At 38.3% G+C, this 72,089-nt stretch overlaps 2 protein-coding genes across 2 annotated transcripts; both read right to left on the bottom strand.

Annotated features, from left to right (window-relative positions):
- Positions 1-53,394: 53,394 nt before the first annotated feature.
- LOC141595013 (replication protein A 70 kDa DNA-binding subunit D-like) lies at positions 53,395-56,367 on the bottom strand. The gene is made up of 10 exons (XM_074414987.1): positions 56,218-56,367; positions 55,586-55,853; positions 55,341-55,440; positions 55,127-55,254; positions 54,961-55,039; positions 54,769-54,880; positions 54,374-54,552; positions 54,130-54,250; positions 53,852-53,971; positions 53,395-53,463 (listed from the first exon to the last, which is right to left on the bottom strand). The coding sequence occupies exons 1-10, from the start codon at positions 56,365-56,367 to the stop codon at positions 53,395-53,397; spliced, it is 1,326 nt and encodes a 441-aa protein (XP_074271088.1).
- Positions 56,368-63,152: 6,785 nt separating this feature from the next.
- Positions 63,153-66,479, bottom strand: LOC141595011 (uncharacterized). The gene has a single exon (XM_074414986.1). The coding sequence runs from the start codon at positions 66,477-66,479 to the stop codon at positions 63,153-63,155; it is 3,327 nt and encodes a 1,108-aa protein (XP_074271087.1).
- Positions 66,480-72,089: the final 5,610 nt, after the last annotated feature.

The following is a 72,089-nucleotide window of genomic DNA, read 5'->3' as shown; positions in this document are numbered from 1 at the left end:
CAAAAATAAACCTAAATATACTAACGGAAGCTAGTGATAAGTAGGGTCGATTCTCCACAGGGAGGCAAGATATCTGTCTAAAAGTCCATCTATTTAAGTCACAATATGGGGGTTTTAAATTTGATTTCTAAATTATTCAAAGATTAAAGGAAAGATAAATTAAGCGAGATCAATAAAAGTGAGAAAATACGGTGTAAGTGATCAGATAAAGAGAGTATGCCAGGATTTCGATTCACCATGGTAATCTATCGACTCGGCTGCAAATAGCCTAGACAATCTATTGTGAGAAGGATAAGAGAAAGGTCCTTCCGGTCCACTTTCTATCCTAAATTTCCACTAACTTAACTTCCGTCCTCATTAAGGTAGTCTACTGTTTATAGCAGGTTTGTTTATTCCAATCTTTCGATCCAGGAGTAAAGTTAACCATATTAATGTAATTTAGAAGCGTGCACCCAACTAAATTGATGTTACAGTTAAATTGCTATGGGGACAGATTCTCACATGTATATCATCTAGTCTATTCGCTACATCGTCACAATCCTACCATGGATTCCCTAGTCCTATCATAGAAAGAATTAGCTACTCATGTTATTAATGGTATCAAAAATAATAATATTAAGCATGCTAATAAAAGACATAGTAAAATAATAACAATAAAGCATAGACAAGATTAGGGCAAAGGTAATAAAGGGAGAACGAGAATTAAAGCAAACAAAATATTTGGATTAAGGAGGGAAGGATGATTACAATCAATAAGAATCCGGCATAAAGATCAATCCCCAAAGGCAAAGTACGAGATTAAGAGTAAAGAGTATTCAGAGATTAAGCAGTAAGTTCAGAAGTAAAGTATGAAAAGTATATGAAAGATTCATCCGAATGACCTAATTACAACTTCCTTATATAGGGAAACGTAATACTAAACAAAATAAACCATCATATGCTAAATTAAACCCGCGTATTAAAGCAGACCTCTCGATCGAGTGAATTCAGACCACTCAATCGAGACCTTTTCCAGCAATTCCTCTCGATCGAGCAATTAAAGCTCTCGATCGAGGAACTCCAATAATCACCATTTCGATCGAGCCAACAGAATCACTCGATCGACCGCTTGTGTCAGCCAAACCACTCGATCGACCCTCATTTCTTCTCGATCGAGTGCTTTTCCATCAAATCAGCCTCTAACTCGTCTTGACAGCTCACTTGACCTTCCTTCACGCACTCCAATGCACGTCTCTTGCTCCAATATTCCCGTCTCCTCATAATGCATGCTAAATAGGACGAATAGGGCGCGGTTTCACTACTTCCAGGCTCATTTCTGCAAATTAGACAAAACAAACCAAAGTAGCCAATTCGAGGTATTTTGCAATACATAACGATACAAAAGGCATAGAAATGCGTGCAATAAAAGGCTAAATAGTCTATATAAATTGCATGTATCAGTAGGTGACAAGGTCCTCTTGAAAGTGTCACCTATGCGAGGAGTGATGAGGTTTGGCAAGAGAGGAAAGTTGAGTTAGAATTTCATCGGTCCTTATGAGATTTTAGACCGGATAGGTGAAGTAGCCTATCGGCTAGCTTTACCACCATCACTTCATCGGGTCCATAATGTGTTTCATGTATCACAACTCCAGAAGTATGTGAGTGATCCGTCACATGTACTCGAGGTTAAGAATGTCGAGCTAGATGAGTCTCTAACTTATGTGGAGGTTCCTAAGGAGATATTGGATCGTAAGGTACGCAAGACAAAGAATGGTGAAACTGTCTTACTTAAGGTACTATGGTCTAATCACAATGTAGAAGAAACCACTTGGGAACCAGAGGAGTTTATGAGAGAGCGCTTTCCTCACCTTTTTGATCAGGTTTATTTGGTTACGGGGACGTAACATTTGTCTTTTTAGGGGGGTAGGAGATGGTCGCATGCATGTTTTGAGTTATTTTGAGGTCGAGATGGTTGTGTTGTTAGTACCGTTGAGCTTTAGCTGGGTTGTGTAGCTGGTTATAGTTGATACTGTTAGCATCTTTGAGTAGTTGGTATAACTTTTGTTTTAATTCTGGTATGCTTTTATTTTGAGTTTGGTATGAACTTCGATGACGAAGTTCGTTTTAAGGAGGGAAGACTGTAAAATCACGGTTTTCTGATCCTAGTCTACTCGGCCGAATAGGGGGAACTCGTTCGAGTAGGGTGCCGTGTGTTTTCTGGTCCAATTTACTGTCCAGGAGCACTCGGGCGAGTAGTTAGATACTCGGCCGAGGTACTCGACCGGGTACCCGGTCTGACGGGTTTAATTTCCACGGTTTTGATTAAGGTGATTAGAGATTATAAATTACGATTTAACAGTTTACAAATCACTTTTTAAAAACCTAACGACGCTCATCACCTCTCTAATCACCCAAATAACTTCCAAAGCTATTTGATCGATCGTGAGTCTACATTTCCGTCTTTTGTTCCGATTTCGTTGGTAAGTCTCTAGTGTTTCGTTAATCTGTTAGTATGTTGTGTTTTAGGGTTTTGCCCTAATTGTTAGTTTTGAAAAAAAAGGGTTATTTGGTATGTTTGTGAAATAGAGTATGGTTTTGATTATTACTAGGTGAAGGATTCGTAGAGGAACAGTTCTAGTCTTCCGCTGTTGCTTGTGATTGCAGATTCGTAATAAGGTGGGGATTTCCTACTCAGTTGCCTGATTAATTGAATATAAGATGATGATGTTGATTTAGTTGGAATGATTAATATGATTATAGTGATTTTGATATATTGGATGAGTTACCTTGGTTGTTGTTTGATTGTCTGTGGTTCTCGAGGTGCGCCCTCGGCTTAGTGGAGTCACCATCGGGAATGACTTCATGCCCTTGATTCACCGGTTGCGATGAGCGGGTCTTAGGAAGGTAAGGCTGCGGTCCCCTTGTGACACCCTAATATATAGCGTTAATTAAACACGTAAATTCTACAGAAAAACTGACAGGATATGTTTGTAATTGGTTCAACTAGACAAAACCTGTAATTTTTAAAACTTTTCTCAACCATTCACAAACATTTTCAAGAGGAGGATGCCAAAACCTGCAAATGCTAACAAACTAATTTACATAACCATGCTAAAGGCAAGAAAATATAGAGATACAAACCAAAATAGAAGAGGGAGACATATGTCCCTTCAAAATATATACACAACTAAAAGTTTAAAGGTTTCTACAAAATATAACCAAACTAAGTCCAAGGTTCTTTTGCTCACTAGCTCGTCTGTATACCCCATTTAATCATCTTCAACCTGTCAATCGCATTTTATACAAACACGAAAGCCACAATTCAGTGGGGAGTAACTTCGAGTCCTCCCAGCCACGAAATGTCATATTTAATGTAACATGTAGTGTAACATGTAAACAACATGATAAATCAATTAACTATCGAGTATTCTAACATATGATCACTAAACTGAGCAAATTAAACTATCATGTGAAACATATAACAAATAGTAATCCAAACTTTATCAATTGTAACCGGCTTACATCTCACCTATTACAATTCATAAAATCACCATACAAGAAAGGGCAATATATCAAAGACAGGCATAAGTTCTTAGTACGGTCAATAGTCACTCTGTAACTCGAGTCTATACCACGAGGTAGGGAAGGTAATCGAACCGGTATCTTGGCTCAGAGGTTCTATCAAAACATGGCCAAGACACAACACAACCCTAGCCTAAAATCTGCGCAGACCTAGACATGCGGATACACACCACCGCACCCAAGACCCACAATTTTTCTAAAACAAAGTGAGTACCCTAAGGAGTCCACCAAAGGGTTGGCTAGTACTTAAGTTGACCACTTACTATCAAAATAAGTAACGAGGTCATGCCCCAACTTGGATATAATCCCACCAAGTCAGGAACACAAAGGCTATTAAGCAGTGAACATATACTCGTCAAAGACTATAAAGACCTAACTATGACAAACACAACAACCTGCAAAATGTATTTAATACCAATACCATTTCTAGCAATATTAACAATATTAAAGGTTTCAGGGAATCTAGGGCCGTTTCTACAATATAAGAAACTATTAAATTCAACCAACAACACATGTGAACTAAAACTTAATAAATGGCCTAAAACAAGAAAAAGGCCGATTATCCAATTCATATAAAATTTCATCCAACCGAATTTTTACCGCAACCCGATCTGCGGCAGTGCGGGTTAAATTGGTGACCAATCACACAATTGATCGACATCGATTCATCAAAGGGACCAAGGCTCGATTTTCGGCATAATCATCCAAACATTACAATTATCGCTATAAAATTCATTTTGAGCTTATTCATTACAATTTCATTTTATAACCTATTCTAACATGTGTCAACTACCAAAATAAACATAATTTTTACCATCAACATAATTTTTACTACTAATATGATTCATTTCAAGAGATTACCCATTTGTTACTTATACTAATTATAACATTCATAAACCCGAAATGACAAATAATGCATGAAAAACCGCGAAACAAGCTACGGGCCGACCGCCAACCTGTGGCCTGCTGCCTGCCTCTGCCGCCGCCACCCCCAATCCTCCATTTCTCCATTTTTGTTCAGTTTAACATCGTCTGAAGCATCAATTAATCATTCCTATACTAATATGTTAACTTAAACTAACAAAAGACATGAATTAGACATGCATTTAACCCATATTATCACTACTCAAATAAAAATCACCAAAATCATACAAAAAGCAAAGAATGTGACGATTATTCGTCGAGTAACTCGAAATATGTTACCTTTAGCAACAAAATGAGCAATTAGCACCTTGAACCCAAACCCTAATCTGCCAACTAACCACTATCCTCAACAATATACGAGTCCCCAAACTCGTCTTCCAAATCTTCACCTAAATAAACAATAAAAACACAATAATAAGTATAAAAACCGAAATATGCCCAAATTCGTCTTAAATCAACATCAAGAAAACTGAAATTAAAACATACTAGGATGTAGATCTTGAAGAGAGGATTCCGAAAATATAAATTTTGTGAAAATCGGACTAGAAACGAGTGAGTTATGGTGAAATTAGCTTGAATTTTTGTTTAAAGATGGTGTTTTTGTGATAGAACACTTTAGAACATTAAGGAAGATGAAGTTGGAAAAAAAAGAAAAATGAAAAGGAAAGGGGGAAGGGAGGTGCCGCGGGAAAGGAAGAGGAAAGACGGGATTGAGACGGAAATTTTATGAGTCGGTTTTGGTTCGTCTCGATGATAATTAGAACCGCTTGTCAATTGCAAATTCCGACAAGACCAAAGTTCTTAAACACGAGATTACAAGAAAATTGAGTATTCATATGACCCATTTCCATAATCATTTGCCCAATTTTCAATAGAGTTGTCATTTTTTCCCGATATGCCCTTATTTCGAAATAAAAAGTTTTTACACGGTTTAAACTATTTTTAAACATTTCAAAACTATTAAAATAAATACTTTTCTTCAAAATATAATAAAATTATATTTCTTTGAATTATTATTACTTCAAATACATTAATATCAAATTTTACTTGATTAATAAATTACTTCCGCAATATATTAACGGTCCGAAATTACGGGGTGTTACACCCCTACTGGCGATGTGGGTTTCCCGTTGCGATGGGAACCTGGAAGGGATACACACTTTGTTGTGTAGTCGGTTACTGGTTATTTTGGAGTTTGGAGGAATGTGTTTTGATGGCTTGGATGTTAGATGCGTGTATTTTATATAGACTTTTTGTACTAGTTTTGCACGCATTTCTATGCATTTTGTGTAGTGTTTAGCTACAAATGTCCCCCGAATAGTCTACTTTGGTGTGTCTTATATTATTTGCAGGTATGAACCAGAGAGGAGGATATTCAAGCTTAAAACCTGTCCCTATGCATATATTTTAGAGATGAGTTGAGTCGGAGCTTGGAAACTACTAATTTGTGATGCGCGTAGAACTAAGGTAGCTAGGCGAGCAAAGAAAGAGCTTCATATAACCATTACCTACTTTGAAGGACCATATCTCAAGTTATATAAATGATAATCAGGTGATTCCAATTTTAGATGAAAGCTTATCCTCTTAGCTTTCCAACACCACAAAAATCGCTTGATTCGGACAAATAATGAAGAAACAGTGGCCGTTTGAAGTTCAGTGCGCGAAGCAGGAACTACGCGCTGAAACTAGTTGATCGAGTACTTTAGTGTTCGATCGAGTATTTTATGTGTTCGATCGAGTACTTTAAATCTCTCGATCGACTAACTTGATTCTTACTATATTCGACCGACTGCTTTAGTGTTCGATCGAGAGCTTTTGGGGAAGATATCTCTCGATCGACTAACTTTATGTTGGTCGATCGAGTAATACCAAGTCTGACGCGGCGCTTAAGTCGAGATCTTATTTATCTTATCTTAGTTTTATCTTATAATTAAAATCCCTCCTATACAAGAGAGGATTTTAGGTCAGATTAGGGACACAACCACAAAGGACGACGTATCAGATTGTATTTTAGTTTTAGTTTGACTCTTCTTCAAGTTCAACTTTGACGGTTGTTCTTGCTCTATTTTCAAGATTTATGTTTCTGTAATATCTACTCTTTTTTCTATTCTAGTTTAATTATTTCTTTGCACCTATACTTCATGTTGTTATTAATTACCGTTATTGTTATTGTTAATTTCATTATAATTATTATGAGTAGCTAATTCCCTTGCTAGGATTTAGGGTAATCAATGAATTGATGATAGTTGCTAAATAGGTTTGCAAATCTATTGTTGTTATCATGTCTTTGTTGTTATAAGTAGCATTTAATGATGATTAGATGGTTAATGCGCATAATTGTTCTAATTGTTTTTGGCAAACTCTGACCTAGATCGGAAGATTGGAAGGAGTGAGACCAGCTACAATTCTTTAGGATACTCTAATGAGGGCGGAAGCTAAGTTAGTAGTATTTTAGGGTGAATAGCGGACCGAAAGGACCTTTTCACTGCCCCTTAGACTGATCCATGTGATTGATCTGTGACCTTAGCTGCAATTATCTGACATTCATTGATGAACAGACATCCTAATCCCTTTCTCTTATCTGTTAGACTCTTTTAGTTTCCGCTGTTTAGTTTAGCTATGATATCTAAACCCCCATTTGTGACACCGACAGACTTAGATTAGCATGTAAACAATAACATAGCCTCCCTATGGATTCAACCCCGACTTCCCTAGCTGCATTAGTTAGAGGCCCCTCGGGTTTATCTTTGATAGGGTTGCGATAGCCCTTGTCAATGTTATTTTGGTTGTCTTGCTTATCTTGATTATTCAGTGAACTGACCCCGTTTATGTTTTACAAAACTGTGGTGATCCATTCGGGAATGACGAGCAGTTGATTAGCAGGTACTTCTATGGATAACTCGTGGGATCTAGCTGAGAGCCTGAGATGGAGTCATCACTAGTTGGAGTCTTTAGTCTTCCGCTGACAGTTGTTTTAGTTTGGACTTTTGGTTTGCCAGTTGTAGTAATTTTGGGTTCTTTCTTTCAGTTATAAACATTTAAAACCGGCGAATTTTAAATTATGTTTCTTGATGGTCACTTTTTGATATATTGTACCTCGGGTAACCAAAATGGTAGCACCTTTATATGTTGGGTGGTCCTTGGTAAGGCATCTTGGTATATGAGGGTGTTGCAGTATGATATTAGAGTTGAAGTGGAATAAAGGCTCATAAAATAACTTTGTCTTAGGACTACCATTAGTGAAAAAAACTAAGAAATAAGAGGAGCTGTAACACTCCGTTGTTTTTGGAATTATTTATAAGGGATTATTTTTTTATTTTAATTAATTATTAAAGGGAAGTTTGGTTGGAGATTTTTTTTAAGTTACATATCATTAAAAGGAAATAAAACGTATGCGAGCTTCTCGAAATATATCGGTTTTGGATTATTCAAGAGTGACTAACTATTTAAAACCCGCCTTTGTTTTAAGTCATACATTGGCCCAACCTAGTATACAAAAGAAAGAAAAAAAATATATCCTCTTAATAAACCTAAACCAAACCCTTTTCATCTAATTTTTCCCTAAACAATTAGTCTCCCTTGTGACATGCACCATCCGTCACAAAGGAAAGACGAGTCGGTTTCATACCAAATTATAGTAATATGGATCAAGCTAGCCCATTTGTGAATTTGACAATACACACTAATTGAATAAAATAAAGGGAAGTTCCCAATGAAAAAGAGGCACCAGCCTAATTTGCTTTGCACATTTCCATAGCTATGTGAGACCATCATCATTCATCACACCTTTTTCATATTATTTTGAAAGCACAAAATTTACGTTTTCATCTCCCTAAAAAAATCCAAAAATATATCATTATTTAAATATTTTTTCAAATCAAATCAAATATATTGTAAAATGGTTACATATTCTGATTAACATGATAACTTAGCAATGGTTACATACATTGGCTAATATAAATACATATTGTAAAACATTTTGTATAATGGTTAAATATTTTGATTAATATGGTAACATTTTATACACAAACTCTCATGTCACCATTTATATTCATATATGTCATTATTTCAAGATCATTTTAAGGCCCTGTTTGGTAAACAGCGGATTAATTTCAGCATAAGCAGATTGCAAAAGCAGATTATAAATGACAGATTTTATCAGAAGGTTTGACTAACATATTATAATTAGCAGAATTAATTTGAGTATTTGGTAATTGGCAGATTACGATTAGTAGTTTTTTACTTTTCTTTGTAAAATGGAGAAAAATTTCCTATTTTACAATATGCTAACCAATATGCTGGGGTATGCAGCATATTGTAAAACAACATATTGACCCCAAATATGCTGTTTCAATATGCTGTTTACCAAACACTAAAATTAGCATATTGATTGGTCAAACATGCTAAAACCCTTGAATATGCTAAAAATTGGCTAATATGTTGTTTACCAAACAGCGCCTAAATCGAATCAAATCTATTGTAAAATATTTACATATTCTGACCAACATGATAACATTTTATACACATACTCTTATGTCACTCCATTTATATTCTTACATGTTACCAGATTAAGATGATCTCAATTTTAAATAAACATATAGTACAATAGTTACATATAGTGACTAATATGGTAACATTCTGAATAGTATTGTTCCATTTCTTTTTACTAAGATGGTAGCAACATGTGCTAGTTTTCAAATGTGACCACCTTACTTAAAAATGTACCTATTCTTAATTCTATTGCCTAAATACCTTATGAAATCTTAACATGCTACCATAAATTGCTTAATATGGTGACATATGTGTTGGTGAGAAAATGTGAACTTTAGTTGAAAATTGTACCTATGTTTGTTGGTGTTGTTGATGATTCAATTTTAAATGAAGATTTTACGAAAAATATAAAGATTTAGATGGTAAAGATTTGAATTTTGGAGCATTGGTTTAGGGAAGGAAATGATGGCTCACGTCAAAAAGAATGAAAGGTTGTGATATGGTGGAGTTTCTTGTGTAAGGGCTACTTGTTCCCTATATAATATAATATTACTCTATTGTACTCCTTATAATCACATAAACAATAAACAATACACACTTGCTCAAAGTGTATCCGACCCATATTGTTAGAAAAAGCTATTACCCGCTCTGACTCTAGCTTGTGAAGGATAGCGTCCGTCACAAATGAGAATTTGTGTTCCCTAAATACAATCCTTGGCCATCTGAGCATCTGACGACACTTTCTCCTTCCTTCATCCCTTCCAATTCATCTGACGGCACACCTAGGTTAGCGGATTACCACGATTCCTACACCATTCTTGATCATTCTTCTTATTTCCTCTTTGGGGAATTATAAGTTTTCATCTTTTGTCCTTTTGCTCAGTTTGGTAGATCGTTTTGTTAGAGTACTCTATGAATTGTTTAATTAATGTCGAGATTATTATGGACTTTGTGTTGTTAATGTTTGGGATGAGTTTATATCGGATTTGGGTAAATTTTATGAGAATTAAGATGATATTATAATTAATTCCATATAAGACATAAGGGGTACTTGTGAAGATTAGAGCTGATTTGTTAGGGTTTATTATCGGAATATATCATTGTGTGTTGGGCAACTATGTCACTGATCGTAGTTAGCATATTGTTGAGATTGTTTGATAGCGGTGTGTACTGTTGCTGAGTCGTTGGGGGTATTTGTTTAAGCTACTGTTAAATTGATCCAATCATTATTTATTGTTACATATACAACTTGTGGGGTGTAGTATATATTGTCTTATATGGGGTAATGAAGATTGTTTGTGGCGAGGTCTGTTACTTTCGAAAATTTGAGGGAGTATGAGAATGTGGTTCATATACAGGGAGGAGTGGTAAAGGCATGAACTTTAAGGTTGACTTCTAGCATTTGATTCCATTTGTTGTTGAGTTGAATTTGAATCAAACATTATTGGCCACACTGACTTTATTATGCGGAGCTACTGATGCAGATGCCTTACTCCTTTAGTCAACTATATTAACATGCTTCTATGTATGGTTTGGTATTTGGAGTTGCCTGAGTTTATGCCTTGAATAATGAGTAAGGGTTTTGCTCGGTGTTTGAGCATTTCAATAAGAACAGTTTGAGTGTTGTTACATGGTGGGCTATAAGTCCGTGAGTCGAATTTACATACTAATGAGTCTATGTACCGAGTTGGGATAATTTTCGTATTGAATAGAGTAATAGTCGGATAACTTATATGCTTGCGGGTTTGAAGAGAAAGAATTTTTGTATTAAGCTTATCCGTTGTTGGTCGCATTTGAGGTAAGGACTTTTACCCTTTTAAGTTAAGTAAGAGCATGTTCGGTTAAACCTTTAAACTGGTTTTTTTTAATAATATTTTGGCACCGATGAATTTTTACATGTATTTCTAAATTTTGAATATGACATATTAGAATGGTTTCGGCTCAGGCTGCTTTGCAAAATTTGGTTTTCTTATGGTCTAGAAGGTTTAAGGTCGTCTTTGACGCTCCTTGAATTCGTCCTGAAAATTTAACTCTTGGCCCGAGTTCATTTGGGTGAGGATTGTCCGGCCCCACTTGCTAGGTAGTTAGACTTTCTCCTTTGGCGGTTTCATCCTATTGATTGTTCAAATGCGAAAGGTGTGCACCATTAAGAGTCTGACAAAGCACAGATGGTGCCTCTATACCGTGTCAAGGGTATGACCTTGGCACACAGGTGGTAAAGGTTTTGGTTTTGATAATTGTTATTGGAAATGTTGGTTTTGGAATATTATTTTATTCTTATTCTAGTTTTAAGTTTGATTAATTTATCTTTGTAAACTTATTATTGTTTCTTATTTCCTTAAAACAAAGCTGACGTCCTTATGTTTGGGTCGTTCCCCCACTGGAACCAGTACCTGTTTATGTTTTGGGTACAATTGATAGGTACAGTTGAGATGTTGCATGGGTGCATACTATATCCAGGGAGTAGTACGAGCGTGGAAGGATTTTGAATAAAGACTTCATCTTAAACTATTTATAATTTTATAATATCGTTGGATTTGAATTTTATTTATTGTTTTAGATTTTGTAAGACTTAAGTCTTCCGCTGCAACGTTTTAATTATTTAATAAAATTTTGAGACATGTACTTTGTTTTTCAAGGTTGACTCTGTATTTACCTTGCATTTGGCATTTTCAGCTAAGTATGGAGTGACAACCATGAATTTTCCATCTCAAGTCTATCGTTTTGGTCGTGAAAATTTAGGGATGTTACAGGAGCAAAGCACATTCACTACTTTAAATAGACAAAATCAAAACGTTAACCTTCAGGTTGGTGATGGTTTTTGAAATGTTAGATAGTCTAAACATTAAACTAAAGTTAATTATTAAATTGAATAAATAAGTTTAAATAAAAAATAGATTAGATATACTTGAAAAAGATATAATAAAACTCACACATCCCCACATCAATAACCAAGTCCTAATTACATTCTCTTCCCTATACAAGTTATGTTACCTTCGTTTAGTAAAGATATATAATGTAAATAAGATTAAAGTATTAGATTGATCATGTCATGAAAATTGCGGTACATATTAAAATACCATATAAATTCTTTGTGGATATATATATATATATATATATATATATATATATATATATATATATATATATATAGGCGGGATCCGGTGAGTTTGTCACTTTTCATGAGTTTTCCCTACGTATATATACAATTGACTAACAAAACCAATTGATCATATAATTTGGGTCAAACACACAAACCTGCTTTCTCTCTCTATCTCTCCCCCTATCTCTCTAACTTTTTTATCAAAACAATGTCGTACTGTGTTACGATAAAAAAAATCGCACAAACTCTTCAAATTGATCAACAAATTCATCGATTCATCACAATTTTTTTCTAAAATTCATAATTTTACACGAAATTCATTCACAATTTTGTTTAATTCAATTGAAACTACCGTTTTTTCTTCAATTATTAATCATATTTCCGAAAACCCTAACTCTTTAAATCGGAACGAAGGTATGTATATTTCTTACAATTTCATAATTAATACTCGAATAACTGCAGCATTTGAATCAAATAACATATTCTTATGATTTATGTGTAATTTTTTCGTAATTTTCAGTATTATCAATGATGAATTCAGACGATCAGACTCTTAATCACCTTGATAATATTACTGATATTCAAACATTGATGAATTCAGGTATAAATCTGTGTAATTCTGCTGATTGTTTGCGAGTTATTTCAATTGCTACTCCGTTAGTATGCTTGTTTATCATATCTTTGACATTTGATTGATGATTTATTATCATAATCCTGAAAATTTATTGGTAATCTAGATTAGCACACCAACTGTTTGTTAAAATGTCTAGTTAAATTTAGAAACTCAGTTATTGTAATGAAGAAACGTGGTTATTTAATTGTTATTCAAATGCAGAAACTCAGTTATTGTAATGTAGAAACTCGGTTATTGTAATGCACAAACTCGGTTATTGTAATGGAGAATCTCTGGTATTTATAATTATTGTAATGTAGAAACTCAGTTATTGTAATGAATAAATTGTGTTATTGTATTGAGATGAAACTCAAATATGTTCAAATTTCATGTTCACTCGTTAGTTGTCGTAACATTACATCTCGATTATTGTATCACTATAACCCAGTTATTGTATTATCAAAACTCATGTATTGTATTTTATAGTTGCTTCTTGGGTGTTCTGATAAGTTATAGTCTGTTTTTTTTTTGGTGATTTTCAGGTGGAATCACGATAGATGCGGATAATTGACGTTCAATAGAAAAATTGACGTATATACTTGGTCATTTTAATAAAGAAAGTAGTTATTTTATAGTTAACTTAGTCATTTACTGAGAATAATGTTTCATGGTATTTATAGTTATTGTAATGTAGAAACTCAGTTTATTGTAATGTATAAACTCTGTTATTTGTATTTATTGTAATGTAGAAACTCAGTTATTGTAATGTAGAAACTCTTGTATTTGTAGTTATTGTAATGTAGAAACTCGGTTATTGTAATGAATAAAGTCAGTTATTCTATATGTGTTTCAGTTATTGACTCGTCAGTTATAGTTATTTTACAATCTAGTTACTTCTTTGGCGTTCTGTTAAGTTATATTCTGCTTTTTGGAGATTTGCAGGTTGAATCACGATAGACGCGGATAATTGACGTTCAATGGAAAATTTGATGTATATACTTGGTCATTGTTTTGTTAGTTTTCATCTTGTTTAATTGAATAACTCGGTTATTACAATGTAGAAAAACTCAGTTATTGTAATGTAGAAGCTCTGGTATTTGTAGTTATTCCAATGTAGAAACTCATTTATTGTAATGTAGAAACTCATTCCAATGTAGAAACTCATTTATTGTAATGTAGAAACTCAATTATTGTAATGTAAAACTTTGGTATTTCTAGTTATTGTAATGTAGAAACTCAATTATTGTAATGAGTAAATCATGTTATTGTATTGAGATGAAACTCAAATACATTCAAATTTCTATCTTGTGTTTGTTCATCTTGTTTAGTTGCATAACTAATCATTTTCATTTAATCAACAATTGAGATTGGTTAATGCAATAGCAAAATCTAAAAAATGAAATAATAATATATATAACAAGGTTAAAAAAAACCACTTACTTTCATTATATAACTATTTTGTTTCCAACACATTACACTTAAACATCTCCAACAAATTATATCTAAGCATCATCATAATTACATCTATGCATTTCAAATAATACATCTAACATTAGTAACATCTCAAAATATTACATATATTTATCTCCAATACAACGTCTAAAATATTTCTTTCAAGGAGGCGTGTCTTGCTGTTGTTTCCATGTTTCTTCCACCAGTATTTCTTCCCAACGAGAACCATATCTTGCCGATTGATGAGGGTTGGACCAGCAGACAACAAAAACTCACTGAAAGAAATAAAAACAACAAGGGGGTAAGTTATAAATAACTATGCAACTGACTATAAGCATATTATATAAGACCACAATAATAACTCCAAATTGAAATAAATAAGTTAAAATAATACATTAATTGAGATGTAATATTAATATAACCAACTTAAACAGGTTATATAAGAAGACACATCTTACAACAACTCTAATTTGAAATAACTAAGTTAAAACAATACAATAACTAGGTTTGAATAATACAATAACTCAATTAAACCAATACAATAACTATAATTAAGAAACTATATTCTAACATAACAAACAAGAAGAAACTACAAAATACAATAACTGAATTTGAATAATACAATAACTCGGTTAAAGTAATACAATAATTGTTATTAACAGATTAAACACTGCAAACAAGAAATAACTACAAAAATACAATAACTGAGTTTGAATAATACAATAACTCGGTTAAAGCAATACAATAATCGATATATAACGTTACAACAACTGAATTAGTAAGAACATCATATATATATAACAACTTACGTACACAACACCCAATAAGTCACAAATCACCAGAAAAGAACAACATCAAAATTCAAAAATTAGGTAGAAAAATGCAAAAATAAAATTACGAAACCCTAGAATTATGTGAAAACAATAGGAAATGTAATTTAACAACAAAAACACAATAAATTGAACTACATAATGAAAAAGACTGGATAAATTAAAGAATACACACACAAAAACAAGAAATTCAAGCAAAAAACAAGAAGAAGAAAATACGAAATTGAACAAAATCAACTGAAAAAATAGTACAGAAGAAAAAATTAATTACCTGATGAGACGAAATTGAATATGAAATAGAGTTAGTGAGCACGAAATTGAAGAACGACGAACAAGGATGAAGAATAAAAGCACGAAGAATTGAAATCGCAGTAGAGGATGTAAGATTTGAGAGGAAACAGTGAAGAGAGAGAGGGAGAGAGAAAAAAACTAAAAAGAAAGAAAAAAGAATGAGAAACCACCATTTGACATGTGTTATATACAAATTGTACGATTAAATCTCAGCCATTCATTTTAGTTTAGATGAGTGGTTCAGATCTAGAGGGATAACTCACACAATATGACCCAACTCATATGATCCTATTTCTATATATATATATATATATATATATATATATAGGATTGGGGTCAGCTGCGAACTAAAGTACGGTGCGAACCGTACGAACTAGCTTGATGATCTGAGATACATTTGGTATTTATACTACATACACACGATATTACTACTAGATACACAAATCGATCTGTGTACCTAGCAGTAACACAATGTGTATCCAGCCTGGCAGTATGTGTATCTACCTCTCTACTTCCACCAAGCCCACCACCATTGCCGACGTCACCATCACCACTGCCACTCTGCCAGCCTACCACCCCCACCGCCATCTTACCACCACCATGACCACCGCCACCTTACCATCACGACCACCATTGCCGCCACGATCACCACAACCACCACCACTACAACCGCCGCCACCACCATACGCAACCTAGGAACCACTAGAAATCTCCATCACTACACTGCTCCCACCACCATCACCACCACCACTGCCCCACCACCGCTGCCGCCATTACCAACGCTGACCCCCACTCCGACACGATATCGCGAGAGCTCCAGCGACAACCCCATATGGCCACCCCAACTCCGACACACTGTCCCCTACCACCAAACAACGCCGACGACATCCCCTAACACCAGGACCACCACCAGCCGTCGCCGTCAGCCACCCTAACCAACATCAGTGACATCACCATTCACCCCAGAAACAGCCGATAACATCACCGACCATGCCAGACGGTGCCGACCAATCACGAGTCTCCGACATCCCCAAATCCAGTGTCGACCTATCGTCATGCGCACCACCATCAATGGCACAAACTAGATCTCACAAGCATCACCGTAATCCCTTCGTCGATCTCCCTGCCTACGCACCATGAACCACATCTCTCTCACTTCCTTTCACCGGCACAACTCTCCCACGCTAATAGAGTAAACGGAGAAGGTCGATTGATGGTTGGTCGTGCTCATGTGGTGGCCTGAAGGTGGCACGATTAGACGACGTGAAGAAGCGATGAAGAGGGAGGTCGGGAGATGACGTGTGCATCGTAGGTCAGTGACGCCGGCATCAAGGACGTCGGAGGCAGCACCTGTGCCTGGTTCGTCGGAGGACAAGCCGACATCATTGTTGGTGATGGGAAATGAGAAATGAGAGAGAGAGAGACAATTGAGTTGTTTAGGGTTTGGGATGGGTTTGGGCTTGTGTTTATTTATTGGGCTGGAAGAGATTTGTGTTTTTAAGTTAGTTCGTAAGTTCGCACCGAACTTTTAGTTCACACGAGATCCTATATATATATATATATATATATATATATATATATATATATATATATATATATATATATATATATATATATATATATATATATATATATATATATATATATATATATATATATATATATATATATAGTGAGCATCCGGTGAGTCCAACATTTTAGTTGATTCTGTCCCGTGAATAAAGACCATTTTATTAACAATATCCAACAGTCCTCATTCAGCCATGTCCCAGATTAAAAGATGACAAGCGCTGTAGAGAAAAAGAAAAAGAAAACAATGCCCTTGGTTCTTGTTCAACGCTCATTATTAGTAAATTCCCTCCTCATCAATCTCTCTTTCTCTCTCCTCCCCTCTTTATGAAACATATTAATAACTAAGATGTTATCGATAAATCAAAGGCAAATTTGCTAGATTAAGCACATAACTAAGGTATATGATTTAGAAAAATCAAAATTCGCCAAAATATTTCGACAAAATTGATTCCAAGATTTGAATATTGAAGATACACTAAGTCCCTTAAGAAAAATCTAGATCGAAAATACAATCTACAAAATCGCATGGAATTAGGTATTTTATTTGATTATTTCGGTTTTTTATATCAAAATTTGTTAAGTAACTTATCGCTCCATCTCAGTGTCAAATCTTTGAAAATTTATCGGACTTTGTGAATTCAGCAAAAAAAAATTATTGAGGGCTTTGCATCTGTAATTTGATCGTGACGTGAAATGATGAAGCGAAACCTCGTCTGCACTTCGATTTTACGGTATTTGATTATTATTGCTTTTGTTGTGATATGAGTCTTATTATCATTTGCTAATTTGCTAAGAATAAATATTATTCTGGATATATATCAATTTAATTAATTATAAATAATACTTTGGTGGAATTTGTGAATTTGTAATCGAGTTGGATCGGGTTCTCAAAGCTTTGAAGTCGCGAAGCTCAGGTTATTCTCGTCAATAGCTTTATGATGGCTATGCTTGCCTTTGTAAAAAATTTCGTAACTATTTTTTTTATTGTAATACAAATAAGTTGTTATTGTAATTAGGAGTTGTTAATGTAACACTTGGTTTGTTATTGTAACACTTGATTTGTTATTGTGACACACTTGAGTATAAGTGTAACACATATGAGTTGTTATCGTAACACTTGGTTTGTTACTATAACAAATATGACTATATGAGTTGTTATTGTAATAATCGATTTGTTATTGTAACACATATAACGTGTTATTGTAACAAATAATTTGTTATTGTAAGACCTATTTTAGTCCATGTAGGAGTCTTTTATGCTTTTTATAGATTCATAGTTTGGTTTTGTACACTCTCTTTACTTTACGGCTATTAGCTCAATGGTAGAGCAATGTACGATCTTGTACAAAGATGCGAGTTCAAGTCTCGTATAACCTAATTCTATGTTGCAGGTATTGTTAGAATAAGTAATTAGAGTTTCCAAAAACTGTAACTAATGTTATTTTATAAAGTAACTGTCGTTTTACATGGAATAAGTACTTGTAATACATATTTAATGTTAATGTAACACCTAATACTTTTAATTGTAACTCGTGTTTAAATTTATTGTAACACATTAACCAATATTTTACACACAATTTTTTCTTTACCTTATGAAACAAATATGGATTGTTACTGTAACACGAATGAGTTGTTTGTGTAACACTAACACATGAGTTGTTACTGTAACACGAATGAGTTGTTACTATAACACGAACACATGAATTGTTGTTGTATGTTGGCTTGTTATTGTAAGTTCTAAGACATATGAATTGTTATTGTGACACTTGGTTTGTTACTGTAGCAACATGAATTGTTACTGTAACATTTCACTAATCAAATCATAAGCTCCAATGGCGCCTTCATTGAATGGCAGTTGTAGATACCCAGTATCTGCTGAGACTCCAACAAACACCCGATGATTATCGGACTACAACATGCTTTGGAATCGCGGCGTTTGATCGACAGTTTGTGTACAACTTTACGTCGGAAAACTTAAAATGATTTCGAAAATAAAACATTTCAAAACATTTCAAAAATACCTGGAGTGTTTAATGCACGATGACGGGGTCGCAATGACAATAACTAGAGTCAAAACCGACACCGGACCAAAAACCGACTCAAAAATTCAAATCCCGACTCCAACAACGAGTCAAACCGAGTCAACCACCAAAAACAAAACATTTCAAATCTTCTACCTTAAGTTTTCCCGGATTCATATTGGTCAAGTACCAAACATGTGACTACAAAACCTAGGATAGAATAAATCATGATTGCGTTTGTTGTGAAAGCGACAACACACCTCGAAGACCCGCGACATGGCTCGCGCCTCTTTGAGCAGCCCAGGTGGCCACGTCGCTCAAAACTCACACAACCACTCATTCTCCTATAAATACCCCTCAAATGCCACCCATTTGAGACTTACGCGAGTGTCCGCCCCTTCTTTTCTCCCTTAAAATTCTCGACTGGACTTCTTAAGTCACAACCCGACGCGTATTTACGACCTACCGATCGTAAATACAAGCCTTACACATTGTTCGGTACCGTCATCGTGCATTAAATCACTTGACCGACCATTTCGACCACTACACCATCACTAACATTAAAACACTCTTTTTACTTACCAAAACGGTTTTAAACCGAGTTTTTTCCGATCAAACGAGTTGTTACACTTACGTCGGTCACTCGCCATAACCAAACATGTAAGTATGAGGGTGTAAAAATCCTCTTTTATTATGTTTTCATTTGTTTCATGACTATAACATGCTAAAACGTGCATAACATGAACCAAAACATGGAATAAACGAGCCAAAACTGATTTTTGGTCTGAGGCAGAAGCCCCTTAGGTCGCCAACTTACCCGCGCCTAAATGGGGTGTTCAGACCATAGATCAACCGTGTTTATTCTCGTCATTTCCCTTTAATTCATTTTCATATTTGTAATCGGTTTTTACCATTCTAAATATTTTCGAACCCTTTTTATTTTATTTCATTTGTTTTAACCATAAAACATTTTTCACCCTTGGTTCCTCATACCATGACGGTTAAATCCGTGTTTCGGTGATAATATTTGGTTAATGACATTTAAAAGGTATTTTAAAACCTTTATTTCATTTCTTTACATTTTCAAACAAACATATTAGTGACCAACACAAAGTCATCCTTGGTTCTACATACCATGCCGGATTTTAACCCGGGTACGATGATGAGTATCGACTAATAACATTCAAATGGGCTAAAAACAATTAGTCCATAATTATTTTCAAAATAATTCATGTCAAGTTTGTCAAATCGAACCCGACACCGAATATTATCAAAATAATGATGATTATTCGAGTCTAGTTCTTCAAATCAACAAATGCGGTCTAAACGACCCCCTTCAAATCAAACCGGGTTCAAATACCCATTTTCAACACGTTTTATAACGTTTTCTAAAAGGTCAGAACACGGCACATAAACCGTGGGTTAACCCGCGCCTAAACAGGCTCTCCATTTCTCACTTTCAAAACCAGAGGGAGGCCCCTTACACCGCCGGCTGACTCGCGCCTCATATAGTCGTCTGGTACAGGGCCTGTTCCTTTCCAGCATTAGTCTAGGACGATCCCGACTCCGGTTAACCCGGATATAGGACGGATTAGATGACTATTTGATTATTCAAAACCATATTTTCAAAATGCCTTACTAAGACAAATGGATCACGTTATGCACCCTAAACCTAATACGGTAAATGGATGTTTAATCTCCGTCTTGCATGCAAATCAATCGTTAATCCAATTCGACATCTTATACTTGATACTTGGATTAAATCAACCGACTTAGAAAGATCTCACATGTTAGGTTTAAATTATTGGATGCGCATTCATGCATTTAAACCGTTTTATCAACTTTTGCATTCAACCAACCAAGATCGATCAGTAGAGGCCGCTAACGGGCAGAATTGGGTGTCTGATTAAAGGGCTTCCCAATACGTACCTTCACCTCTTACTCAGAAACTTTGGATAGCGGACGACCTTATCCAGGGCGTACGAGAGTCATTCTAGAGATAGGATGCTAAAGAGGGACGATTTCCTTATCTTTAGTACCTATGTCAAACGCTGCTTTGTGCTTCGATTTGACCGAGGTATAAAGTGGATTTCGAATGGGTTCCAGGCATCCCACAAATGCTTGGTGGCGACTCCGAACATCTCTAATCGTTTCGAGACCCTTACCGAGACAAAACAGACCGATCTAAAACAATCTGGTCAAAAGCATTTTTACGCCGCCGAGCGTGGCTTTCAAAAGACCGCTGTATGTCCACAGATCGGCTGGGCTTGCAGGTGGGCCATGTCCACATTTTGGCGACTCCGCTGGGGATAACTAGGACACTTACGTCTTTGTGATCCCTAGATGGTGAGACTCGAACGAGGTCTTGGTTGGAATGCATTAATTGATATTACGGTCACGGTCGGGTTCCTTGTCCGGGCCCACAACCTAACCCTTTTCGACCAATTGGCTCGTCTCGTCGGCGTGAGTTTTTCTCGTCCCCGCGTTTCGAATCCCGATTGAGTCAAGCATACCATTGACGGTACACATTTCTGTTTCGTCAAAGAGCTTTCATCACTTTCGGGCACGAGGCTAGGGCACCCTCCTTACACATTTTGTTTGGATTGGTATCCCTCTGGCAAATCGGGGTTTGATCGCTTGGTGTGTAACTCGCCCTTTTAAGCCAAAACCCGTGTCATCATAATGCATAATATAATGAACTGCGAGTGCTTATGTGTTACTTGATCATAAGTGAAGGAAAAGTAGATCTATATACTTACATATTCATATATGTATTAATTTAATTTGTCATAAAATTAAAGATGGATTTTATGCATGCAAACAAATGAGCAAAATAAAGAAGAAATCATATTCTTACATTGTGATTTCGGTTTTAAGGGCACAAGAGAGATCACCTTTCTCTCTTGTTCTTGAGATTTCCTTTAATGGAAGAACTAAGATCCAAGTGTAGGATCTCTCCCAAAGCTTTATACCCAAGGCTTACTCTTAATTAAAATTAATATTATATGAAGTAGTACAATATTAATCTTGTAGAAAATGACCCAAAATATTATATATAACACTTAATATTTCGGTTTTTGGAGGAGGAAGAATGGGAGTTTTTTTTTTATCTCTCTAAAACTCTTATTTTAGATAAGTGAAAGTATGAATGAATAATACAATTACATTATTGTATATTAGGTAAAATTAAGAGGAAAAACCAAGTGGTTTTCCTCTTCATAAAACCGGGTGGGAGAGAGGCCAAAAGGGAGCCAATGCATGCATAGATTGTTCTTCACAATAAACAATAGGGTTGCATGGCTAGTGACTAGGGTAATCATCATGCCCTCCACTAATATAATCAACATATAATTAGCTTAATCCTCACCTAATTTTCGGTCCATATGGATAATATGGAATCCTTATTATTTTTGTCAATTGTCAAAATGTCACATGTCATATGTAACATAAATTTGTTATGTATTTTTAACATATTAAAAAACAACGTATTATTAAAAAATACGTTACATACAAAAATTGACTTAGTAATTTCATAATTACTTGTACCAAAATATTTTACCATTTATAAATCACAACAGATTGTATTTATAATAATTAGTTCAATTTCAATTGTTTCTTTAAACAATAATTTCATCCGAGTAATGATACAATTCGATTACTCGGACCGTATCCCATTTAATCACATTTCAATTTGATACGTAAATTTTACTTCCAAACTCGTCCGTCAATTTTCAAGTAATTTAATTAACTCGTAACATTATACGATTAATTAAATGATCAATTAAGAGTGTTGCCCTATAGGTATGACCTAGGGGATCAACTGATCACCACCGTCGCACGACAGTAATGTCAAACTCTAGTCAGCCAATCATTACCGATATATGTTGACCAGTTGACAGTAAAAATTACTTCCCAATTGTATTCTTTAAAACGAGACTTAAACATGTGATCATCATGATCAACAGTCGTGATCGCATTATTGTCGGAGGACACATATTCCAACAATCTCCCACTTGTCCTCGACAAGTGTGCGTCACCAATTCTCTTGTCCTATTACTATCTCCCACTCAATGCAAGGTGTCTTTCAGGTCGTACTTGCAAGTGATCATATCGAGAGTGGTTTCCTCGATCTGGAGAATAACTGATTGACCGGATTTATCTATTATAGATACTTTCCGAGCGTGGCCACGCATTTCCAGTTCATTGCTCCTCGAGTGGCCCTGAGATATTGTTATAACCCTGACTAGGGGTGGACAATTCCTATCGCACTCATTCCCTTCGACTAGCCACAACCATCATAACCCAAAATATGCCCATTTGACCCCATTTACGAAGGTCGTAGTAACACAAATCAAAGTTAATCTGAAAATGTGCCATCTTAGGCGAATAGTCTTTAGTCAAAAGAATCGACTCATTTGAATACTATAGTAGCTCTCGCCACGACCAGGCTATATGAATTTGCCAGAACTCTATAAGCGGTCATTAGGCCCGACAAAAAGTTCCTAACAGTCTGCATATGTGATCGACTAGTCATTTCACATGACTCTATGGCACTTGAACTTGCCATCAATCGCATCACACTCTAGTCACTTCGAGACGTCACCTCATACAAGTAACTATGAGCAAATACAATGTTAATCCGTGTTCACTTTAACGGGGTTCAGTTGTCTCCACAACCCGTTTGGATATAACAATGTACAAGGTGAGTTAATAATAACTCAAACGACAAATGTCGACATCACACTCGGGTAGTCAATATCATATTACAACCTTGTGATGTATATCGTAAGTGTAAACGCTTATTGATTGCAATAGAAGTTTAACATGCCATGTGTCCATGTGTTCAAACTTCTTACACTTGCAATTTCCTTTACATTCATGTTCTCTCTCATAGCATGAATCTTACCAAGTACACATCAAGGTTCCCGACCTTGGTTTTGGTTCTTTAACTTGAAAGAACTTCCTTATCGATTATCTCATAACGAACGAATTTGTGACGAATGATATAACTTGTACCGATCAAGTACTCAATCCACACACAATGCACTAGGTACATGTTTTGTAGAGTCTTGCAACAATTTGTCAAGATTATTAGCCTAGCACTTCTCACAAGTCCTAGCTTAATTAGGAAACATTAGTTTTGAATAACCTCTTATTCAACTAAGCATCTTTTCAAAACTTCTTATTTCTCTTTCTAGGCTTGAAATATTTAGGATTCTCATAAATCCTTATATGTGCTCGGATTTTCTATAATATGTGCAACCTCTTGACACACAATAGAGCATTCCGTCAAACACCGAAATCGCTCATCTGATTCTACTCGAGAATTCATGACGTTTCTATTATGGCTTACCAATCAATCATCATGCTCTTATGCATATGATTCATAATTGGACATGTACATGATTGTTCTAATGGCGGAAACATTAGTTACTAATAATCATGAGATCAACCGTTCATAGGTTCAATGAACGACCATGACTGCTAATGGCAATTTCATTTTCATCTATATGAATAACATATGTGTATGTTGATACGATGTGTATCTCTCAATACTTATCCAACATCCCTTGATGTAATTGGATTCATCATAGTCCATTTTCATCCAGAATTGAAAACTCAAATGCTTCTTTATGAAAGAAGGTATTAGCTCGTCATTCTTTAATGAGTGATGAGTTGTAAACATGCGAAGGATGATAGCTCCCACTAAATTCCATGTCTTCACATGACAATTTCCTAACTCCCACTCAATTTCACACATTTCGAAATTGACTTCTCAATCGAAACTTATTCAAGAATTGAAATAAAAATTGCGTTGCCAAGTTATTAAGATCAAACCATATATGTTCCCATCATATCCTTTCAAAATACCTATTTTGAAGTGGTCTCATCTTAACCTTACGGAAAGAGATTTTAAATCTCCAACACACTCATGTCATAATGATGTGTAGCAATGTCATTATTCAAATATAAATAATATTTAGAACATGTCCTTCGAAAATACCCTTTTGGAAGGAGGTTTAACCATTTCATAATGAGGTTAAGCAATGACATTTGCGTGGTTAAAACTTGGCCATTGAAGATATCGGTATATCAATCTTTGCAATTTGATCATAACTAGTATGTTACTATGATTCATTTAGGCTCTTAAGTAAATCTCAAGGTTGAAACTATTGGTCAGAATTTATCATATAGAACTTAGTCAAAAAACTTGTTAAAACTTTACATTAGTCATTTTTATTCCAAAACTTTCTTTTGGTCTCCTCGTGTAGTAATCATAAGAATATGTTCTTTCGATTACTTCACTTGGTCTCTTTTGTCATATAGAACTTACTAGAGACCATATATCTCATCTACTCGGTATACTATGTAAATAGATATACCCTCATTCAAATCATTCTCTCTTGCGTAGATCTTCATTTACACAAGTACTTCATTTACACAAGTACACAATTTATATCTTGTCTCGTGTGTTGTGTCCTCATTTTTCTCCCACTCTATCTTTAGAATAAATAGACTATAGATTCAAAGATAGCATATGAGACACAAATAATGATGTTGAAGTATAAGGAGAACTATCTCATAGATAGACTAATAGTTATTGGTTTCGTATGTGTACTTGGTGATTGACATACCTTTAAGAGAGTTCATAGACTCAACACCACTTTATAAATGATCATACACAAGCCTTAAGCATGTGGACATATAATGAAACCCGTCATTATAGTTGTCTATTAGATCACTTTAAGCGAGTAATCTTATGTTTCTAAGAGCAAGCATTTAAAGATGAATTTTAGAACAAAAAGGATAAATGATAAAACGGGTGACTTGGGTTGCAAACCAAGTCACCATTATCCAAAATACAACCCATTATCCAAAATACCTTTCCATGTCGAACACGGAAACTTAAAGTTCTAAAATCCAAAACATAATTTAAAATAAGACAATGAAAAGCAAAGCTCCATAAAAGCTATCCCTAGCTTCTCGATGGTTTCTCATGCTTGCTTTTCCTTTCCCGTGTCTTTGCTTGGTGGAGGCCCTATTTACAATAAAAAGGGAGATACATTATCACAACTTTGCATCATAATACCATAGTTGAATTAGAAACATAAAAGAAGGATAGTCATTTACCTACTGGAGTAATCTTTCCAGCCTTAATATCACCAAGGTATTTGGAACAATTTCTTTTCCAATGTCCCATACCATTACAATAATGGCATTTATCAAGAGGACCCTTCTTGATCTTTGAAGTGCTAGCTTCACAAGTCTTAGCTTTGGTGAATGTGGGAGCTTGCTTTTTACCCTTCCTTGCATTCTTTTTTAACTTCCCTTTACTCTTAGTGCTTATGTTAAGCACATCCTTTGGTGGGTTCACATTTAACCCCATGTCCCTTTCGGCTTGCACAAGTAGCTTGTGCAACTCTTCAAGAGACACATCCTTGTCTTGCATGTTAAAATTCACCCGGAATTGAACATATGCTTTGACTTTGGACAAAGAGTGTAGAATCCTATCTACAATGAGTTCTTTGGGGATTTCAACCTTTTGAATTCTCAAGGTCTCGACAAGCTCCATGAGTTTGAGCACATGAGGGCTAACCTTTTGGCCCTCTTTGAAGTCGAGATCAAAGAATGCCGCGGCCGCCTCATATTGGACGATCCGCGGAGTTTGTGAAAACATTGTCACAAGTTTGGAGTATATCTCATTAGCATTGCCCATTTTAAAGGCTCTCCTTTGGAGGTCCGCCTCCATCGCAAATATCAAGACATTTTTCATTGCGGCGGACTCCTTTTGGTAAGCCTCATATGCTTCCCTAGTGGCGGCGGTCGACCTAGTAGTAGGTTCGGGTGGAGAGGCCTCGGTAAGGTAACGAAGCTTGTCGTCACCTTGGGCGGCCAATTTGAGTTGGGCATCCCAATCGGAGAAATTTGACCCATTCTTTTCAAGTTTACATCGATCCATAAAGGATCGGAGCCATGATGAACTAGCGAGAGGTGTGGCGTTTGGAGTTGGTGTTGCCATTTGTTATGAGAAAAAGAAGTGGTCTACAAAACAAAATATAGGGAGTAAAACAAATGTCGTTTTAATAATAATACTCGTAAAAATGTATGATTTAAACAAGTTTTATGCATTTTTCTAGTGACCTCTACCCAACTAGATAAATGATTCCAAGACCCAAATTCATATCAACTTAGGGCACGGTGTGCCGAAATACCCTTTATTAACATAACTCGGTGGATTAACCTTTTAATCGATTCTACTCTTAGAACTCTTGGTCGATTATATTTACATTGATATTCATCTCTAGCCCGAAACACATCCGGAAATCGTCGTGAATACTTTCATTGAGTACAACCCAAATTTCGAATAAATGTGTCCATTATCCAAACCCATATCAACTTAGGGCACGGTGTGCCGAAATAATCCTCATTAACATGAACTCGGTGGATTAACATTCATCACCCACTTCCCCTACGTAACAAGGTTTGTACCCCGGGGTAGCCGAGTGCACTCCCTCGCGAAATAGGTTTTCATGGTTTCTACTATTTGGTAAGGCTATGTCTCAATTAATTGTTTTAGCGAGAGGTCATGTCAATTTATTATCTATCACGTTTTAAGTGAACTAAAGCGGTGAACTACGATAATTTTAATTGACACGGTTGATAAACTCGATAAAAGAAGATGCATGTTTTAGTTATGGCGATTTAGCGATGCATGCGACATAAAATAAAATCCAAGCATAAAAATAAATAAATCCTAGTATGGCCTTTCCTAAAATAGAAAAACTATTTAACTATTACATATTCGGAAACCAACTCCATTGGTCCCTTGAACTTCGGTTGTGGCACGCATCTCGAGGTAACACCGTCTTTATGTATCGCCATTCTTGAAGAAATCCGTCTTTGGGAACTCCGGAATGAATAAAATTACATAATAAATTACATAATTTCCTATTATACATTTGTAACTAAAATAAAATAAATCTATTAAATTACAAAACGGTGATACGAGATCACAATAAAATTACAACCGAATCGATATTCCCATACATTTCGGGAAATACCAATTAAAATCTAAGGCCGTACTAAGTAAAATTACATAATTCAAAAAATACATAAATTAAAATTATGACAATCATAAAGAAAATGCAGCATTATAATATGTATGAACATGCTCAATTTTATGCTAAATCGCCTTTAATTAGCCAATATCGTATATTACTCAGTTTTTACGGATTTGCGTGATTTCAACATTTTACAATCACAAAAATTACATAAATTCATATTTATGCATAAGTTAATTACCCTAATCTCTTAGGACTCAAAATTTAGTCTTCACTAATAATTTGACCATAATTAACTCATATTTATAAAATTGTTCATTAATGGACTAAAAAAAAAATTACAAAAATAAGCTATAAACTTCAAATAAATCACAAAATTTCAAATAAATTCAAAATTTGAAATTTAAACTCATGAACATTCTGGAAAAATACCATGACACTCATAATGTTCAAAAACTTAGGTTAAAAATTTCGAAATTTTCCGGAAAAACAATGTTGCGGTTTATCGATTTTAACTAAAATAATCATAAAAACATGGGAAAAATTATATTCATTAACTTTTCAATTTTAGATCTGAAAAAGATAATAAAATGCAACATTGAACGTTTTTCTTTAGTCATAGATTATGTTTTATTAATTTTTCACTAATAATGTCACTATTTATGCTATTTTTCTTCAAAAATCCATAAATCATGCAAAAAGATTTCACTATAGCCCATTATTTTACACACATCTTGTAAACTTGCATGTGACAACATATTAAATTTCTATGACCAGATTCGAAATTTAACTCATATTAACCTATTTTTCACCTAAATCCGAATTTAATAATGAAAAATCCATTTTTCGAGCATAACAAGTCCAAAAATTATGAAAATTTACAGGTTATCTCAAAATAATATATGTGACAACATATCCAAAAATCACTGGAAAATTCGAAGTATAGCTAATTTTAGACCGAAAATGACATTTTTACTCATAAAATCATATTTAAATGCCATTATTGTATAATATGAACAATAAAAATCTGTAAATTTAACCAAAATATCCTAAAACATTTTAGGACCAGAAATTTTAACATGCATGAATTAATTTCGTGATATATCATAATAACACAAATTTTACAAGTTTTATATGTTAATCTTTATAACTAGGAAAAACTTTTAACCGATTTGCATGCAAACAACCATGGCTCTGATACCAATTGAAGGAAACGTAGATCTATATACTTACATATTCATATATGTATTAATTTAATTTGTCATAAAATTAAAGATGGATTTTATGCATGCAAACAAATGAGCAAAATAAAGAAGAAATCATATTCTTACATTGTGATTTCGGTTTTAAGGGCACAAGAGAGATCACCTTTCTCTCTTGTTCTTGAGTTTTCCTTTAATGGAAGAACTAAGATCCAAGTGTAGGATCTCTCCCAAAGCTTTATACCCAAGGCTTACTCTTAATTAAAATTAATATTATATGAACTAGTACAATATTAATCTTGTAGAAAATGACCCAAAATATTATATATAACACTTAATATTTCGGTTTTTGGAGGAGGAAGAATGGGAGTTTTTTTTTTATCTCTCTAAAACTCTTATTTTAGATAAGTGAAAGTATGAATGAATAATACAATTACATTATTGTATATTAGGTAAAATTAAGAGGAAAAACCAAGTGGTTTTCCTCTTCATAAAACCGGGTGGGAGAGAGGCCAAAAGGGAGCCAATGCATGCATAGATTGTTCTTCACAATAAACAATAGGGTTGCATGGCTAGTGACTAGGGTAATCATCATGCCCTCCACTAATATAATCAACATATAATTAGCTTAATCCTCACCTAATTTTCGGTCCATATGGATAATATGGAATCCATATTATTTTTGTCAATTGTCAAAATGTCACATGTCATATGTAACATAAATTTGTTATATATTTTTAACATATTAAAAAACAACGTATTATTAAAAAATACGTCACATACAAAAATTGACTTAGTAATTTCATAATTACTTGTACCAAAATATTTTACCATTTATAAATCACAACAGATTGTATTTATAATAATTCATTCAATTTCAATTGTTTCTTTAAACAATAATTTCATCCGAGTAATGATACAATTCGATTACTCAGATCGTATCCCATTTAATCACATTTCAATTTGATATGTAAATTTTACTTCCAAAATCGTCCGTCAATTTTCAAGTAATTTAATTAACTCGTAACATTATACGATTAATTAAATGATCAATTAAGAGTGTTGCCCTATAGGTATGACCTAGGGGATCAACTGATCACCACCGTCGCACGACAGTAATGTCAAACTCTAGTCAGCCAATCATTACCGATATATGTTGACCAGTTGACAGTAAAAATTACTTTCCAATTGTATTCTTTAAAACGAGACTTAAACATGTGATCATCATGATCAACAGTCGTGATCGCATTATTGTCGGAGGACACATATTCCAACAATAAGTCCTTCCGTGTCATTTTCAAATTTTAAAAATTACCCTTTTGCGCCGTTATAATGGCCGTTTCAAACCTCGGTCTTTCGCCGACCGTTGCACGCCTTTCTAGGCCGTCGTAATGACGATTTTCAAACCCGGGTTTTTATAACCATTTCAACACGCCTTTCTAGGCCGTCATAATGACGATTTTAAAACCCGGTTTTTTATAGCCATTTCAACACGCCTTTCTAGGCCGTCATAATGACGATTTTCAAACCCGGTTTTTTATAACCATTTCAACACGCTTTTCTAGGCCGTCGTAATGACGATTTTCAAACCCGGTTTTTATAACCATTTCAAACACGCCTTTCTAGGCCGTCGTAATGACGATTTTCAAACTCGGTTTTGTATAACCATTTCAACACGCCTTTCTAGGCCGTCGTAATGACGATTTTCAAACCCGGTTTTCTACAACCATTTCAAATCACCTTTTTACGCCGTTATAATCGCCGCGTCTAGACACGGATTTTAACCCGTTTCGCGCCAACAATGGCTCTTTCAAAACCCGAAAAAAGCACACGCCCTTTTCTCGAGACACTTTCGAGATCCCGAGGACCATACACCGTCCCCGAGACCTCTTCAAACATTTCAAACCCGATTTTCAAAACATGCAATTTTGAATTTCAAAAACCGTCTTGGGAAACAATGCACTGTTTTCCGAGCCGACTCAAACTCAAACCGTCTTTTGCAAATAAACTTAAGACGACCCCTTTCAACTGATCTACTTGCGGAGATTTCTATCTTCGAAAGCCGTCCATTTAAGCGACAAATGAATCTTTTTGAAAATTTCTATTTTCGAAAACTTCAGTCCACTATTCCAATTCCGCCTCGTGTCTATCGAGTCAAAGCAAACGTACTTATGGGTCTTTACTTATGAGTCATCTCACCACGAGACCCGTCCAACGGCGTCACGCCGTCATGTTGGACTCAAGTCAAACGTTCGGTCAACACTGTCACGTCATAAATCGAGTCAGCACCGAGGGACCACACACGGTCATCCCCGTCTTGTTGAGTCTGATCTTTGTCTCGTCCTTTGTGTTGTCTGCGTTCAGTCTTGGAACCGTGTCGGATTGAGTTGTAATGTGAGCCATTTTTCTGCCTCAGAGCCATGGCCCCGTCTTCAGCTTCGTCCAACAACAACCATGATAACAACAGAGATGTCACAACTGATCAGCTAGCCAGCCTGCTTACCGCTCTTAAGGTCACCCTGGATCGCGTCGAGACCCGTATCGACGCCCTGGAGAACAAGGAAACTGGGGAACACAATACCCCACCTCTGACTAAAACTGAGAAAAGGCTAAAGCTCTTGGAAGAACAGCTCCTAGCCCGGGGTAACAATATCCATCTTGAGAACAACCGAAGGTTCGAACCTGTTGGGGACCAGTTACCTGACAACTTCACCCTGACCGAGGTGCCTAAGTTCAAGGGAGTGGAGGACCCACTCAACCATATCCGTGCTTTCAAGGACTACATGGCCATTAAAGGGGTCAAACAGAAACTTTTTACCCGGATCTTCCCATCCTCTTTGGAACAGATCCCTCGCCAATGGTACTACTCCCTTGATCCGAAAAACCTTACTACTTGGGATGAGATCGCAGTTGAGTTCGCCAAACAGTATGCCGACAATGTCGAGATCCAGGCCAATACCCATACTCTCGAGGTGCTAACCCAGAACGACAAGGAGGGGTTCACTGAGTTCCTAACCCGTTGGAGGAGGGTGAGTACTCAATTGGTCAGTAAGCCGAGTGAATCAACTTTGGTAGAAAAGTTTGTCAACAATCTCCGCCCAGTTTATGCCAACCTACTGAGGTATCAGAATATCAAGACCTTCCAAGATCTGCAGATTCTTGGGACGCGCATTAAGGACGACCTCCGAAAGGGTGTCTTAGCCAAGACCACTGGCAGAGGTTACCAGGGATCCACCTCAACCGGATCTCGCCCTTACGGCCAGACGAACAAGATTGATGAGGTCAACCTCGTTGAACCATCTGCTAAGAAAACTAAACGCCCCCAGAGAGTGTTCACCAACATAGGGTCGACTTATGCAAGTGCCCTGAAAAGGCTCATGGACCAGGGGAAGTTACAACCGATCGGACCCACCCCGGATCCGACAAATGCCAAGAAGTCCGGTGCCGGGAACCCCTGCTTCACCAAGTATCACCAGGGGAAAGGGCATGATACCGAAACCTGCTTCAAACTCAAGCACCTCATTCAAGACATGATTGAGAAAGGGGATTTGCCTATACCCCCACCAACTAAACCGAACAACAAGACGAATCCCCTAGGAATCCACGCCATCTCTGACGATGAGCCGACCCTAGACTGCTCCCACCTCATCTTGCCAATTGGTGACGAGGTGAATGCTGTGGAAAAGGATCCTTCAGACGGAGTATTTGTGTTTAGTGCTGCCACTATGCTCACTATGTTTCAACAAGTTGAAGAGGCCATAGCCAGCCTCTCTGAGATAATCACCCGACTCGACGACGCCTACCGTCGACTCATCTTCAATCCTCCAGCACCGCGCCCGAGGGAGAATTCCCCAAGCATTCAAAACTACCCACCACAGGATGGATTGCTCCCGCGACCATTCTGGCGTAGACCTCACGAAAATCACCCTCAAATAACTATCCTCAAAATAACTACCCTCAAAATAACTACCCTCATAAAAATCACCCTCACAAAAACCATCCTCACAAAAATATCCCTCACAAGAACTACCCACCGAGGAATACCCCTCCAAGGTACCCTCGAGACTCTGAAATTAATGGCATCTGGAGAGATGATGTTGAGGATGTCTATATCATCCCAGGGAAGGAGAAACGGGCGAAAGAAATCGGACATCTCACCCGGTCCGGACGTCCTTATCAGAATCCGAACAATCCAACGGTCGTTCCAACAACGAATGACCAAATCGTCCAAGAGGTGGACACTCAACCAAGGGCTCCTGAGAACTCAATCCTGAAACAGCTCCAAAAAGAAAAAGCCGAAATCTCAATCTATCAACTGATCGCAACATCTTTTGAGCATCGGCAGGCCTTGCTGCAGGCCTTGGGAAAATTAACCGTGCCCTCCACCTCTTCCCCAGAAGAAATAGTGGTGCACATGACGAGGGACGCCCCTGATCTGAACAACCCAGTCGTCTTCTCCGACGAGGATATCCCTTCGTTCGGAGCCAATCATAACCTACCCTTGTATATCACCGTACAATGCCTCCAAAAAAACATACCCATGGTCCTACAGGATGGGTATCAAGGAAGCTGATTTGGTCCCAACGAATCAAGGAGTACGTGCCTACGACGGCACTCGTCGCAAGGTCGTTGGGCTTATCACTTTGACCGTCGCAACCGGAGCACTGGAAAGACAAACCAGTTTTCAAGTGGTCGACATCGACGCTTCTTTCAACATGCTCCTGGGACGTCCCTGGATTCACGCCGTCAAGGTGGTCACCTCAACTCTCCACCAGAAGATCAGGATCCCCTTCAACGGGAAAACGATCACAATTTCCGCTTCCCCGATCAAGGCAGTCACGAGAAAGGGAATAGCCTCCCAAGCCATTGAGGAGGACGACAACGAAATGTAGGGTTTCCAAGCCGTGAACGCCATAATTGATGAATTGACGCCCTCTGATTGTGACCCGTTCACCAACCTCATGGTCAACCGTAACATGATGCGTCAAGGTTATTTCCCGGGTTTGCCGCTCAATCTACTAAAGGACCCATTGCCTCCCTTGAAACAGGCTAAGGTCCCCAACATTCCCTTTGGGCTGGGATACGAACCTACTGCAAAGATATCCAGGAGATGAACCTCCTAGTCCGAAAACGCAAGAAGCACGGGGTTATCCTCCGTCCCTACCATCTGACTCTCAACGGATACTTTGTCCCCGAGGGAGAGTCCGAGCTCTACCATGGCTTTCCGGAGCCAATCTATGACTCGTGGCTGTGGCTAGGTACCCGAGAGTGGAAGTCTTCCAGATCGCTACTTTATCCCGACAACATCGAAGCCGCATCAATCGAGTCCAAGCCGTCACCATGCCTTGACGGACAAGCTGTCACACTCCTCTTTGGGGAAGATAACGTCAAACACCTCGACTATGAGGACATCATCAACATCGCCCTGAAGGACAATCACTTTGACCCAACCGCCTTGATCTCCGATACTGACCCGGAGAAAGCTACACAGGGCTGGAGGAAGACCGTCAAGTGGACCGATCGCCAAGGCCGCATTCTCAAGATAACAACTGGAGAAGGCCCTATGTTCAAGGACGGAAGTGAGGAAGAGTCCGAGTCTGAGTCGGGGTCAGAGTCTGTCATAGCTCATAACACTCCTGATGTCCCAGTCAAGGTCCTCTTCCCACTGTTTTATCACAAAGTCGTGGCTGATTCAGAGGCTGAGTCTACTAGGGTCACCCCCACTCCCATGAAAGGTGACAACCTGGAGCCTGTTCCAGGGGCCACTTCCTCTGTTGTGTCGCCTCTGACTGACCACGAGATGTATGTCCTTTCCGATCTTTTTGCTCGTGTCAACTTAATGAACGCTAAGTTTGCTTATAACTCATCTCAATTTAACTGCAATGCAATTCTGAATGACTACGAGGAATTTGACTTGAGTGACTACCCATCTCACCTAGCCAAAGAACTTGACAAAAGGGAAACCAGAACCCCCATCATTGAGGAGACCGAACCTATTAACGTAGGAGCCGACAATACACCTCAAGAACTTAGGATAGGGACAACCCTGGACCCCTCGGAAAGACAACAGTTCATTGACCTCCACCACGAATACAAGGACGTGTTCGCCTGGACTTACAGAGATATGCCTGGGATTGACAGAGAAATCGCAGAGCACCGGATACCCATTAAACCCGGGGCTAAACCTGTGAAACAGAAGCTACGCCGGATGCGTCCTGAATGGGCCCTAAAAATATTTATGTAGCATCTACTTTGGTTTGGGGAGATTTGATGCGTGTATTTTATATAAGGTTTTTACCTCATTTTTACACGCATTTCTGTACTATTTATGTAGCATTTAGCTACAAATACCCCCGAATATTCTACTTTGGTTCGTTTTATGTAATTTGCAGGAATAAACCAAAGAGGAGCTAAATCGAGCCTAATTCGTCCCAATTGTATGCATTTATGGAGAATAAGGAGCCGAGGCTTGGAATCTAACATTTTGGAGACACGTAAGCTGGTTTCGGAAGGTGCTTTAATGTCTTACGTGCCAAGATAGCTCGATCGAGTAGATTTTCTACACGATCGAATGCTTTATATATTGGAAGTTGCTCGATCGAGCAGTTCGAGTATACACAAGAGAAGACATTGCAAGGAGTACTCGATCGAGTGGTTTATTTCCACTCGATCGAGAGGTTTGATGATTAGTTCCTCGATCGAGTGGTTTATTTCCACTCGATCGAGTGGTTTATCCTGCTTTAGATTATTTTCCGCCTAATTTCGTATGGGCTTTTGTAATTAGTCCATAGGTTAGGTTTAGAGAGGATTTTTCGTATATGACAGAGGGAAGAACAACGTAACTCTCTCTCTCTCATTCACTTTTACTCTACCTTTGACTACTGTTTCTTGGATTTGATTTTCCTTTCTACACTTTTGCTACTCGGATTTGGATTTGCGATTGGTACTATTATTCCTCTTTAATTCCTTAATCTTGATTATTGCTTATTTCCTTCTCTCCTTTATTGCTATCAGAATTGTTTTAGTTCAATCTTCATTAGTTTTGTTATCATGCTTAGTTTCAATTATCTATATGTTATTACTGTTAATTCGATGATGATGCACAGCTAATTCCCTTCTGCTAAGACTAAAGAGGATCCATGATTATGAAGGGATAGTAATCGATTTATTGGGTTAATGCTGGTATAATCTTTGTTGTTAACTGCTGCAATTATCTGTATCTGACTAATTGAGTCGACGCAATTAGGCATTTATATCATAATGATCCTTGATCTGGACCGAAAGGTTGGAAAAGGCGAGACTAGTAGTGAGCCATAGGGCATTATAGTTAGGGCGAAAGCTAAGCTATTTGTGCTTTAGGGCGAATTGAGACCGAAAGGAGATATTAACTGCTCCTCAGACCGTACTTGCATTGACCTGAGACCTAGATTACTTGACCGAATGATTATGGTGAACCGTCTGTCTTAGCTGTTTTCTCTATCTGCTTAATTCCTTTTCTCTGCTTTATTCTCTTCCTTACTCTCATTAGTTTAGAATCAATCAATTAAAACCCCCCAATTTGGTTACCGTGACAAACTTAGACAAAGCTGACATTTTCCCATCTCCCTGTGGACATCGACCCGACTTCCCTAGCTATATTAGTTAGAGCCAGTTGGTTATTTTTGATAGGTATACGACTGCCCTGTCAAATTTTGGCGCCGTTGCCGGGGAGGTGACGCAATTTTGTTGCTTTATTTAAGTTTGTTTCTCGTCTCAAGGTATTTATTCCTTGAGACTGGTCTCATTTCTGCCAAGTTTTTGATTAGTTTTGCAGGTTACTTGTTGCATTGTAAAGTCTATTTGCCAGAATGCCTAATTTAGCCAGCCATTCAGAGCCTAATGTGGATTCACTTCCAAAAGGTTTCCTATTACCCATTACTGATCGGGGAAACTTTGGAATCCACCCATCTTACATACAGCTGGTAGAGAGAAATCTCTTTAGGGGGGTACCTGAAGAAGATCCATGCAGGCATATAGAGTTTTTAGAGTATTGCTCTACCATTCCTCTTTCTGCTGGGGTGACACAGGACAAAGTGAAGGGAGCCCTATTTCCCTTTTCTTTAGCTGATGATGCCCGAGAATGGTTGAGAGATCTAGATAGGGAGGCAGCCGGTGTAACCGACTGGAGTTCCCTTGCTTTGGCCTTTTACAGACGATATTTCCCACCGCAGCGCACCAATACCTTGAGAGCTCAGATTATTTCTTTTGAGCAGCTATCCACTGAAGATTTGAATGGGGCTTTGACTAGGTTCAAGAAGCTTATCCGCTCTGTGCCTCATCACGGGTTCAAACGTTGGTTCCTTTGTACTCAGTTTTACAACGGACTATATCGGAGCGAGAGAGCTATTCTTGACAGCGTAGCTAAAGGGAGATTCACGAAGAATGTTGAAGATGACCAAGGGTGGCGTCTCATTGAGGAGATGGCTATTCATGTCTCTGAATATATAAATCCCCGAGGTAGTGAGCAAGTTAATGAGTTGGCAGCAGCTGCAGTGGAAGGTCCTAGCAAAAGTCTAGGTAATGTGGAGATTACAGAAGCTATAGGCGAGAGTGCACAGGTTTGTTCGATTACTGAGCATATGGAGCTATGTGGTAGATGTGGCATGGAAGGGCATGACCCTATTGGATGCCTGGCAAGTACAGAGCGCGTCCTTACTTATCAGAAATACAAGCAAGGAGTTCCTTTTTCTCAACTGTATGAAGAAATAAAGAACGTCTCGACCCTTTCTACGCCAGCGCCGCAACCGGTTTCTGCCTCTACAAATGAGAAATTGCCGAACTGAAATCCTTTATGTTGAGCATAACACAACAGTTTGATGAGAAGTGCAATAGGAAAGAAACTGTCATAGCAGAATTGAGAGAACAAGTCGCGCAGTTAATACTCGCGAAAGACCAAGCCAAACTTCTACCGACATGCGATCTAGTCAATGCAACGAATCTCCAAGTTGGCCTTACTCATGAGGGGCCAAAAATACCAGAAGACGCGGTCTTGATAGCTGAAGATACCCCGGAGGATGATATTGATGAGTTTCTGGACGAAATCCTTACTACGTGTGGTTAAGACACTCGATCGAGTGAAAAATCTACTCGATCGAGTGAAATAATTCATCCCATCACTTGATCGAGTGATAATTATGGTCGATCGAGAAGTGCACAAATTGAAGATGGTCGATCGAGTGATATTCTTACTCGATCGAGTAAATTTGCGGAAGAAATCACTCGATCGAGTGATAAAAATGCTCGATCGAGTAAGCCAGAAAAGGAGATCACTCGATCGAGTGAGGAAATTGGTCGATCGAGTATTTCCCAACATGCAACCACTCGATCAAGTGGTAAAAGTACTCGATCGAGAACCAGAAGCGGCGGAGATCCTATTTACTATCTAATTCCGCTACCGTGTCGTTTTCCCCTGCTGTGGAGACGTCACGCACTGATAAAGGTAAAGAGAAAGTTGCGGGTCCACTCATTGCTACCAGAGTGCCCTTCCCAGGTTGTCTGAAGGACGCAAAGATCGAGCGATAGTATGGTAAGTTTGTGGACGTTGTGAAGAACCTCCAGGTAACTGTCCCTTTTACCGAACTTGTTACCCAGGTACCTACTTACGCTAAGTTTATGAAAGATATTGTGACGCGTAAGAGAGATTTAAGTGAATTTGAGACAGTTTCATTTATGGAAGAGTCTAGCAATCTTCTTTTAAATAAGGCTCCACCTAAAATGAAAGACCCGGGTAGCTTCTCTATTACCTGTATTATAGGCAATGTGGTTATTGATAAGGCTCTTTGTGATTTAGGAGGCAGCGTCAGTGTCATGGCCCTATCTGTCTGGAAGAAACTGAACATGAGTCATCTTAAAGTGACTAACATTACCCTACAGATGGCTGATAGATCTGTTAGGAAGCCCTTAGGTGTCTTAGAGGACGTGCCTGTGAAAATAGGCAAGCTCTTTATCCCAGTGGATTTCATTGTTTTAGATATAGCTGAGGACACCCGGACCCCAATTATCTTAGGAAGACCATTCCTTTGTACAGCTGGGGCCGTTATTGATGTCAAACAAGGGCGTTTGACTCTTGCAGTAGGGGATGACGTGATCACTTTCAGTCTGCCTAGTACTTTGGCTCGGCCAATGATAGAGGATACTTGTTATTCGGTTGATATTATTGACGAGTATATTTATGACTTCTGGTCGGGTTCTTTTATGAAGGACCCACTAGAAGCTCTTATGCTTTTTGATGAGTGTGCAGATAGCCCAGATGACGATGACGCTGTGTTGGATTTGCTTATAGATGATTTAGATGAGCGTGAACTCACCGACGCTGAGGGAGAGCAAGTGGAACAGATGATTAGCACTCTTTGCTCCATTGAGGTAAAGGTACCGGAACATAAGCCTCTTCCTTCTCATCTAAAATATGTTTTCTTAGACGATACTGAGCAATATCCAGTCATTGTTAGTGCTAAGCTTGATAATGATCAGCTGACTTCTTTGTTAGCTGTACTTAAGAAAAACAGGAAAGCACTGGGTTATTCATTGGAAGATATCAAGGGGATTAGTCCCGATATTTGTATGCACATGATAGAGCTGGAGGAAGATCACAAACCTTGCAGACAGGGTCAGCGCAGACTGAACCAGAAGATGCAGGATGTTGTGATGGCTGAGGTAATGAAGCTGCTCGACGCAGGTATTATTTATTCTGTTGGTCACTCTAAATGGGTGAGTCCAGTACAGGTGGTCCCGAAGAAAGGAGGGACAACTGTGGTTAAGAATGATAAGAATCAGTTAATACCTACTCGAGTAGTGACTGGTTGGCGGATGTGTATAGATTACAGACAACTTAATGCCTCCACCAAGAAAGATCACTTTCCCCTTCCTTTTATTGATCAAATGGTAGAAAGGTTAGCTTCTCATAAGTTTTTCTGCTATTTAGACGGGTACTCAGGGTTCTTCCAGATCCCTATCCACCCAGACGATCAAGCTAAGACTACATTTACTTGTCCTCAGGGCGTGTTTGCTTATCGCAGGATGCCTTTTGGTTTATGTAATGCCGCTGCCACCTTCCAAAGGTGTATGATGGGGATATTTTCATAGTATATTGAGTCTATTATAGAAGTTTTCATGGACGATTTCAGTGTTTATGGAAGTGATTTTTCTAACTGTCTGTCTAACCTTGATAAAGTGTTGCAGCGCTGCATTGAGGTTAATCTTGTGCTTAACTGGGAGAAGTGCCATTTCATGGTCAACGAGGGAGTTGTCTTAGGGCACTTAGTTTCTGATAGGGGAATAGAGGTCGATAAAGCAAAGGTGGAAGTGATTCAGCAATTACCACCTCCTGTTAATGTTAAGGGGGTGAGGAGTTTCCTTGGCCACGCCGGTTTTTATCGCCGGTTTATCAAGGACTTCTCAAAAATTTCTAAACCACTTACACAGCTGCTACTTAAGGATGCCCCTTTTATGTTCACTGATGAGTGTCTTTCTGCTTTTCACAGGTTAAAGCAGGCTTTAGTCTCTGCGCCGATCAAACAGCCTCCCGACTGGGACTTGCCGTTTGAGATAATGTGTGATGCCAGTGACTATGCACTAGGAGCAGTGCTAGGCCAAAGGAAAGACAAAGCTTTGAATGCTATCTAATATGCGAGCCGAACTCTGGATGAAGCTCAAGTGAAGTACACTACCACAGAAAAAGAGCTGCTAGCTGTAGTTTATGCCTTAGAGAAGTTTTGTTCTTATTTAGTTGGGTCAGAAGTTACTGTTTTTACTGACCATGCAGGTTTGAGGCATCTCCTTGTTAAGAAGGAGGCTAAAACACGGCTACTGAGATGGATACTCCTTCTCCAGGAGTTTGATTTACAGATTAAGGATAAGAAAGGGGCTGAGAACGTTTTAGCTGATCATCTGTCGCGACTGACGCGACAGGAAGGGGAAGATCCTCTACCTATTGATGATTCTTTCCCTGACGATACTCTTTTTGCTGTTTTATCGTCTATTGTTAACCAAGAGCCTTGGTATGCAGATATAGCTAACTTCGTTGTCAGTGGCAAGCTGCCGCCTGACCTTTCTCATCAGCAGAGGAAGCGTTTTCTGTATAACGCTAAGCAGTATTTCTGGGATGATCCTTATTTATTTAAGGAATGTGCAGACGGTCTCTACAGACGGTGTATTCCGCAGTGGGAGGCCAAAGTAGTCCTGGAAGGCTGTCACTCCTCTCCCTATGGTGGTCACCACGGTCCATCGCGCACCGTGGCTAAGGTACTTCAGTCTGGTTTTTACTGGTCTTCTTTGTTTGCTGATGCTAAGTCTTTTGTTTCAGCTTGTGATGCTTGCCAACGATCAGGGAATATTTCGAAGAGACATGAGATGCCACAAAATGGTATCTTAGAGGTTGAGTTTTTCGATGTCTGGGGCATTGATTTCCAAGGACCGTTCCCGTCTAGTAAAGGTAACAGGTATATCTTAGTGGCTGTAGATTATGTGTCGAAATGGGTTGAGGCAATTGCCTTACCTCATTGTGATGCCAAGACCGTGATAAAAATGTTTAAAAAGGTCATATTTCCCCGATTTGGTGTCCCTAGAGTCGTCATTAGTGATGGGGGAATGCACTTTAAAGAAAAGAAACTAACTTCCATTCTGTCTAAAGTTGGTGTCCAACACCGGCGTGGTTTGGCGTATCATCCCCAAACTAGTGGTCAGGTTGAGGTCTCTAATCGCGAGTTGAAAGAGATATTGTCTAAGGTAGTTTCTAAATCACGGAAGGACTGGAGTCTTAAATTAGAAGACACATTATGGGCCTACAGAACTGCCTTTAAGACACCAATTGATGCATCACCTTATAGGTTAGTTTATGGGAAATCATGTCACTTATCTGTTGAACTGGAATGTAAGGCTTGGTGGGCAATTCGTGAGCTTAACTTTGATCCTAAGTTGTGTGGTCAGAATCGTCTTTTGCAGCTAGATGAGTTGGAAGAGTTTAGGCTTAATGCCTATGATAGCTCGCGCATTTATAAAGAAAAGACGAAGAGATGGCATGACAAGAGAATTCTACCTCGGGAGTTTCATGTTGGGCAAAGGGTGCTGCTGTTTAATGCCCGATTGAGATTGTTTCCTGGCAAGCTTAAGTCCAGGTGGAGTGGTCCTTATACGGTGACAGCAGTTACCAAATTTGGATCCGTGGAGCTCGAAGATTCCGAAGGTAGTAGGTTCAAGGTGAATAGGCAATATGTGAAGCATTACCCCGAGGCAAATGAAGCAGACAATCGTGTTGAAGTCTTGTACTTCGACGAGCTAGATGCGCCGGTTAATTGATACCAGAACGGTCGTGCGGGACCTCTTAAACCAGCGCTCTCCGGGAGGCAGCCCGGACTGTTTTATTGTACTTTTGTTGAACATTTTATTTTTCTTTAGCTTTATGTTGAACTTTAGACACTGTTTTGCGAACTCTATATGTTTTCCTTGCTTTTAATGCGTGTTTTGCAGGTCAATCCACTTGATCAAGCAGTTTTCTTACTCGATCGAGCACTTTTTGGGTAATATTCACTCGATCGAGTGATATATCTACTCGATCGACCAGTTGCATAAACACGTTTACTCGATCGAGTGGTTCTTTTACTCTATCGAGTCCTTCCAGATACCAGTTTACTCGATCGAGCTGTTCCAAGTTGCTCGATCGAGTGGTTTCGTCTTCCAGCTGCTATTTTACGTCTATGCAGCTACTGCTTGACTTTCTTTGACCTCCCATGTTCATGGTCGGTTTGGGGAGGTCCCTCTTTATGACGTTTTGTAAGTTTTCCGACTCCACTCCTCCTTTTCTCTTCAGTTTGCATTTCTTTCCCTATTTTTGGTACAATGAGGGCATTGTACGGTTTGGTTTGGGGAGGTATGCATCCATATCTGTGTCTGCATGTTTTCTTGCATTTTCGTCTGCACGTTTAATTATTTTCGCATGCATTGTTGCTTTTAATCCAAAAACAATCATAAAATTCAAAAATTTTCACGTTTAATTTGAGTCGGAACGTTTGAACTTTGACGCTACATTGAGTCCTTACTTGAGCCTTGTATATTCTTGACATTTAGTTGGCATGATTATGTGCATGATCTACGAGTTTTTGTTTCTCTCTTATCTGAACGAATAGACTTGATTCATATATCGGCAAGCTGCATTACATTCTGAGGTTAGAGCTTTATAAACGGGTGACATTCATGACCGGTTTCATTTAGGATGTGAGTAGTACTCTCTTTAAGGCATGTAACATCAATTTGCATAAGCATGAGTCTAGTCTTCTTAATACCTGTATGCATTCGGTCTGTGATGGTGACACATGTTAGGAGAGGCAGTTCCTTTTATTTCATTCTACCCATGAGCCCCACATAACCAAATTGCCTTTTTGTCCTATTAGCTACTATCTATAATTTTTCCTACCCTAGCCGAGCTAGTGACGAGTAGCTGTTTGGAATGCTTTACTGCAGTTTGGTTATTTTTATCTGATTTCAGAAGGTGGTGGAATAATTGAAGGGAATGAAAGAGAAAAAAAATGATGGATGAAAAAATGAAAAAAATTAAATGAAAAAAAAAAGAGAACGAAAAAAGATGGAAATAAGAAAAGAAGAAAAAGAAAGAAAAAAATCATGCGCGAAGAAAAAAATGAGAAATTGTATAATGATTTTCACTCCCATGTTTTACTTATATCTTATGGGGAGTTGACGAGTTTTGGTGTCTCGTGAGTAGAGTGTATGGTATTTGCACCGTTCATCTTGTTATATTGAGTATGAAGTTGGGATGTAGTTCAAAATTTGGATCCATTGTTGCTAGCCTGACTATTAACTCCACATATCCAAATTCATCTTAGCCCCTTTTTACCCATTACCTCACTTACCCAAATGTAAGTCCTCGGCATGTGTCTTGGTCATTAGTATGGTTGGAATGCATATGTATGGTTGTAGAGACTTTATTCATGTTAACTGCATGCATGTTCTTATAGGTCGAGTTAGGTGAGTGTCTTTACTTCTTCCTATCTTTCACATATATACTCACCTTGTGCCTAATTTTGAGTGACGAGCGACCCGTGAGAGTCCGATATCTTTTGAGTCTTGCAAGGTCGACGGTTCAGTAAGTTTGAAACATTGATTTAATTCGTTTGCACTTCTCTTTTGCCATTTTGCCAGTTGTTGCATTAAACTGGTTTTGGTGGGTGATTTGTAGCTGATGCGTTGGTCCCGTTCCGCTGTTTATTCTTAGTTGCATTCATAATTTGCTTGGGGACAAGCAAAGGTTTGGTTTGGGGAGATTTGATGCATGTATTTTATATAAGGTTTTTACCTCATTTTTACACGCATTTCTGTACTATTTATGTAGCATCTAGCTACAAATACCCCCGAATATTCTACTTTGGTTCGTTTTATGTAATTTGCAGGAATAAACCAACGAGGAGCTAAATCGAGCCTAATTCGTCCCAATTGTATGCATTTATGGAGAATAAGGAGCCGAGGCTTGGAATCTAACATTTTGGAGACACGTAAGCTGGTTTCGGAAGGTGCTTTAATGTCTTACGTGCCAAGATAGCTCGATCGAGTAGATTTTCTACTCGATCGAATGCTTTATATATTGGAAGTTGCTCGATCGAGTAGTTCGAGTATACACAAGAGAAGACATTGCAAGGAGTACTCGATCGAGTGGTTTATTTCCACTCGATCGAGTGGTTTATCCTGCTTTAGATTATTTTCCGCCTAATTTCGTATGGGCTTTTGTAATTAGTCCATAGGTTAGGTTTAGAGAGGATTTTTCGTATATGACAGAGGGAAGAACAACGTAACTCTCTCTCTCTCTCATTCACTTTTACTCTAACTTTGACTACTGTTTCTTGGATTTGATTTTCCTTTCTACACTTTTGCTACTCGGATTTGGATTTGCGATTGGTACTATTATTCCTCTTTAATTCCTTTATCTTGATTATTGCTTATTTCCTTCTCTCCTTTATTGCTATCAGAATTGTTTTAGTTCAATCTTCATTAGTTTTGTTATCATGCTTAGTTTCAATTATCTATATGTTATTACTGTTAATTCGATGATGATGCATAGCTAATTCCCTTCTGCTAAGACTAAAGGGGATCCATGATTATGAAGGGATAGTAATCGATTTATTGGGTTAATGCTGGTATAATCTTTGTTGTTAAATGCTGCAATTATCTGTATCTGACTAATTGAGTCGACGCAATTAGGCATTTATATCATAGTGATCCTTGACCTGGACCGAAAGGTTGGAAACGGCGAGACTAGTAGCGAGCAATAGGGCATTATAGTTAGGGGGAAAGCTAAGCTATTTGTGCTTTAGGGCGAATTGAGACCGAAAGGAGATATTAACTGCTCCTCAGACCGTACTTGCATTGACCTGAGACCTAGATTACTTGACCGAATGATTATGGTGAACCGTCTGTCTTAGCTGTTTTCTCTATCTGCTTAATTCCTTTTCTCTGCTTTATTCTCTTCCTTACTCTCATTAGTTTAGAATCAATCAATTAAAACCCCCCAATTTGGTTACCGTGACAAACTTAGACAAAGCTGACATTTTCCCATCTCCCTGTGGAGATCGACCCGACTTCCCTAGCTATATTAGTTAGAGCCAGTTGGTTATTATTGATAGGTATACGACTGCCCTGTCAAGCCCTTCTCCTAGCCACCTCCGAGACATTAGCATCTAATCAGTTTGAAAAGATGTTGATAAGAGCCAACATATCCACACCATGTGGAGCAAGAAGAAAGTTGATTTGGCTTGTTGATAAGCCCAACGTGGAACGGAATTTCTCCTTGTAGCACAACCGAGTCGGAGGAAGCACCGGAGCACAACCCGGCCACCCACCAATGGCTCCAACTTCTTCGGCAAGAGGACAATGCTCACCTTTCGGGAAAACGAAAACATGGTGTTTCGAATCCCAAAACCGAGAACATGCTTCAAGAAACGAAGGTTGCACCTTGACTTGACGAAGCACCAACAATTGACCAACTCCCATGCAAACGAGTTGATACTTTTCGGGAGGCGACAAATCTCGGCACCATTGTCGCAATGCGTTCTCAAAAGCATCCACAAAATATTTTTGTGGAAGAAGAAGAGGTTTTGTAGACATGATTTTGTGTTTCGGATGATGAAACAGTGAAGTGCAAACGTCCCTACTTATACAAAATGACCAGCGCATTTTTCAGAAAAAGGGGAGAGCCGGCTTCCATCACCAGGCTGCTCGCGCCTCTTTGAGGCTTCTCCAGGATTCCCGTTGTTGACTTGTCTCTTTCAACTTGTGTTTTCTACTGACACCTCAAACCTCGCGCCGGGAAGCTCGCGCCTCTTCGGGATGATTCAGGATGTTTTGTGTTTCCTCACACTCACATTTCCTTGTTTTCGCGTTTTACGAAATCCGACACGGTTTCCATGACGCAGCTTTAAACATACGGATTTTTCTTTCTTTCTTTTTTTAAGGGGGAAGGACTAGTCGCCCCGATCCGCGATGGATCATTTCCATGTCAGTCGAAATTCCGAAAATTTTTCGCTTTTTCGCAATTTTCCATCAAAAATCAAAATCGAAGATTGATAACACGACATCAATTTTCCTCAAAAATTCAAGCACTCACAAACTCGAGTCTTGACATCAAAAATCAAATATACTCGCAAAAATCCTTTTCTAAAAAAATTCTTTCCTGACGGTTTGAGTTTGAATTTTTCGAGTAAATTTCAATAATTTCGATGCAATTTAATTCATGACACGAGTTAATTGCTCAAATTTTCAAATCAATTCCTTTTGAATTCCGAACGTGACGATTTGTCACGGAATTTTCAAAATTCATTTTAGAATTTCAATTTTAACTTCAAATCATCTTGGTTAATTTTGGTTTTCGATCAAAAGCTTTACGTGTTTTCAATCAAACACTTTTACATATTTGCATTTTTGCATATGTGCTATCTGTTGCCTGTTTTTCTACACTAACGATGCAGAAACTGGTGCAAAGCAAAAGGAGAATCAACAGCCAACAGCGCTCCTCCGAAACACATCACAAAAAGCCAAAATTCACAAAATGAACCACAATCCAAAAACGCATATATACAAACCGCCTCACGCAAAATACATCGACACGCGTTTGATACGAGCAACTGACCGTACAAACAAGATCCAGTACGGACATCTATCATACAGACAATGGCCTAAGACAACCGTCTATCATACAGACACTGGCCTAAAGACAACGAACAGGGGGCTATCTGCCACCTACCGAACAAAGCACTCCCTACCCTTCCAATCAGAAAAGAAAGGGAGCAACATAGGGAACAGAGGAGCAACAACGGAAGCAGAGGTGGTTACCACAACGGTAACACCTCGTTCCTGCTCCACGACAAAAATGAAGACAGTGTCTTGCAGACTTGGGATGATGAGGAGGCCAAGAACCGTGATGCGACGCACCACCCCAGTGCTGACCCCCAATCATCAGCCATCCTGTCTATAAGCCACAATGAAAAGGACAAGCCGGCCACGTCAGCCGCCTCTCCTCCTCTACGGAAGCATCCTCCACGACCGCCTCAAATCCGGCAACCTCCTCGGTCGTCTCTTCCCCTCCAGGATCATCCTCCTCCTCCAAGGCCTCAACGGCAGACCCCATAGGTCCCAAACGATATCCTGCAATAAAAAAACACAACAAAAAAAAGTCAGCCGAAATTTCGGCATTACGACGGCATGAAATGGATAAATCCAAATAAAAACAACAACAACCTGCAAGACAAAACAAGGGCAATCCCGCCCAAAATCCAACCAAACAAAACAATTCACAAAAAAGAACACAAACACAAAAATGACTCGCCCATCTTTTCAAGCGAAAGACGAGTCAAAACCACGAAAAACGGCATTTCAAGACCCCTACAGGGTCCGCCTACAAACCAAAATACCTTCCCGACACAATGGGGTATTTTTCTACGGCTCAAAAAGGTAATTCATACGCTAATTTGAACCCAAACCGGTCAAAAATTCAAAAACGACCGCAAAAAGGCAAACGTGATTTTATCACCCCTCAAGGTGACCTAAATTACCAATAAGGTCCATTTCAAGGCAAACTGACTCAATTCAAGCCCAAACAGACGCTTATTTTGTCAGACATAAGACCGTCACAAAAGGCAAAAATCCAATTTTGCCCACAATATCTAACGAAGGTCCATAAATGGCGAATACGGGTTTTTCCAACTACAATGCAACCTAGTGGGACCCACTACCCAAGCAAATAAACTTGGCATTGCGAAATGAGACGGTGTCTCACCTTACTCGCGTTTTTCGAGCATAGGGAGCGGGAACGGGGACCAAAATGCAAACTAAAAGCACCCTTATACTCCTAAACAGGTTTCTAACCTAATACAAGCATCAATTTCACTCTAAATGGGCTCAATCAAAAACGCCCAATTCGATTTTCTAGGGTAAAATTCGCCCTAATTCAATCAAGCTAAAGATCAACAAATTTAAATGGATTCAAGAGGGAATACATACCTTGAGATGATATTGTTGATGAGGGCAAGAATTCAAGCGAGCTAGAAGGTCCAACAATGGCGAATTTGGCTTGTTTTGTCGAAAAAGAAAGAAGACGAGATGATGAATGGTATGCAGCCTGAACTCGCGTCTTTTACAGGAAAAAAGGGAAGCCCCTTTGGTTCGCCAGGTGGCTCGCGCCACAAACAGGCGTCCCTTACTCTTTCAGCGAATTTTGGGCTTTGGCCCAATTTCCACAAAACAAAATTCGGATTTCTATTGACGATATTGAAAATCGTCATTTCCTTAAAGACAAAAAGACAAATAGTGAAAATTTAAATCGTTGTTTTCAAAAATTTCAAACAAACGGCGATCAAAACCACCAATTTCAAAAATAATGGTGAAATCAAATTCACTATTTTCCTTCAATTTCAAAAATAATAGCGAAAATTCAGAAACCGCTATTTCTTCAAATTTTTAAGCGACGGCAATTAAAACCGTCATGCTCAAAATAATAGTTGGAAATTGAATTACACTATTTTCACCACGCATGTCAACGGCGGCACATAAACCGTCACTTCAATTAATAGTGAAGATTTCAAATTCACTATTTCCATCAAATGTCAACGGCACCGTCACTTCAAACGCAATAGCAAAATTTAAAATTTGCTATTTCCTTCAAAATTCAAATTCAACGGCGATCGAAACCGCCACTTCAAATTCAAAGAAGAACGACGAATTGTGAAGATTCCAAATTCAATATTCCTTCAAATACCAGTAGGGGGCTTCCTCGTGGAACCCGCTCATTTAAAAAAACAGTGATAGTGAAAAGTCCAAATTCACTATTTCCACGGCGGCATCATGAGTTCGCTACTTTCAAGACAAGCCCTTTTGACGCGGCTATTCTCATTCAAGTTCACCGGCGGCATCACGAGTTCGTTATGTTCAAACAAGCCCATTTGACGCGGCTATTCTCATGGTCCATTAACCGACCGCCCCGTGGCTGGTGAGCCTTTGTCCGCAACCTTTCAAGGGCAGATCCCGAAGATGCCTCGAGTACATTTCCTTGTCATGGCTGGCGAGCCTTTGTCCGCAACCTTTCAAGGACAGATCCCGAAGATGCCTCGGGTACATTTCCTTACCATGGCTGGCGAGCCTTTGTCCGCAACCTTTCAAGGACAGATCCCGAAGACGCCTCGGGTACATTTCCTTATCATGGCTGGCGAGCCTTTGTCCGCAAACATTCAAGGACAGATCCCGAAGATACCTCGGGTACATTTCCTTACCATTGGCTGGCGAGCCTTTGTCCGCAACCTTTCAAGGGCAGATCCCGAAGATGCCTCGGGTACATTTCCTTACCATTGGCTGGCCAACCTTTGTCCGCAACCATTCAAGGACAGATCCCGAAGATACCTCGGGTACATTTCCTTACCATTGGCTGGCGAGCCTTTGTCCGCAAACATTCAAGGGCAGATCCCGAAGATGCCTCGGGTACATTTCTTTATCATGGCTGGCGAGCCTTTGTCCGCAACTCTTTCGAGGACAGATCCCGAAGGTGCCTCGGGTACATTTCCTTACCATGGCTGGCGAGCCTTTGTTCGCAAACATTCAAGGACAGATCCCGAAAATGCCACGGTTACATTTCCTTGTCACAGCTAGCGAGCCTTTGTCCGCAAACATGCGAAGCCATATCCGAAGATGCCTCAGGTATGACTCCTTCCTATGGCTGACGAGCCTTTGTACGTAGTCTAACGGACTTTAAACGACCCGCACAGATAGTCGACAAACTCTAAACTGTTCCCGACGACAGGTCCTTGATTCGTACCCTCGAGTCGCCTTGCCGTCGCCCTTCCCAACGGCAGGTCCTTGGCCCGAATCCTTTCGAGCCGCCTCGACGTCGCTTGGGTCACCAGGTTGTAATCTTTGATTGACCTGGGGGCTCTACTTTGACTTTCGCCCTGTCCAAGCCTCAGTCAAAGCGGGGGCTCTGTAGATACCCAGTATCTACTGAGACTCCAACAAACACCCGATGATTATCGGACTACAACATGCTTTGGAATCGCGGCGTTTGATCGACAGTTTGTGTACAACTTTACGTCGGAAAACATAAAATGATTTTGAAAATAAAACATTTCAAAAAATTTCAAAAATACCTGGAGTGTTTAATGCTCGACGACGGGGTCGCAATGACACTAACTAGAGTCAAAACTGACACAGGACCAAAAACCGACTCAAAAATTCAAATCCCGACTCCAAGAACGAGTCAAACAGAGTCAACCACCAAAAACAAAACATTTCAAATCTTCTACCTTAAGTTTTCCCGGATTCATGTTGGTCAAGTACCAAACATGTGACTACAAAACCTAGGATAGAACAAATCATGATTGCGTTTGTTGTGAAAGCGATAACACACCTCGAAGACCCGCGACGTGGCTCGCGCCTCTTTGAGCAGCCCAGGTGGCCACGTCGCTCAAAACTCACACAACCACTCATTCTCCTATAAATACCCCTCAAATGTCACTCATTTGAGACTTACGCGAGTGTCCACCCCCTCGTTTCTCCCTTAAAATTCTCGACTGGACTTCTTAAGTCACAACCCGACGTGTATTTACGACCTAGATCGTAAATACAAGCCTTACACATTGTTTGGTACCGTCATCGTGCATTAAATCACTTGACCGACCATTTCGACCACTACACCATCACTAACATTAAAACACTCTTTTTACTTACCAAAACAGTTTTAAACCGAGTTTTTTCCGATCAAACGAGTTGTTACACTTACGTCGGTCACTCGCCATAACCAAACATATAAGTATGAGGGTGTAAAAATCCTCTTTTATTATGTTTTCATTTGTTTCATGACTATAACATGCTAAAACGTGCATAACAGGAACCAAAACATGGAATAAACGAGCCAAAACTTATTTTTGGTTTGAGGCAGAAGCCCCTTAGGTCGCCAACTTACCCGAGCTTAAATGGGGTGTTCAGACCAGAGATCAACCGTGTTTGTTCTCGTCATTTCCCTTTAATTCATTTTCCTATTTGTAATCGGTTTTTACCATTCCAAATATTTTCGAACCCTTTTTATTTTATTTCATTTGTTTTAACCATAAAACATTTTTCACCCTTGGTTCTTCATACCATGACGATTAAATCCGTGTTTCGGTGATAATATTTGGTTAATGACATTTAAAAGGTATTTTAAAACCTTTATTTCATTTCTTTACATTTTCAAACAAACATATTAGTCACCAACACAAAGTCATCCTTGGTTCTACATATCATGCCGGATTTTAACCCGGGTACGATGATGAGTATCGACTAATAACATTCAAATGGGCTAAAAACAATTAGTCCATAATTATTTTCAAAACTATTCATGTCAAGTTTGTCAAATCGAACCCGACACCGAATATTATCAAAATAATGATGATTATTCGAGTCTAGTTCTTCAAATCAACAAATGTGGTCTAAACGACCCCCTTCAAATCAAATCGGGTTCAAATACCCATTTTCAACACGTTTTATAACGTTTTCTAAAAGGTCAGAACATGGCACATAAACCGTGGGCTAACCCGCGCCTAAACAGGCTCTCCATTTCTCACTTTCAAAACCAAAGGGAGGCCCCTGACACCGCCGGCTGGCTCGCGCCTCATATAGTTGTCTGGGTACAGGGCCTGTTCCTTTCCAGCATTAGTCTAGGACGATCCCGACTCCGGTTAACCCGGATATAGGACGGATCAGATGACTATTTGATTATTCAAAACCATATTTTCAAAATGCCTTACTAAGACAAATGGATCACGTTATGCACCCTAAACCTAATACGGTAAATGGATGTTTAATCTCCGTCTTGCATGCAAATCAATCGTTAATCCAATTCGACATCTTATACTTGATACTTGGATTAAATCAACCGACTTAGAAAGCTCTCATATGTTAGGTTTAAATTATTGGATGCGCATTCATGCATTTAAACCGTTTTATCAACTTTTGCATTCAACCAACCAAGATCGATCAGTAGAGGCCGCTAACGCGGGCGGGATTGGGTGTCTGATTAAAGGGCTTCCCAATACGTACCTTCATCTCTTACTCAGAAACTTTGGATAGTGGACGACCTTATCCAGGGCGTACGAGAGTCATTCTAGAGATAGGATGTTAAAGAGGGACGATTTCCTTATCTTTAGTACCTATGTCAAACGCTGCTTTGTGCTTCGATTTGACCGAGGTATAAAGTGGATTTAGAACGGGTTCCAGGCATCCCAGAAATGCTTGGTGGCGACTCCGAACATCTCTAATCGTTTCAAGACCCTTACCGAGACGAAACCGACCGATCTAAAACGATCCGGTCGAAAGCATTTTTACGCCGCCGAGCGTGGCTTTCAAAAGACCGCTGTATGTCCACAGATCGGCTGGGCTTGCAGGTGGGCCATGTCCACAGCAGTAGAAGTCGAGCACTTTTAGCAACAAAATTATCCCTGATAAATGGCGCTTCTCATCGTACATAGTTTAGTGTCCCTGCTCGTTCTGATTCCTCGCCATAAGCGACCTCATTGAATGACGGTAGTAGCTAAGTACTCTTAGAAATTTTTGGAACCATCTCATTGTAGAGAGTTGTAGTATCCAGCATTATCCTTACTCGATAGAACCATACTGCTGGCGGGTATTCCTCTTGCCCTTTTTCGATTTGCAAACACAGTTGTTCACCCTATAGCTTGTGCAACATAGCTACTGCATTCACCAAATCGTGAAAGTTAGGCTGAATAATATAGTATGAACACAGTACGATTTTGGCCTCCAAATAAAGCTATGTGAATGAAGAACTGAACATTTGATTGATAACATTAAGTTATCAATTACAGACTTTATTTTTTTTATAAACTAGTTGTTGCGCCGCGCCCTAATTCGTGTGAACGTTCTTCCATTTTCTTAAGGTATATTGTTAGTGTAGTTAGCTTCTAAGGAGGAAACATCTTACTATTTTTAGAAAGATTAGTTATTTATACTTATTAGACACTGCGCCTCTAGGAGCTATTGATTTGTAAAAAACTGTAATTGTCAAAAGCTAATTAGTTTTAAGTCTTTACAATTTATAAAGTGCAACCTTAATATTAGACGCCCGTTGTTAATCCTAAAAGAAACGGTTCCAAAAGTGCGCCAAAATTTGCCAAGGCAGCTTTGAAACGTCTTGCTTTTTTAGTTTAAACAAACTTGTTGCAGCACCCACTCTAGTTTTTGTGTTCTAGAAAGAGCTGTTGTGGGGATGACCTGTACATACAGATGGGTTTTCAGAATTTTGTCTTCGATGTACTCAAGGTAGTTTCCCCGTTCCTGCAGATCACAAAACGTGTGCATAAATTGTAAGCCGTTCAATTTTTTTTAAAAGTGAGGTATGAGGTCTCATATAATATAATCCACTTATTATGGGCTTGTAGTTGGTCTTGGTAGACAGCAAACATACAAGGTACTATGTATAGTAATGTTGTTACCTGCACAGTCATGTCATACAAGTTCGATGCCTCCATTTGTACAAGCTTTTCTGAATTGGTAGTGGCTGTTGTTAGAGTGTATTTTCCAGATGCATCTGCTGCTTCAAATGTCGTTCTCATTCTGTATATGCAAACCAGAGTATAGTCAATAAGCCATAATAGTTTTGTTTGTAGTGTTGTTACTTGGTTGTTTGTGTGTGTGTGTGTGGGGGGGGGGGGGTAATCTACATTGTTGAATTATTACCGTGGAATTGAGATGACATTTGCTGTTAAACATGAAGCACATGTATATACAGAGCCCTTAGGTTGACCGCTGCTTGTGCCGCAAAAGCTACAACCAAGGTACAGGTGTACATCGTATTTGCTAAAATTGTTCAGCTTAACGTGCAACCAGTGGGATTCCTCTTGTAAAGTGTTGTAAGCCTGTAATTTGTACCAATTCTTAATCAATACTTTCTATATATTCGCGTTTGTGAGAGAAATGCTAATGTTCCGTAAAATAAATACCTTTCAAAACGGTATTGATATCTTGTGCACACTCATTGGGTTGGTGATGAGTGTTGATGTCATAAAGTATGGTTGTTGCATTTAATAGTGTGTTTCGGTGTAATATGTAGGTAACGTTTTTATGGAACTTACATTCTTTTGGAGAAGATTTTCAATTGTTGTTATCTTGCGTGTGAGCGTTGGATGGCGGCACTCGAAGATCTGTTGTCTCTTTGCATTAAGCATGTGTTCGTTTTCCTTAGCCCTGTATTAATGTAAATAGATGTATATATATAGCAAGAAAATATATCATATAGTCATCCAAATCATTCAATGCGTGCTTACCAAGTCTTAAGTGAGTCGGCTTTTTCTACTTGTGGATTTAAGATAATGAACGATGCATGCGTTGTTATGAGTGAGAAGCCTGCAATATATGAGATCATAATTTGTTGTAAGTAAGTTTCAATATTTTTTGTTGCTATATACTTACGTGTCAAGTTTCAGATTGAACCTTTCTGGTATGAGGGCATTAGAGCTTTAAAGCCAACTACTGGAAAGGTTGCTGCAACAGAGTGTAATGCTGCACATTCTTGTATGGCTAAGTCTGTCCAAGCTGTTATCATCATCACCTGCTGATGACTACATGTAGGAAGAGACGTTTGTAAAGTTTTGACTTTGTATAGGCCTTTGTATACATAGTTTGGTGTCATCAATTAAAAGTTTACCTGTGATCAACAATTACAACCTCACAAGCATCTGAGGTTCTACAGTTGTAGTTAATATTGTTGCAACGTCGGTCCACATATATAAGAACTCCTAAGACATCTGGGATTGTAGATATAGTTAAATGGCGGATTGGGTGTATGTATTTATTATTTTTTATCTTGTTTATCTTTTTTTCTTTCACTTATTATTGTATGTGTATTATTAGTTGGAACTGGTTTGTATATTTAATGGTACTGTAACTTACCGTAGCGAACATCGAGTGATACTATCCTAGGGATAGTTCCAATTAACACGTAATTAGGCATATTAGGAACTTCTAGTTCGGGCACACGTTGGATAATCGTGTCGATGTTGAAATCAATTTCATAAATTTGATTTCCCGAACTTCCTGAAGTGTCTGTACGTATTGGTTCGACCCTAGCGTTAGCAATGTCGTATTCGTTGCCTTCTTGCATAATATCCTCAAATGCTTCTAAGGATTCATTGAAGAGGTAGGTCTTCATAATAGTACCCTGCACGGACAGAAACGTTTCCTATTACTGTAGTTGGATGTGGTTAAGTTAAAGTACATATGAGTATGCGTTACATGAAAGCTTTGATTTTAGAACCCTTGCTTCTGATTAGGTAAATCTAGGGACAATTGGTCATGCACAGGGAAAATGTAAAGGACCAACAATTAAACACAATTCTGTTCAGCGTACGGCATAACAGTATAAGTTTTAAGAGGATGAAGTTCAACAAAACAACAAAAAAAAAATTTAATTCAGGCAATATTTTAATTTGATTTTTTGACTTTTAGCAAACAATTGCTTATAGTTTAGCGATCAAGGATAGTTTTGTTAATCAGGAAATCTTGTTAAATTATCTGAAATATACCTCGTCATCTTGGAAGGTGATTTCTTGGTACTCTAAGGGGCTTCCAGGTGTTGCTGAACGCACATTTGTTATATCAATGACCCGTGCTTTAATAGTGTACGGACCAGTTGTGCCAGAGAGTTCCCTAATGTGTTTCCTCAAAGGTCTCATAATGATCTGCTTTATTTCAGTATTGGAGCAGTAATACTGGTATGAATCCTTTGATGTACAGATACAATATATAGCACATATAATGTAGATACTATTCAGCTATGTCTAGTAAAAAAAGTGGAAAAGTTTAGATGGATTTTAGATTCAGTATTTTTGCAGTAAACTACGTAAAAGTTTGTTTGTGACTGACTGCTAGCCTTATCGATTTGGTTTGAAGAATAACAGGGAAAAAATGTATGTACCTTGGATAAGCTGGAGCAAGATGTTTAAGACTGCCTCTACAATATGTGGTTAGATCTTTGAATTTTATGATAGTGCTTTTATGTTATTTTTTTGGGTGGGGGTGTGGGTGTGTAGTATGTGGTGAGCTGAGAACAATATTTGAGCTTTTATGTTTAGTAAACGAGATTAGAATCTATATTATTGTTTTTTCTTTTGTTGTTGTATAACACTGTAATATCGTTCTATGTAATATGTTTAATCTTTTATTAATACTGTTTAATGAATTATCTATGTTGTATGTATGCATGTTCTATAAGGTCTAATCATACACTCTTTAGATATTGTGGAGAATATTATCTTTTGAGTTGTACATTTCTTTTGCTTAATTCAGGGGATTGTGTTTTGAAGGTAAGATATATAGTTTGTCTCCAACTGACTGGTTAGATGTACGTGCAACTGTCAATCGAATCATCTGGTTTGTGCAGTGTCAAATGTTTTAATTATTTTTGGTGCCATTGATACTGTTTACTTACTTTTTTTTTTTCTTGTCCGGCTACAATGCTAACTTTCTTCTGTCTGTTTGTAAAGCGTATGGATGTATACCAGTGAAAGGGCAGACCAATTTAGAAAGTTCTGTCAAATGTTTTTGTTGGCAGACGTTTAGAAAGTAAATTACACGTTAAATGGAACCATTACTTTCATAGGGCTTATCTATGAAATTTCATCTTGTAATTATTAGGCATAGATGATTATTTATGTGGAACAGTATACATGATTAATTCATAAAAGAAACTTGGACTGGATCGTTAATTAGTTACTTAAACACAATAATTATTTTTTTTTGGACATTTTTTGGAAGCATAGGTCCAAAATAATACATTTAACCCCAAAAGCAAAAATCGAAATGCTTTTGGTCGGAACACAATGCTATGTATGCAAAAGTGTTCCCAAAATGTTAGAGGCGCCCTATAGCCTCTACACAACCATTTCGTTTTCTAGAAATGGATAGGAGGTGCACTGTCAAGGTTTTATAAGTAGAGAAGGCAGTCTTAGTTACTATTTACATATATGCTGCAGACGTACAGCTTGGAAGTGTTAGAATCTGGGACTACTGGGTTGCAGCTGAGCTGCTGGTGTTTTTCCTTTTCTTGGTAGGCGATCCAGAACCCTGCTTGGTAGTGTGGCGCTTTGGAGTGCCCTGCGCTGGGGTTTCTGGAGTGCATGAAGCAGTTTTTTCAGCTTTGGGTGGTTTCAGCAATGGGGTTGTGGGCATGGAAAGCGCTTTAGTCGTATTAGTAGAGACATCAGGTGGATGAGTAATTTCATTATCGGCAATTTCAGTAGGAGCTTCAGACTGCAACTGGATGTTTTCAGGACTTGTAACGACTGACGCAGAAAGCTTTCGTAATGCAGGATAGTCGGAAGTCACTGCAATATCAACCAGGGTTAGTTTTGTAGAGGGTCGTCTGTTTCTTCAAATTGTAATTTTCGCTCGACGCTAGCCGATCGAATCGACCATGATCGATGATATTTGAACTGTGATCTCTGTTTTGATCGTCCGTGTTTGCTTCTGATTGTTCTGACGCATCTCTGTGTTGCGATGGGGCGCAACAATTTTACGAAGAGCCCATTGCAAAATATTGTTTCTTGATAGCGCAATCTTTGGTGAAACTTCAATTACCAAGGGCCCATTCTTTAAAGGTTCACAAGCTTTCGTGAAGGTTATACTGTCATTCTGAAAGAGAGGACAATAGCTCAACTTAGATATTACAAATAGGACATTTTCTTGAATTGAATCTTTAATGTTTTTTAAAGTCAGCATTTATGTTTTATGACGTTTCGATGTTAATTCAGTAATCTGGCTGCACTAGCCTACTTGTTTATCTGATTTAGTCGCTCTACCACAATGGCACATGGTATTTTTTTGATATTCAAAATGTTTGTTACAGGTTGGTTTGAGAAGACATAACTAAAGTTGTAATTTTTGGGTCCTAAATGGTGTTGTTCATTTGTCTGCTATTCACGTTTAGAGGTCAGCTGGTATGAATGTCGGATACTGCTCTGTAGTGTTATAAGTGCAGACGCTATTTAAATGCGATAACGTACTGTATGTTTCATATGGAATATATCTGCAGCCGACATCTGGAACATTGCAACTGCATCTGTTGTGAATGCTGTTATTTCTATCTGTCCAGTTCCGTCTGAGACTTCACAATTGAATGTAATCCTGCGTTTAAATTGTATAAGTTACTAATATAGAAGAGTTTGATCATTAAACACTTTGAGTGTGTCATTTACAGGAAATGTGCGTGTAGTCTACCTTGGCTCTGACAGCACTCCATCTTTAGTGCATGTTTCACATTTGAAAGATTCTCCAGATGCATAGTCAGGACGTTTACCACAGTTTGAACAGCCTAAGTACGCATTAATTTTTCGCGCAGTCTGGTTTTGGCACTGTGACGTTCAATTTGTACTTCTCGTCCTGAAGCGTCTTGCTTGCCTGTTGCGAATTACACATTAGATATCGAATGTAAGACAGTGGACGTAAGGGCAACTTAATATTAAGTGTGTACATATAACATATTGTTTTCTTAAGATGACCACTTGCAAGCCATTTGTTTATACCTTTTTTTTAGTGAGATTACCCAACGTAATTAGAGGTGTAGGTGTGTCCGAGTCTCTGAGCTGGTAAATTTTTGACTGTAAATCTTTCAGGGAGTTTCTGTTCCGGCCCCCCCCTACAGAAGATAACTGTGATTAGTAAGTCAGTGGTGTTTAACTAAGCACTAAAAATAAAGTTGGCAAATAATGTTTTAGGTTTAGAGCCGAAGAGATCATACCATTCTATCTGGGCAGTAATTTTAGGACCTGTAGGATCCGTATTGATTATGGTTGACATGGTGCATGTTAATGAGAAGCCTGCATGATTCTTAGATTAATACAGCAGATATATTGGAACATGATAAACCTTTTGACACTGTTATAGGTTATACCTTTATAGCTGGAAACCCGTAAAGCTGTGAAGCCAATTACAGGTAATTTATCGACTATGGATGTCAGCTTATCACATTCGTCTTCTGAAAGATCATTCCAAGCTGAGACTACAATTGGTTGTTCAGAACTGGGCCATAAGTGGTAGTGTTAGTTAGTTGGGAGGTCGGTATGTCCAGTATGTTTTTTAAAATGCAACAAGCGTTACATGTGGTCAGTAATAACCATCTCCCTAACAGTGCTTTTGCGGCCTTGCTTGGAGGGAACTTCGCGCGCAACCGGTTCGACATACAACAGGATTCCAGCAACGTCTGGTAGCATCATTTTTGTTAGGGTTAATAAACAGAAACATTATGTAAGTAAGTGAAGTCATTCTGCACATTCGTTTTTTACCAAAAATGTCGTAAGGTGTTGCTGTTTTTGGTACTTGGGAAACATTCTGGTATTCTGGAAGTAAGGCCTCAGGTGTAGTTGTAAGCGGGCGGATTAGTGTCTGCTTCCCAAAACCCATTGTGTATGGAACTTCAGCAGGATCTCGCCTATATTGGTCCTGCATTGGCCTGATTGGGGCATTTGCAATTTCATATACTCCGTTGCACATAATTGCTTCTTCATGAGCTGCAACTTGATCCCCAAATAGAATTCCCCGCATTTTATGTCCCTGTACAGAGATATCTCAAACTCAGTAAGATATTTGTTTTTTTTTGGTTTTATTTTGTTAAAAAAAGGTCGTTTTTTGAAACACGGCAAGTAGTTTTCATAGTTGACGCCGGCAAAACGAAAAAGAGCGATGGCTATTATTTGTGTTTCTGTAAATACAGCACGGGAAACGCAGTGACATCTGCATGAAAGTACTCATTAAATGTAAAGTAAGCTGAGATTAAAAGTTTTACATAACCAACTCAGTGTAGACAAAATCCAACAAAGCTATATAGACGACTTAAGTACACAAATAACAAATTGATGACTGGTAATTAATAACACACAGTGGCATTCCTATAAACTTGGTATGCATGATATACACAATATAATAGACATGTTATTTGCCTTATCATCATGCAGTACCACCGTCTGATAGAGGACATCCTTTGCAGATCTTTGGGCTTTCCCTTTTTGCAAAACCTTAACCTTGACCCTGTAATTTGTGCTATTGGTGTTCAGCTCATCTAAATATACTCTGCCTTCAGTCATGATAGACGGTGCACTGTATATAAAGCATCATCGCGAGAATGTAAGCAAGTGTTCAGGTAAATTAGATGCACAATTGCTGGAAATTTTTGTAGAACAGTACTGTTATTTAAAGGATATGATTGCAAATTGAAATATAACAACAATGCTCAAGTTCTAGTTATATGAAGGCACAATTTTATCTGAAAGTTTCATAGATTCTAATAGCACGTAAAACACAGAACAATATAGTATGTACACTGTAAATGTAATGAATGTGTTGACAGTGGAATTGTCTTTTACTTCTGATAAGTTTATATTTCAACTTGTATCTCACTGCTGTTGGTTTGAAAGAAAGCTTTGTTAAGCAGATTGACAATTGTACACTGGAAGGTATTAAACAGAGCAACAAGGGTAACCTGATTTTACCTCTAACACCATTAGAATTTAGAAGCCCTAAAATTTAAAAAGGCTAAATGTTTGTATATAAATAGCATTAACGCCATTGATGCAGGACATTCTATAGCATAACTACAACATATTACAAATCTAATCATTGTAAAGTTACCATTATAATCATGCATGTTATTACAGAAGCTGAAAGTTGAAACAATTACTTTCTAATACACATAATTGCAAGCAAAAACAGTTTTAAAGAGATTACCTCCTTACAGTTGGTAATTAGAATTGTTTCCTGTCGAAGGAAGAGCGTAAGATCACAGTTAATTCTTCCAATGAATCTTGTTTTGAAAGCTTTGCTTAACTTGTTTTTATGAAGATCAGTATTGAGGAGTGGTGTGGTTTATACTTTTAGTATATTGTTTTACTGACAGAGGGACACATTGTTGGACTGTGTTACTGACATTAGCTTTATGCCTATGACCTATGGAGTGTTGGAGTATATTAAGGGAAGAATTTTAGTGAGGGTAGTTGTATATATGTGGTATGTAGAGCTATTGTACTTTTAAAATCAATTATTTTTTGTGGTAAGGTGGGCTATTTGGGTGGAATTGTCAATTAGTAGGAATAGTTGATTGTACTGTAAACGGTCATTTCCGGATAATATTGTATTTAGACTAAGTAGTTTATTAATTTTAGTATATGATTAACAATTAACAAGGCATATCTCTTTTTTTTTTCGTGGTTTTGTTGTTGTTTTGTTAGTTTGTTAGTTGGTTTGTTAGTTTTTTAGTAACAAGGCATATATGATTAACAATTAACAAGGCATATATGATTAACAATTAACACCTATTTTGTTGTTGGTTTGTTAGTTTTTTAAAATCTTTTTTCTTTTTTTTTTTTGGATTTTTTGTGTGTGTTGCTTCGTTTTTAATATGTACTAAGTTGTTTTCCTGTATATTGATTTGTCCAGTTTCCGCATTTTTTTTTGCGTGTAGTTTTTTTTTAATTGAATTATTTTTTTTTTTAGAAGATATTGCAGTTCTATGTCTTATTGTGGTAGGATGGATATTAGTAATTCTATGTTTGAATGGCAATATATAGGTTATAATGGCATTAATACATTAGATATTGTGAGTATGATTAGTAAGTAGTTGTACACATATACATGCACAATTACGTTTAACTTTTTGATGCACCATCTGTTTAGGATTAAAATACCCTTTTAGGAGGTTTGATTATAAATGCTCCCTCCAATTTCATTTATTGTCCCCCTTTCTTTTTTGGTATGAGAAATGAGTGAATCAATTTGGAGTATACAATACACATTATCCCGCATTAAACTGATTTTGCGCCATACAAAGTTGTCCCAAAAAGGAGAGAGGGAATAATAAGAAAAATGGATGGAAAGGGAAAGGGGAATAATAAACGAAATTGGAGGGAGTATTTTTTTTTGGGAATGGAATCATTAAAATCTACATCTTCATAAAATATCACCCTTAATATTATGCCTAATATCTGGTTTACATAGAGGAGAAGTTCATTGTTCATATAAGCATTCTATGGAATCTAACTTCTATTTAGTGGTCAGCCTAATCGTTCAATTTTCAGCACACAAATATTTAGTAGACCACTGTGATTTTAAGTTGTTGGTTAGGCATACATATTTCCAAAAGCTAATTCATCGTCCATTGGACTATAGTTTATAGCAGCTGGCATATCTGGCAACTGAACACTTGAGCTGGGATGTCATCACCAAATAGCGCTGGTCCAATCAAAGCTAAGGTAGCGCCTTTTTTCACATGGCAGTGCTGTGCATAGTAAGTCGTAGATAATGTTCAGGAAGTTTGTAGCTCCAAGTGTACAGAATCAGCACTACTTGTCTATTCAAAGCCTATTGTACAATACAAGTAAAATTTGTTAATATTAGCTGTGATTAAATTCCTAACAATAATCCGTCAAGAGATGTAATGTTCAGGTAGTAAATCAGTAGCAGTAGTTTACCTTTAAATGGTAGTAAGTGGTACAATTCCTGCAAGGGTTAGAGCTTCATATGATACGACGTTTCTGACGAAGGTAGCGGGAACTGTTTCTGGGCCCGGTGCTGCGACAACTGTAACGTGTTTTGCTTTCCGTGCTCTGGATAGTGCCACATATAGCTGTCCATGAGAGAAACATGGGCGAGGTAGGTACACAGCAACCTGACTTAAAGTTTGACCTTGACATTTGTTGACTGTCATTGCAAAGCTGAGCTTCAATGGAAACTGGTTCCTCTGGAATTGAAAAGGATAGTTAGCTGAAGGAGCTGGGCGGAGTTTGATCCGTGGTATCAGCACGGTGTCTCCCCTGTTTTGCCCAGTCATAATTACACATTCAATTGTGTTTGGTAAAAACTTCTTATATATTAGTCGTGTGCCATTGCATAAGCCAAATGATGGTTGGAGGTTCCGAATCAGAATAACAAGGCAATTTTCTTTAAGTATAAGTTTGTGAGGACTCATTCCCCCCGGATTCAATTTGTTGATGAACTCAGCAGGATAGACTGCACAGGTGTCATCTAACATTGAATCGTGACTTGTGTATGTTACAGATTGTCCTGGGAACTGGTCAATTAGAGCGTCATTAATGGCATCAACATCGTCGTTTAAGGGTGTTAAAATAGCTCGATCTGTAAATAGGTTAGGATCAAAGGTCCCAAATGCTAATTCTGGAAATGCAAGTGCCGCTAAATCAGCAATTGGATTTGGACTTGACTGGTCCAGAACTCTGACAATACCATCCGGAAGTTCTATGTTCTCACATTCTTTCGTTTGTAACTCGCCATTGCCAAGTGCAAGTAAAAACTTTGCAAATTCCGGATCATCTTTAGCATGTAGGTTTTCAGTCAGGCTAAATTTAATAAGCCTTGGCCAGAGGTGTGAGCTGAACAAACTCGCTTCTACGACTTCATGCTGGGATTTTCGAGGTAGAATAGGAAGTGTTTGCCGAAAGTCACCTCCGAATACAACCACCTTTCCTCCAAAAAGCTGGTTTGGGTCACACAAGTCTCGAAGAAGATGGTCTAGAGACTCAATATTTTGGCGTTTTGACATTGAAGCCTCATCCCAAATTATCAAACTTGTTGAACGGATCAATGCAGCTAGGCTACTTTGTTTGGGGACGTCACATGCCAGAGATATGTCACATTCCAAGGGTATTTTGAACTGCGAATGCGTTGTTCGCCCGCCGGGTATGTTAGCTGCAGCTATTCCTGAAGACGCCGTAGGTAAGAAAATTTCTCCCATCATGCGCACCTCAGCGTACAATGCTTTGTATAAGAAAGTTTTACCGGTGCCCCCCGGTCCGTCTATAAAGAATGCCCCTGGTTTCGACGACTGTATGTGTCCCATAATTGTTGTAAATGCGTCTTTTTGAGCTGGATTTAACAGAGTTTTACACAATCTGCAGTCTTCAGGTATTGCTGCATCCAGGGCATCAACTATATCTCTATTGCGTCGAGCGTCGTCATCAGTGCAGGTATCTAGATGATCCAGCCCAAACTCTGCCATTGTCTTTCCCATAGCTTCTAAATACCTCTCGACTGCACGTGCTGTTAGCTGACTAATTTTCAGTGGGTCGTCAGGAAATTGAAATCTAAAATCATCTGACAACGATTCGTAGTGTGTACTCCATAACAAGGACGGGTCCTTTGGTTGGGCGAAAATTAGTAATGTTGAGAAAAGGCGACGAAGTACAATAGGCATCTGCATTGCACACGCTTCTGCCATACATAATTCGGCAGCTTCCTCTTCTTCAACCAACCTGTGTCGCAAGGCCGCCTCTTGGAATGTTGCACACACGTATCCATCCACCGTTTTCAGATACTCAAATGAGGTGGGACCTCGGATGTGTAGTAACAACAGCCTTAGGAAAAACCTCTCACCTTCGGCTGGTGCTACAAAAACCAGTCTGCCAATTGCAATAACTTTGTTTTTCCTCTTTTCCCAAGTTCTAGACCCCGTATCCCAACGGTAGTGCTCTGTGAATTCACCATACAACAATTTGGGGCATCCTTCGGTTGCACTTGTCCTGAAAAACTCAGTTAGAGGCGTGCGGCTCTTTTTTTCATCAGCAATGAGATCAGCTAAATTATCTGTTGGCCTGAGGCGTATTGTCTGCATGTTTGGAAGGTGCACCTGAAGGGGCATCACCGGTGGTTGTGTCTCAAATAGATCAAAGCCAAATATTCGCCAAGCTGCTTCACATGGAGATACCCACCGGCCTGTTTGGTATTGCGAAATTTCATCTACTGCTTGAGGTTCTTCACCTTCAGCTAAACTAAAGGATACCCTGTCATGGCCTTTGTATATATACTTATATAAATATTTCACTGCGTGCATTGTTGAACATACTTCAACATTCAGATGACAGTCGAACAGTGACAATAAGTATGGGTTATAAGGGATAACCCATCTGTTGTCCATATTGTGCTTCCGTATAACAACCACGTGGCCTGTGTTGCGTCTCCTATAGTCCGGATACCCAGAACCATTAATTATAGTATCAGGTGTGTAGGGCTTTGGGTAATTAAATTTGCAGCGCCCTAGTGTGTTGGGATGTTTCATACACGAACATGCAGGATTAAGATTGCCACAAGGACCGTGCATCATGTGCTTAAGCACAGACTTACGAAGGGATGGGTTTGCCATAGACGGTATTTCAGCAGAAACAAATTTGTCAAAATCAGCTGGGCATTTCAGCCTATACCCATCTTTCAAAATGATAAGGAAGTGCACATGAGGGAGACCCCTTTTTTGGAATTCAACTACATATACGTACGCAGCCACTTCGCCAAAGATTTGCTTTTCTACAATTTGTTTCTTCAGCGCTAAAAGCTTAGCACGGAAGACTCTAGCTACTAAGTCCGGTCTATTCTGAGCCTCCTCTCCTGAAGCTAGTTGATCTTTTATCTCAGGCCAGTTAGCATTGCATGTCATGGTGACAAACAGATCTGGTTTTCCAAACCTATGAACAAGAGCCATTGAGTTCAGATATCTTTTTTTCATGTCCCGGGGTCCTCCCAAGAAAGTCGGTGGCAAAATAACTCGCTTGCCAATGTTCGCCGCGCGATGCTCGCCTGCCCCAACAGTATCAAGAATTCCTTGGTATAACTCAGCCCTTATCGTTTCTTGATTGTTCCGAAAATAATCAAGCCTTGTATTTTCGATCTTAACATACATGTCAACCACGTACTGCTGAAAACACCGTCCTGTTCTAAGTAACATATTCCGGGACGGTTCGCAATTTGTAACAATAATACCGGCGGCATGAAACGAACTTCGACTTTGGCCCATATATTTGTACGGCACCTGTCGTTGACATGTATAAACAATTAGCTAATGCAGATGCCACTCTTCTTACTACTTTTTGTAAATCTATTAACATGTAAGTAAGTTTTACTGGTAAGGTCACATACGGTTCGATTCATCTTCTAACAGGCACTCGACGGTTTGGCTATGTTCAGAAGATATCCTACTATGAACATTGGCCCCTCTCTGGGCTGCATTTGAGTTTAGCTTTTGAAGCCCTTGCACCCACCCACACTCTCCGTATGGGAAAAGTAATGGGTACTGCAAAGGATCGTAGCCCCCATAGTAATGCACTATTCTATGGGATTGGTTATTCTTCGCAGTCACAATTATATGTGGAGTGCTAGATTCGCTAGATGATGAGTTATCTGTCCAAATAACAGCAACCTCATCAGACGTGGGCGCATTATACACTCGTTGGTCAAGGACAGGATTTCTGTGAATTCTTATTTGGGTATTTTCATTAATGGGTAGTTCTCTTAGGGATCGAAAGAAACGTGCATAGGGATTGTCAGTTGTAATTTGTATAAGGGTGTTAACGATATCCCCTCTGACTTCGGGGAAGCATCCAATGCGATTCAACGCTTCATGTTGACCATCATAGAAATATAGCTGCAAATATTTGGGTTTACAATTATCGGGAAGCAATTTAGGTACGTTATGATATATCTGGCCATGAAGTTGAAAGACATAAATACCTTTCTGAGTGGATGCTATATAATCTCCACCAAATGAGCTAAAGGCAAATAAGTTGTTATACATTCTTGCGTATGCCCGGAAATGAACTGCATCCTCGTCAGGCGAAGTGTACAGCCGTGCTAAGGCGGGAGGGAATGCATTTGTAGGCAAGTGGATTGTTCCATCAGCACAGCAGAATAATGGGGATTCATATGCAATCTTTAGGGCATTGCATTTAGTGCAAACTTTACTTTGTGGAAGTTTCAACTGGTCTGTAGGCAAGGGGTGTGCAACGTGGGCCACAGGTAAGTCTGTGCGAACAGTACCTTGAAAGGAGTTAGTTTAACACTATCTTATAACGATACACCAGTAACATGAACAGCAGTATGGAAACGTTATTCACCTGTTTGTCGGCGGGCTCGGGTTCTCCTTTGCCTCTTTGGTTGCGATTGTAGAGGCGTTCCATCTACACTGTTGCATTGGACATTGCATAGAGTAAAATATATTGTTTATTAAGTTCCACCCATAAAGGATTGTACGCTGTAAATTGTACCTTGTTCCTGAATGGTCGCCATTTATGAATGTCGCTCTGGCCCGTTTTGAACGTCTAATTGGTGCAGGAGGCGTTATAGCCATGGCACAGGTTGTCTTTGTGCCACGGCTCTGTGACGACCTACATATTTGCGTCTGTAACGACATAAGTTAGAGAATGTAAGTTTGTAAATGAAAGTGTTAGGGGGGGTTGACTCGAATCACATTTCCAAACAAAACCGTAAAACAGAGAGAGTTTGTTGGTAAACTGGTTTAGATTGGGGGATAGTTCAAAGCACGGACTTCGATAAAACACGACTGTAACAACGGCATTCAAGTATTTAGGGCTTTACTACTTTCAAAGAGGGTATCTTCCCTTTCATGTAGATATACATATCACCTATTTAAAGCAAAACACATAATATATTAGAATTCGTGCTAAATATGTAGTTCAGAATTACAAACTTCATTCACTCGGTTGGTCACTTTATATACGATATGTGTTAATTCAACAATTAAATGTGGTTATATCTCCTATTTGTATTATGCAGTCATAAGTTTATTTATAGACGTTTTGTTTAAGTAGGAGTAGGGGCTCCGATAAAATGGGTGGTAACCAGTTTCAGTTTGTAAATATATGCTGAAAGGATGTTCCAGTCAGTTCAGTAGTGTTGACGAATGCATTATTTTTTGGATAAGAAATGCAAATATAAATTTACAAATAAGAAGTAGTAGGGAACATAACCGTTCATCCTAAATACAGTACAAGCATATGGGAACATAAGTACAACATTTATACATAAAAACTGTCTTAGTGTCAAAAGCTTACAAAATAATCCTATTTAGCAGGATTTCGAAATTTCAAGACTTGTGGAACATAACCGTTCATCCTAAATACAGTACAAGCATATGGAAACATAAGTACAACATATATACATAAACACTGTCTTAGTGTCAAAAGGTTACAAAATAATCCTATTTAGCAGGATTTCGAAATTTCAAGGCTTGTGCGATTGTTAACCTGCACATTAAACACTTGGTGCCAAAATAGAACTTCAACCAAACATTTTTGGTCTTTATTATTAGCGAGATTCCTAGTAGACCGTGTACTTATGCCTTTTTGAAACGGTCAAACATTGCCTCTACATTTTTTGAAACTCTAAAATAGCGAGGGGGCTTAGCTCGTGCAGGGCGCACATGTGCCTTATGCGTGCAAGTCTGACACAACTTCAGTTTTTTAGGCGGAGGTGGAGGGCCTTTTGGATGAGGGATCTGAAAGTCAGCAGAACGTGGAGTTGTGGCCCCTTCCTCAAGAAACAAGCATGATTGTTCAAATTCCTCTTCTACGCCTGTGAGCCGCGCTTTCGTAGCAAGATAAGTTTCTCGCTCTAGGGCTGAGTCGAGGGCAATACGATTGGTGTCAGGAGTATCGTAGTTTGCATCTATAATCTCAAGGTTTAAAATTGGCACAATGTAGTCAATTGCCTTCTTGGCTACGTCGTATTTTGCGACCTCAGGAAATTTGAAGCATTCACTCACAAAGTCCTTCTTTCCAGTTACCATTCCTGGAACGGACACAGTTATAAATGCAGTATACCTTTCTTTCGCATGCCTGAGAGTATGCATTGTCGTGCAGTGGATTGGGAATTTTTTGGTTAGAAGCTCCAATAGGGAAACGTAATCAAGAGTTACAATCTTGGGAGTTCCTGATTTGGCCTCCAAGGGCTCTTCATTTAGTGGGGTGTTTCTATGGCCTTTTATAAGTTCTTCTAATTCTAGCTTTTTCAATCTATACAGCCCACCCATTCTTTGCATCAGTTTTCTCTTGGCATGGGTAAAATCCTTAACCGTAACATTGTACTTGGTCATGATATCACGAACAGCTTGCATTGCTGCATGCTCACAAGATTTTTCAGGAGTTAATGCTGGAGCACCAGTGTAGATTAAAGCTACTGGCGCACTTTCTGTGCGGAGCGAAAGGTAGACACTATTACTGGTCCTATTAACATACCGATACTCAGGACTTGAGAAGCTTAGACATTCGGCTATTTGTTCAATCAAGGGTTGGAAAGGTATTATTACTTGTGTAGGTGCAGGACCTAAACCCTGTAATTTGATTAAATCTTTTGTTAATAAGGGTTGTTGCCAATGTTGCTAAAATAGCAGCTGTTCTATCTGTTGGGAAAAGGAATATGTAGGCTGTTTTTTGAAGTAACTTACCCAAAGCATGTGATGAGTGGAACTAAGGTTATTGCAAGCATGTCACTGGTAATGGGGTCCAAGTTAAACAAGTAGGTCCAAATTGAAGAGTTTAGATGTAGGGTTTACGCATATATTTTTAAAACATTTTTCCTATATGCGAGTTATTTTACAACACAACCCATCAGCTGGGTTTTGCACGTTTCAATGCACTTGATACACTACCAAACACAACAATTACTATGTTTCTAAATTAAAGCCAGAACTATTTTAAAAGTATAGTAGTATACTACTTAAATTTAAACAGTTAGAATCTATTATTTCAAACTTAAAATGAATATATTTCTAGGCGTTTTTAATCGTGTTGTCTATCTTTGCCACTTAAATTGATTCTCATAAACTATAAATTAATAATTTGATTGATCAGTTGAACTCTCATACACATACCTATAAAATTATCGTACATAACAAATCATTTCATGTATGCTAACAAAACTGCAAATTTCTCTCAAACTAAATTTGAATGTCCAAAGTTCCCCACATCAAAGCACATTATTCCTTGTTTGCCTTGGTCATTTCATATAGTTTATTTCATTTGGCATGCACTATGAATAGCAAGCCACATACAGTAACCTTACGCATAATGTTATCGCTCAGTAGTAAAGATGCACATTATTACAAAAACAGGCAGGGAAACTGAACATCATAACATAACCATATAGGTTTATAGGAGTGCAAAAAAAGAACAATCGAGGTTAAGCTATTGAATGCAGCTGCTACTAATGAATACATACAAACGTTAAAAATTTAGATGTAATAACACGTACAGAAATTACCTTTGTTAAGCCTGAGTGAGATGGTGGTGTATATTCTGATGCATTACCCAATACACTCTCTGTTGGGTTAGTTTCACTCATAATTTTCTCTTGGTGTTCTTTTTTTTTTCACTAAGGTTCTAGTACTTTAACAAGTATGCACACATCTCTTCGTCCCTCTCTCTTACCCGCTCTCTATATATATAGAGATAACACAAGAACACATTAGTCGTTTCTAAGTAAATTTAACCAAGTACAGGTGCAACTTTCAAGTTAATTAGTTTATAACAATTACTTTATTCGGACAATCTATGTTTAAGAAATACATTTAGATCAGTTAGGTTTGGGTTTAAGCTAAACGCATGGCTAGTAGTAACAAAGTATCTACTTAATGTTGAGTTACTATCTGTTTACTTCCCTTTTGGGCGCGTATGTGTGCGTGTTTTACAATTTTATTTCTTCGTGTTTTTTTTTTTTTTTTGTTGCGTTTTTTTTAGGGGGTTGGGGTTGCTGTTTTCCTTTTTAGACCTTAATATATGAAACTTGAGCTTTTGATCATTATGGATTACTAACAAGCGCTTCGTAAAGGAATAAGTGCTCGAATTGCTTTGTTTAACGCTGGCCTCGTTGCAATTGAGCAAACCGAATCAATTTAGGGCAATGACATTTACCGTTTGTGTGTTTCTTTTTATCGTTCTTTATTTATGTTTTTTTTTTTGGGTTGTTGTATGATTAACCTATTATTTTTCTTTTTTTTTGTGTTTTGAATGAATTGTGGCATTAAGAGCTTTACATTTTATCTTTTAATTTAGAGTTCATAGTAATTACAAGGATCCTATATGTGTTAATGTATGTAATTATATATACAATCTAAGTGTTCTTAGTAATGAATCACAAGACCTCAGCTATGACAGCACGTATCCGTCGCTTTGGAGCGATGGATACCATGTTCTCTCACAAATGACCCAAATAGATGAGAGAGAGGAGCACATGGAGGTACCCCCACCTAGTTCATCCTATTCATTTTGTGAGTGGCATTACCCATCACTTGGTCCGACCTGTCTTTAGCGAGACTATTTGTGAATGAATTTAAACATATAGGTGTATTTCTTATGGAAAGAGTTAGTTAGAATGTAAGCTTATTGTAGTAACTGGCTGTTGGTGGCCAAAGATTTGTTAGCATGGCGTCATGTCTGTTGTACAATTTCCACCCTTAATTCATGGTGATCTTAATTACTTATTGCAGTCCACAATTTGTTTTGCACAATTTTGGGATTTGTGTTTTCCATGTGCACTGTTAAGTGGTCTAGTGATAGTCTGATAGGTAATGGCTATTGTATCTCTTTGTGTATGATTGTCTGATGTCGTTGTG

This window comes from Silene latifolia, chromosome 8, assembly GCF_048544455.1.
Source record: "Silene latifolia isolate original U9 population chromosome 8, ASM4854445v1, whole genome shotgun sequence".
Classification (NCBI taxonomy): domain Eukaryota; kingdom Viridiplantae; phylum Streptophyta; class Magnoliopsida; order Caryophyllales; family Caryophyllaceae; genus Silene; species Silene latifolia.
This window is presented reverse-complemented; position numbering and strand designations above follow the sequence as displayed.

Excerpts from the sequence above, each read along its gene's own strand:
- LOC141595013 (XM_074414987.1), bottom strand. The coding sequence starts at position 56,367 with ATGAGACCTTTGAGGAAACACATTAGGGAACTCTCTGGCACAACTGGT. Across the intron at positions 55,854-56,217 it reads TCACCTTCCAAGATGACGAG|GGTACTATTATGAAGACCTA; the intron begins GTATATTTCAGA and ends CTGTCCGTGCAG. Across the intron at positions 55,040-55,126 it reads AATGCCCTCATACCAGAAAG|GCTTCTCACTCATAACAACG; the intron begins GTTCAATCTGAA and ends CATATATTGCAG.
- LOC141595011 (XM_074414986.1), bottom strand. The coding sequence starts at position 66,479 with ATGGGCCAAAGTCGAAGTTCGTTTCATGCCGCCGGTATTATTGTTACA.